This window comes from Bufo gargarizans, chromosome 3 (genome assembly GCF_014858855.1).
Source record: "Bufo gargarizans isolate SCDJY-AF-19 chromosome 3, ASM1485885v1, whole genome shotgun sequence".
NCBI classification, from domain to species: domain Eukaryota; kingdom Metazoa; phylum Chordata; class Amphibia; order Anura; family Bufonidae; genus Bufo; species Bufo gargarizans.
In genome coordinates, this window is record NC_058082.1 from 440,512,435 (window position 1) to 440,584,523 (window position 72,089).

At 43.7% G+C, this 72,089-nt stretch overlaps 1 protein-coding gene across 3 annotated transcripts; it reads right to left on the bottom strand.

The window, feature by feature from the left end:
- Positions 1-21,670: 21,670 nt before the first annotated feature.
- Positions 21,671-53,306, bottom strand: SLC16A1 (solute carrier family 16 member 1). 3 transcript variants are annotated; one of them, XM_044283490.1, is made up of 5 exons: positions 53,194-53,306; positions 37,984-38,233; positions 30,980-31,123; positions 29,217-30,077; positions 21,671-23,508 (listed from the first exon to the last, which is right to left on the bottom strand). In XM_044283490.1, exons 2-5 carry the CDS (start codon positions 38,198-38,200, stop codon positions 23,255-23,257), a joined length of 1,476 nt encoding a protein of 491 aa, XP_044139425.1. In that variant the 5' UTR covers positions 38,201-38,233; positions 53,194-53,306; the 3' UTR covers positions 21,671-23,254. The 3 variants fall into 3 exon arrangements, with proteins under 3 accessions (XP_044139425.1, XP_044139426.1, XP_044139427.1); XM_044283491.1 differs by lacking the exon at positions 53,194-53,306 and adding an exon at positions 52,863-52,947; XM_044283492.1 differs by lacking the exon at positions 53,194-53,306 and adding an exon at positions 50,638-50,655.
- Positions 53,307-72,089: the final 18,783 nt, after the last annotated feature.

The following is a 72,089-nucleotide window of genomic DNA, read 5'->3' on the forward strand; positions in this document are numbered from 1 at the left end:
TATACCTGATACATCTGCCTTAAGGGCCCCCCTCTGATCGGTGAATGCTTTTGACATTGTGAGACAGTTTTATCTGTCCACTATTTAGCCACTTATACCTGCTCTGTTTGTCTCTATTTACAGATCTATATATCTTTATGACAGAGGTTTGTTTTCATCACTGAATTGAATCTGACAGGTTACATATATAGGAGCTTAGTATCATCTTGTATTTTATATCTTTTCGTTACTCCCTACGTCCACTAATTCTACATCACCTCCTGATGAGCTGCTATATGCAGCTGAAACGCAGTTGGGTTGCTATTTTGTTTAAACATATTTTTTCATCTATATGTGTGTTTTTTGTTTTCCCTGGATTTATTTATTTCCAATCCAGGTCTATGAGTAGGGCTTTATTAAGGCAATAGAGAGACTTAGGTACAGGGGCAGGATGTCTCCACCATCAGGGGACATCCCTGTGTACAGGACTCTAGATCTTGAGGGTCATCCAGGGAAAGATTCTTTGCCACCCATTTACCCATTACCCCCATCTTTCCTAGTCAGCACTCTATTGACCCCATTTAAGAATTTATCCTATCTATAATAGGAGTCCTTGTTGAGTATATCTACCATACTTAGGACATAATAAAAGTATCGTTTTTAGTAAGCACATTTAAATTCTACTTTTTTCTAAAACTAACTGTGGTACGTGTAGTCTATCCTTAAAAGATTAATATTGTCTGTTCTCAATAGTAACATACAGCATGCATAACAAAGAATATACAAGTATTTTGTTTAGACTCCATAGGACACCTGTATTTATGTACATGATTGGATTCAAAAATGATGATAAATGCCCTAAATATAATCAATAAGGAGCAGACTGGATACATATATTTTAAAAAATGTCCCAAGTTACATTAATATTGGTGGAGTATCAATCTGTAAAAGATTAATGTTTTAATGACCTCCTGGACATGTGTTTTAGGGAATTTAGAAATATCTCAAATTCCACCAAGAAGGAAGATTGTTGGGCAATTACTTTTGTTGGCTAGGAAAAATATTCTGGTTAAATTGATATTGAAAGAACTCCCAGTCTTGAAATAATGGGAAAGTGGATCAAACCATACAATATGAAAAGAGGGTGCTATTATAAATGGTAAATTAGATCAGTTTAATAAAAAAAATATTGGATACTTGGATTAAGAAGAGTTAAAAATAATAACTACTGTATAGTTTTAAATGTATCTCATCTCACTTGAGTTTTATTTTAATTTAGTTAAATTTTGTGTGTTTTTCTTTTCTATTCTCAGAGTTGTCCTATTATTTTTTTTGTATATTCTTGAAAATGAATTAAGGAAAAAAAACAAGGGTATCTCGGCCAAACAGGATTCACAGCAGCTTTGGTCTTCACAAGGCCACGAGTTTCCATAACTAACGGCGGTCTTTACCAGCACGCAAACCACACAGTTGTCTGGGCCCTCTGACAGGCGGGTCAGACAGCACCATTCTGTATTCAGATACAGTTGTGAACAGTAGATGAGCAAAGTTTAGAAAAATTTGATTTGGCAGCTTCACCAAAGTTTGACAAGAAATTATGAATTAATTAATCACAAATCGCTATAAATCAGGTATACCTTGGCCAATCTGTCTAAAAGCAGCAATTTCAAATCTGCATAAAACGGATTTCAGGCAGAATTGGAGCAAACAGAGGTCAATACAATGACATTTGTCCTCCACTGAAGTGTAGGGTAAATAAAACTGAGACATTTGTTTCCCTTTTAACCCCTTAGCGCAGAACGCCGTACATGTACGGCGGGGGATGCATTGCTAGAATGCATTCCGCCGTACATGCACGGCGGGATGATCAGGCGGGCACCGGAGCGGTGTGCGCCCGATCACTGCAGGGGTCCGGCAGTCCCTGGTAGCCGGGCCCCTGCTGTATTCGCCGGCATCGCTGTTTACAGCGATGCCGGCAGATTAACCCCTTCTATGCCGTGGTCCGCGCTGACCGCGACATAGAAGATGTTTGCGGCAGGTGAGTGATCGCATTGAGTCCCCGCGCTGCTGTGGCGGGGACCCGATACATGACAAGGCAGCCAAATGCCGTGCAGAGGCTGCCCAATGCCCTGCACGGCATTGGGAACTGCCTTCTACGGGAGCCGAGGAGATCCAGCCTCAGGCTGGGTCTCCTAGGCAACCTGTTAGTGTATGACTCAGTGTCATACACTAACAGGCAATGCATTACAATACAGATGCATTGCAGAGGGGATCAGACCCCTAAAAGAGTGGGACAGAAATAAAGTTTTAAAAAATAAGGTAAAAAAGTGTTTTGAATAAAAAATAAAGTTTCAAGTAAAAATAAAAATAAAACACGCCCCATTCCCCTGATTTTCTAATAAAAAATTGAAAAAAAAGAAAAACCGCACATATTAGGTATCGCCACGTCCGTAACGAACGGCTCTATTATATCACATGATCCACCCCATCCGATAGACACCATAAAAAATAAAAAAATGTGTATAAAAAAGCCACTTTTGTCAACTTACATCACTAAAAGTGAAACACCAAGCGATCAAAAAGGCATATGCCCCCAAAAATAGTACCAATCTAACCGTCACCTCATCCCACAAAAAATGAGCCCCTACATAGGACAATCGCCCAAAAACTGAAAAAACTATGGCTCTCAGACTATGAAGACACTAAAACATTATTTTTTTTTGTTTCAAAAATTAAATCATTGTGTAAAACTTAAATAAATAAATATATATTGGGTATTTCCGCGTCCGTATTAACCTTCTCTATAAACAATATCACATGACCTAATCCCTCAGGTGAATACCGTAAAAATAAAAAATAAAAAACGGTGTAAAAAAAGCAATTTTTTGTCACCTTAGATCACAAAAAGTGTAATAGCAAGTGATCAAAGAATCATAAGCACCCAAAATAGTGCCAATCAAACCGTCATCTCATCCTGCAAAAAATGAGACCCTACCTAAGATAATCGCCCAAAAACTGAAAAAACTATGGCTCTCAGTCTATGGAGACACTAAAACATGATTTTTTTTTTTGGTTTCAAAAATGAAATCATTGTGTAAAACTTACATAAATAAAAAAATGTATATATATTAGGTATCACCGTGTCCGTAATAACCTGCTCTATAAAAAAATCACATGACCTAACCCCTCAGGTGAATACCGTAAAAAATAAAAAATAAAAACGGTGAGTGACAGGTTGCAGGGCAAGTATGCCACCATTATGGTTGAGGTTCTACTGCATGTCCCACTGCTGTTGCTGGGTGGTTTCTTCAGAAGGTGGCAGAAGAAAACTGGTCATCAGAGACTCAAGACTTGAGTTGCTGTTTATGGAGCTAGTGCGTTTATGTCCTCATCCTCCGCAAGGCTCAGGTGACTGTGAAATGTAGGTGCCACTTCTTCTGTTCCCTCACCAATCATATTTCTCAGCATCCCCTCCAGGATGTGAAGGAGTGGAATGACATAATTCATACCATAGTTCTACTGGCCGACAAATAAATTGGCATGCTCAAACAGCCTGGGAAAATGGCACGTATCACAAATGAGCAGCCACTGTCTAAGATGGAAATTACCCTGGGGAGTAAACCTGTCCATCTGATGCATTAAGAAAGTATTTGATTTCTTTATTGATGATGCTGAGCAGTTCCTCCCCAGTGTGGCTCTGTTTTCTGACAAGGTGCAGAACCGTGTGACAATGCCTAACTTTGCCTAGGTGATATGATGGAGGACCATTCTGCCTAGAGGGGAGGGTGAGGACAGGGTGGAGGATGAAGAGGCAGAGCAAGACCTTTGCCCCAAAATCCCACAATTACAACGTGGAGGCAGAATTGCCATCAACTGGCCAAGTTACTGGTGTGCATGGAACGACATTCACCCAGTGGACTGTGAATGACATATATTTTCCTTGACCATGGTTACAACTCCATACATCAGTGCTGGCGTGAACTCTACCATACACCGAGAGGCCCAAGGACTTGCCCACCTTCTGCTCAAAGTACGTGTGCTGGGCTGTTACAGCTTTTTGGGAAAAGTAATGTCGCTTGGGACTCTCCACCTTGGGTTGGCAGAAGCCATAATTTCTCTGAAATGTGCAGAGTCAACTACATGGAAAGAGAGGGACTGTAGTACTAGCAACTTGACCAAGTGCATATTGACCTTCTGCGCCACTGAATGAGTGCACGTATACTGTTGTCTTTTGCAATCGCCTCGGTAATCGATTGCTGTCAAAACAAATGACGACATTGAAGTGGATGTGAAGGAACGACAGCTTCCTTCTGCAGATGTTGACGAGCCCTGACTCCTGGAGAGAGGGTGTGGGCCAGGGGGAGATGCATCGGTTGCTACATCAGGCTCTAAGACTAAATGAGTGGGACGGTTTTCCTACATCCCCATATGGTAACACTCCATGTGTCGACACAGAGCTTTCATACCAACATTAGTACCCTGGCCACGCCTCACCTTCTGTCCACACATGCCGCATAGCGCCATGTTAAAATTCCGTCCTGTCCCCAGTGACTGTATTATTATTATTATTATTTATTATTAAAGTGCCATTCATTCCATAGCATTGTACATATGAAAAGGGTGTACATACATAATACAGACAATTGCACTAAGCATGAACAGACGAGTTACAAACTGGTAAGGAGAGAGGGCCCTGTCCGTGAGGGCTTACAATTTACATGGTATGGGAGAAGGAGACAGTAGGAGAGGGTAAAGTTGGTCATGGCGGTATAGAGGCAGCAGAGTCACTGGTTGTAGGCTTGTCTGGGTTTTTAGCTTTCTTTTGAAGGATTCCACTGTAGGTGAGAGTCTGATATGTTGGGGTAGCAAGTTCCAGAGTGTGGGAGATGCAAGGGAGAAATCTTGGAGGTGATTGTGGGAAGAGGTAATAAAAGGAGAGGAGAGAAGGAGGTCTTGTGAGGATTGGAGATTGCGTGTGGGGATGTATCGGGAAAGTAGCTCAGAGATGTAGGGAGGGGACAGGTTGTGGACAGTCTTGTATGTATTTGTTAGTATTTTGAACTGAATCTTCTGGGCAATGGGTAGCCAGTGAAGGGATTTGCAGAGGGGAGATGCAAACGAGTAACAGGATGAGAGGTGGATTAGTCGGGCAGCAGAGTTGAGAATAGATTGGAGGGGTGCGAGATTGCAAGATGGAAGGACACAGAGAAGGAAGTTGCAGTAGTCTAGGCGGGAGATGATGAGGGCATGTACAAGCATTTTTGCAGACTCAAAGCTGAAGAAAGTGCGAATGCGGGAGATGTTTGAGGGGAACACACCAGAGGTTAGTGATAGGTTGAAGAGATTAGTTAGGGCTGGGATAAACACTGTGCTGAGGTTAGGGATGAGGTGGTATGGGATTGGGTCAAGTGCACAGGCGGTGAGATGTGATCTGGAGAGTAAAGTGGAGAGTTTTTTCTTCTGTAATGGTGGAGAAGCTGGTTTTGGGAGAAGAGGACTGAGCAGTTGTGTAGAGGGTCTGTGGGGACTGTGCACTGAAGCTTTCTCTGATGTTAATTATCTTTTCTTTGAATTATGTGGTCCTCAGCTGAGATGAGAGGAGAGGGTGGGGGCGCTGGGGGACAGAGAATGGAGTTAAACGTGTTAAAAATTTGTTTAGGGCTGTTGGACAGGGAAGATACGAGAGATGAGAAATAGGTCTGTTTTGCATCAGCGAGTGAGGATTTGAAAATGAGGGGGGATTGCTTGTATGTGGTGAAGTGAACCTTAGAGTGGGATTTCTTCCATCACCACTCAGCAGCCCTGGAGGCTAGTATGAAATTTTTGGTCAGGTTGGTGTGCCAGGGTTGTCTGTTGATTTTTCGGGTTTTGTTGTGTGTGAGGGGGGCAACAATGTCCAGAGCTGTACTTATTGTGGTGTTATATAGGGTGGTAGCAGTATCTGAGTCTTGGAGGGAACAAATGGTAGAGAGTGGCAGAAAAGAGTCAGAAAGCAAGCGAAAGTCAAGATTTTTAAGGTTCTTGCGGGGGAAGGGGTGTAAATGTGTGGATCGGGGGAGCAGCAGAAGAGACCAGTGAAGAGAAGGTAAGTAGGTTGTGGTCGGAGAGGCGAATTATAAAGGTTGGATAGGGAGCAGAGATGGGTAAAGATAAGATCCAGAGTGTGACCATATCTGTGGGTGGGAGCGAAACACCACTGTGAGAGGCCAAAGGAGGAAAAGAGTGATAGAAGTTTAGAGGCGGCTAAGTGGCAGGTGTCAATAGAGATTTTGAAGTTACCCATGATGATAGTGGGGATGTGGGCATAAATAAAGTGTAGGGCCTGTGGGGCTGTAAATGACAGCTACTTGGAGGTTGGAGGGAGGGTAGATGTAAACAGAGTGTAAAAAAGGATGGAAGTGGAGTTGGGCTGTAGGAGCAGGTGTCTGATAGGAGAAGACCAACTCCTCCACCATGTTTGCAGCTGGAGCGGGGGGGGGGGGGGGGGGGTGAGTGAAATGAAATCCGCTATAGGAGAGTGCAGCAAGGAAGGAGGTGGCAGAGGGTGTCAGCCATGTTTCTGTGAGACCCAGAAAGGAAAGTTTTTGAGAGATGAAGAGGTTATGAATGTAGGACAGTTTGTTGCAGATAGAGCCTGCATTCCATAATGCTCCTGCAAGAGGAACCAAAGGAACAGGGGTGAGAGGAATGGTTATTAACAGGGGCGTAACGATCGCGGTCGCAGGGGGCAAGGGGCCTGCTGTACTAACATGTAATTAAGCGCTGTGACGGGGCCCGGCATGAAGTACAGTGACAATGTCAGGCCCAGTCAGGGCGCTCCATTACATGTTTAATATGAGGCAAGGTGGGGAGGTTTGCGCAGAGGGGGGGGGGGAAGAGGGGGGACGCGCGCACTCACATACACTCGGCCCAGCAGTTCTTTTCACTGCCGGGCTGTCTCCAGATCATCAGTGAAGCAGGAGCTCTAGCGCTTCCTCCGCTGGCCTCACATCGTGCTGCTGGCTGTGGGAGGAGCTCTGAAGTCCCGGGAAACTGCCTTCAGTACAGCCAGCAGCGTGATGTGAGTGTGGCAGAGCAACATCAGGGAAGAGGGTAAGTATGTTTTTTTTTTTTTCTAACACTGCAGACTGCGGGCAAAGGGGAGGGGAGGGGGTGATGTGCACAACTAGAGTGAGGGGGCACAAAAGTGGGCATCTCTAATGAGGGGGCACCTAATCTGTCATAACTACTGTGAGGGGGCACATATAAAGGCATAACTATGAGGGGGCACATATATCAACTACTCTGAGAGGGGGCACATAATCTGGCATAACCACTGTGAGGGGCACATATGTGGGCATATCTAATGTGAGGGGCACATAATCTGGGCATAACTACTGTGAGGGGGCACATATCTGGTATAAATACCGTGAGGGGGCACATATTTGGCATAACTACTGTTAGGGGGCACTTATTTGGCATAACTACTGTGAGGGGCACATATCTGGGCATAACTACTGTGACAGGAACAAAGGCAGGCATAACTGCTGTGAGGGGCCACAAGAAGGAGATAACTTTGGTGAAGGGACTACAAGGTGGGCTTAATTACTGTGAAAGGCCACAAGGTGGACATTAGTACTGTGAGGGGCAACAATGTGGACATTAGTACTGTGTGGTAACATTAATGGGAAATGTCTTAAATTACCCTGCTATACATTGGCATAGCTCAGTCTACCAGGCCAGCACAGCGCCCCCTGCTGGTAGTTTCATAGGGGCAGTCACCATCCCTTCCCTATGTGATTATTCTTTTTTTCTCTATCACCACAGGGACCTTGTTCAGGATCCAGCAGACATCACGCTGACGCCAGCAACACCCTGGCTGAGGTAGGACCAGATTTTATTAGGACTGGGTGAGTGTAGCTATGCATTGGGCTTAGGGCTCTTTAACACGAGCAGATCCCGTGTGGCTAATCCACTGTGTGAAAGAGAGCCAAGCCCTGTTCTAGACAGCAGAGACACGGAGCAGTAACATGATTGATAATGCTCCGTGCCTCTCTATGATTGTTTTGCTACAAAATCACAGTGACAACTTTATCTCACTGTGATTTTATAGCAAAAAGGTCACAGAGAGGCACGGAGCATTAGTCCAAAGATCCAAAGTTTGCACTGGGGCCCATAACACTCTAGTTACGCCACTGGTTATTAGGTTTAAGGGGTTTAAGGGGTTGCAAAAATTTGTAGAAGGAGGTAGAGGTGATAGTGGGGATTTTCTGAGGGGGGCCTGGATTTGGAGATATATCACTAGCAATAAGGAGAAGCAGAGAAAGTATCTGTGTGTGTTTGGGAAGGAAGTGTTTTACATTGCCAACAGGTTTGTGCAAGCGGTCCGATGAGAAGGTAAGATAGAGGGAAAGATGAATGGTTCCTTGCTGGGTGAATAGATGTGGGGGTATTTCAGGAGGTTTGGGAAAAGTGGGAAGAGTAAGATGAAAGATTGAAACTTTGTTTACATTAACTATTTCTGAAAATACCTTTGGTTCCCTTCTGGTTACATTCTGGTATAATTCGGTATGTGCACTTAAAGAGTTGCACTTGAAAGATGGTGCATTGAAAAGACCAAGGTCTAAAAGTTTTAAGGACAGATTTATACCACTCAGTGCTCAATCAGGTGTGACCAAGAGGGGAGGGGGCTACATTTGGCCTAATCAAGAGAGGACAAGATACGTGGGTGAAATAGTCAATGTAAACAAATACGCAATAAATCCAGCAGGTAAAGAGGCATTAAAAGTTCAATGCAGGCATACCAGGGGATGAGACGGAAAGATGAGGGGTGTGGACAGTATCAGACTCTGGAAAAGTTGGGTGCATCAGTTAGGTTCAATGCAGACATACCTGGAGAGGAGAGAATTGGGTGATGGTCAGTTCTAACATGTGCCCTCGCCAGTTTATGAAAATAGATTAATTACCAGGAAGAGCAAGGAAATTTTGTTTTCCTAAACTTCAGACCGAATTCCACTTCGGATGGGTCGCTCAACACTGGTGGACAGACAGGGAACACATAGCAAGGAGGCATTATAATTGCGGGAGCCAGGCAGTGGTCAGGCCCCCATGAAGCTGCAGCTTGTAAAAGAGCTGGAGCTCCAGTTCAGTCACAAGGCATGGCCCCCACAGTGAGGCATCTTCAGGTGCCCTCTGCTATCTGTACTCAGATCACTGTGTGTTACCTATCTACTACATTATCTGTACTGTGAGCCATTATATCTTTTTTATCTGCTTCCTTATTAAAGTTTCCCAAAAATGTTTTTGATTAGGGCCCCACAGACATAATTTTACTTGGGGCCCACGAAATGCCAACTCTGTCACTGGTCATAATCGCTGTGTTGCATCACGGCGGGAGGGGGAACTACCGTAATCTGAGATGCCGCAGCCAGTATTGATCATGTCATCTGAGAGATTAAATATTCAGAATGATCACGCCATCTCTGATCCCTGGCACTGTGGCCAGGTGTCAGCTATACAATACATCCAGCAACCACCATGTTTGATGAGCCTTCTCCATACACATCTTCTGCTATTATGACATACGTCTACATCAAATGCCAGAAAAGGGTTAAGCAGATGAGGAGGAATTCCAGCAAGACGACATTTCTATTTTTATTAGCTGTCACCCCATTGCTGTTTCGATTTTGCTTAGACCTTTATAAAGAATGTATCTGAATATAATCTGTATGAAGTAGAATATGAATACATGTATATGATGACCCCCTGGCTAAGGCCTTAGACACACAGGCTGTTCCGTGCATTGGAGACCACAATTTGGTCAACGTTGTGGATCGAGTGGCCCATGGTGACGGTGGGATTATGATATGGGCAGGCATATGTTATGGGCAACGTCCGTGCGGATTCCGCAGATGGATCCAGACCCATTCCATTTGAATGGGTCCGTGATCTGTCCACACCACAAAAAAAATAGAACATGTGCGGAGGGAAACCCCACGAAAGAACTCCGTAGTGCCTCTGTTCCGCACCGCATCTTGCGGTTGCGGAACCATTCACTTGAATCGGCAAACTCCCGATGCCCGCATATTACAAACCTACTGTACGGGCACGGCCGGGTGCATGAGGCCTAAAGGTAATAATATGATGCATATTAATTATTTATCTTTAACCTATACATTTGGAGCACCTCTGATGGTCCAAGGCAATGGGTTCCACAGAAAAGATGCAGCACAGGAACAGTCCTACAGGAGAGCATTTAATAAGGGAGGATGAGAGTCATAGATTGAGATGAAATGGAATATATGATGGTGCAGCGTCACTATAGAGGGATTCATAGACTAGTAACCTGAGAATAGTAATACGACAAAGCACCGAGGATTTAGGCTCAGCAGCTTTTCCATTGTGTATATTCTCCAGCGTTGTACACTTCACTATGTGACGATTTTACAGCCATCTTTAAATCACCATAATAGTGCAGCAGACAAGTCCTCAAGGGTAGACTGAAGCAGATGATGAAGGGTTACTTTGCACTCTGCTTTCTGTACCCCCGTAGGCATGTACACATTTTAAATTATGAGCCTGTTTTTTGCACTACTTTCTGAACCTTATCAGTTCCATGCCTCTACTCTCCAGCTATATCTCCGTAATCATATTTCACATTGCTACATGACTCAGCTTTTTCTGTTCTTATTTTTTCATTCCGCCAAGTTTCTAAGCCGGTTGTTAATTGTTGGCTTTTATTACCAAATAAATCTATAAAGTCAGGAATACTTGGAAACACCCATTGGATATCCAATATCTGGCGTTTCACACATGCTAGGTTACTAGAAAGTCACAGGAACGCATTTAAACCACAAATGTGTAGAGATCTAGGAGAAATTCCTAATTTAAACCGTAACCTAACCAGTTTGTGTAACCCAAGTTACGTCATTCTCGTACAGGGAGTGCTTGAGGCGCGCTTGCAAAGATGAGCCCACTCCGTATGTAGGGGGTGCTAAATGTGTAACACAGCTGGCACCCGCCTGCTGCGACCAATAGCAATCACAGAATATAACTGGCTAAACAAAGGAAGGGGGCTCTCTCTCAGACATCCGTTTGGGCCCCTTGTGGAAAAATTGCAGTGCGACTATTAGTTGCTATAGCAGTCTGGGACCTTGTGAAGTCCCTCAGTCCTGCAGGTGTTAACTACCCGCACAGTCCTGATAGACTAAACCAGCAAAATATTGCAGTCTCTGGTATAAGATCAAACAACTGCATGGTCAAGTACCCTAGAAGTAAAAAGACATTTTTGTTATTTAAAAAAAAACATGAAAATGTTCCCAGTTTCACATATAAAAATAACACACCAAAAAAATGCCTTATCACTTAGTCCAAAAAGTTCCAAAATATTGTATTCATACTGGAAAGTAAATATTGTAAAGTGAAAGGGAACAAATGAATAGTGAAGTGATCAAAAAGTTGTATGCAGGGTACCAATAAAAACTAAAGTTCGTCCCACAAAAAACAAGCCATAATACAGCCGTGTAGATGGAAATATAAAAATGTAAACTACTGTATGCTTTATCTCCATAATAGTACTGACCAGCAGAATAAGCTTTTTTTTCCCCAATTTCCTCCCATATGAATTATCTTCCTGTTTCCCAAGACAAGATATGGCAAATTAACCAGTGCCATTTAAGAAATACAACTTGCCTTGCAAAAAAACAAGCCCTCATTCTTGGAAGCTATGTGAATGGAAAATTTAAAAAAGTTATGATTCTTGGAAGGTGGTGAGGAAAAAGCAAAAAGATAATGGATAACCCAATTTTTTGGGCTTGTGAAATGCTGGATTAAGGCCTGATGCACACGACCGTTATTTTGGTCCGCATCCAAGCCGCCGTTTTGGCGGCTCAGATGCAGAACTATTCACTTCAATGGGGCCGCAAAGGATGCAGACAGCACTCCTTGTGCTGTCCGCAATCGTTGCTCCATTCCGTGGCCCCGCCCAAAAAATATAACATGTCCGCTTTGCGGACAAGAATAGGCATTTATATTGAAGGCTGTCCGTGCACGGACGCCATGCGTGTTTTGCAGATTCACGATCTGCGGACCGCAAAACACACCACGGTCATGTGCATGAGGCCTAAGTCTGAGTTTTTACTATGCAGACCCCCCCCCCCCACATAAAACATAGATTTTTACAACATTTGCAGGTGAACTGTGTTTAATGTATTTCATCTGCACAACCTTCATGGGCAGTTAGCACATTGCGGTACAAAAGGTAGTCACTGTTTTTAGGTCCCTTTCACACGAGAGAGTTTTCCACGTGGGTGCAATGCGTGACATAAACACATAGCACTCACACGGAATGCTGATCTATTCATTTAAATGGGTCTGTGTACATGAGCGTTTTATTTCACGCATCAGTTCTGCGTTGCGTGAAAAACACAGCATGTTCTATAGTCTGCGTTTTTCACGCAGCCCTGGCCCTATAGAAGTGAATGGGGCTTCTGTGAAAAACACATAGCACCTGCAAGCAAGTGCGGATGCAAAGCGTTTTTCACTGATGTTTGCTAGGAGATGTTGTTTGTAAACCTTCAGTTTTTTTAACACGTGCGTAAAAAACGCATCAAAATGCATTGCACCTGTGCGGAAAAAACTGAGAAACCGAACGCAATCGCAGACAAAACTAACTGAACTTGCTTGCAAAATGGTGCGAGTTTCACTGAACGCATCTGGACCTAATCCGTGACGCTCATGTGAAAGAGGCCTTAGTGTCCAGTTTGACACTTTTTATGGAGACAAAAGACACAAGTTGTAAACCCAACCTAAAAGATATGTTTTATTATTAACTAGCAGAAGGACCCGACTTCGCACGGGTAAATTTAATCTATTTCATTTAATGTTTCTGTATGTCGTTAAAAGATATTGACAGTATCCCCCATAACAGTGACCTCTACAGCACCTTGCCCCTTAACACTGACCCCCCACTTTAAAATGGGACCTCCATAGCAGCCCATCCCCTTAGCTTTGACCTTCACAGCAGCCCGCCCCTTTAACAGTAAGTTTCACAGAACCCTAATCCCTTGACAGTCACCTCCTCAGGGGCCCGCCCCCTTAACAATGACCTCCACAGTACCCTGCTGCCTTAACAGTGACCTTCACAGTGTCCACTCCATTAACAGTGACCTCCACAGTACCCACCCCTTTAAAAATTGCCTCCACAGTGCCGCCCCTTTAACAGTGACCTCCATAAATGCACGCCCTTTTTAAAGTGACCTCAACAGTGCCTGCCCCTTTAAAAATGACCTCCACATTGCCGCCCCTTTAACAGTGACCTCCACAGTGCCCGCCCTTTTAAAAGTGACCTCCACAGTGCCTGTCCCTTTAACAGTGACCTCCACAGTGGCCGCCCTTTTAACAGTGACCTCCACAGCGCCCTGCCCCTTTAATGCTAGGGCTACACAACGACATTTTGTCTCAACTTTTGTAATGATAGGTTATGGTGTCACACTGCGACATGCTGTGACTGCGACACGACAGTCACAAAAAATCCATCCATGATGGATGCATGTAGAAGAGTAGTTGTGCCCTATTGTCGTCCTGTAACCCTAGCCTAAAGCTGACCTACAGCAGTGAAGAAAAATGGCTGGGTTGTTATGGAAACCTGGAGTAAAACTGTGTGTATGGCAGTTGGGATTTGAAAAGAAAGACTTGCAGGCTTGTATTGGCTAATGCAGGTCATTTTTTGGGAATCTCTCAGGAACAGTACGTCCTAGAGAGCCGAGACCCGGCCTAAAACCTTCCTGGACACCTGATGTACCTGTGTGTCAAATTTGGTGAAGATCGGTTCAGTCGTTTATCCACATATAAAGAACAGACAGACAGAAACTCATTTTTTTTATATATATATATGAGACTAGCAGAAGGACTCTGCTTTGCACGGGTATATTTCATCTATATCATTTTATGTTTCTGTGTGTCGTAAAAAGATATCAACAGTTTCCCCCATAACAGTGACCTCCACAGTGCAAGCCCCTTTAACAGTGACCGCATCTTTAACAGTGACCTGCACAATGCCTACCCCTTTAACAGTGACCTCCACAGTGCCTGCCCCTTTAACAATGACCACCCCTTTAACAGTGACTAAGGGCAACTTAAGTAAGTGACTGATTTGCTTAGCAAAATGCTGAGTCACTTTCTTTAATTGACCCAGTCAATCTGCCAACATCTTGTATTGAAAAGCTCCAGTCATGAATATTCATGAGCTCCTGACTCTCCCCGCCCAACTGTTGCTGAATGACAGTTTGTTTCCATATGAATCAGCAGCAGGTGGGCAGGGGAGTGGCTATAGCTCTGAATTAAATATACGCTGGACTCCATGACATCACGCTGGACTTGAATCAGCTCATTAGCATGCGGCATGTGTATATTATGAGGTAACCATCTGTCACACCAGTAAGTGAATAAATCTAAGGCACTTTTTAGTAGTTAATGATAATATAATTAGTTAGATTATAATCAAATATTCACGACAGGTTCCCTTTAACAATGACCACCCCTTTAACTGTGACCTCCACAGTGCCCGCCCCTTTAACAATGACTTCCACAAAATGCTGCCCCTTTAACAGTGACCACAACAGTGCCCGCCCCTTTAACAGTGACCTCCACAGCACCTGTCTATTTAATAGTGGCCCGTGCCCTCCATGCATGTAGCAGTGTAGTTGTGCCATCATACGTCGTATGACTGAATATTTAAGTCTCCTTCAACGCCACAGAACTGCTAGTTTGGACTTTGCAAGAGAGAACCAAACATGGGACATTCAAAAGGTGGAAGAAAGTTTCATTCTCTGATGAGAAAAAAATTTAACCTTGATGGTCCTGATGGTTTCCAACGTTACTGGCATGACAAGCAGATCCCACCCGAGAGGTTTTCTACATGCCACAGTGGAGGGGGCGCTTTTTCCTTCAGTGGAACAATGGAGCTTCAGGAAATGCAGGGGCGTCAAACGGCCGCTGGCTATGTCCAGATGTTGCAGAGAGCATTCCTCATGACTGAGGGCCCTCGTCTGTGGTAACGACTGGGTTTTTCAACAGGACAACGTTACAGTACACAATGCCCGCAGGACAAGGAACTTCTTCCAGGAGAATAACATCACTCTTTTGGCCCATCCTGCGTGTTCCCCTGATCTAAATCCAATTGAGAACCTTTGGGGATGGATGGCAAGGGAAGCTTACAAAAATGGACAACATTTCCAGACAAAAGATGGCCTTCGTGCGGCAGTCTTCACCATTTGGAGAAATGTTCCCACTCACCTCATGGAAACACTTGCACCAAAAGCATGCCGAAATGAATTTTTAAAGTGATGAACAATAACGGCGGAGCTACTCATTACAGAGTTCATGTTTGGAAGTTGGATTTCAGTTTTTTTGGGGGAAGTGTGGTCCTAAACTTTTGATCAGCTGAAAAGTAGCCTGTTTCAGTTTATTCGTTGTTTTCATTAAATTGAATGCTCAAAAAATGTTTTGTCTCACTCCCATTTCTTCTTGTTGCATGTTGAAGCTCTACTTGGAACCTTGTTAAGATCCAGCCATGCTAAATATGACTGCCATTTTTCAAGTGGTCTTAAACTTTTGAACAGGACTGTATCTGAATCAGCAATATGTTCAGGGACCTCATCTCAGGCACACTTCTGAAGAATTCTTGTTCTCGTATTCTAATCTGGGCTATCCATAGGACATTTTCTGTAGACAGATACAAGAGGCTATTTATGAAATACAAAGCCTATTTGACAATATATCTGTGGAAAGTGTACTGCACAAATAATCCTATATTAAAAGCCTCAATAGTTCTAGCGGTGTACTCCTCAAGCAGTTTTGAGGCCCATGACCGGCAGCAGTGGTCACAGGACAGAGCCACGTCCTGGTCCTGTAGGGACTGTAAGTGGTGGGACCACAGACAGTGAGGTTTGTTAAGTTCAGGGGAACCCTAGGGGTTTTCAGCTCCAAGGCCAGACAACCACAACCTCGTTAAAATCTCATCCATTTTGCTGGTACTGCCCAACGATTTGCCATCAGCAATCAACAATGGCAGATCTGTAGTACATGATTCACATGTGGACTGACCCCATTACACTGCTAATTAGTTACTGTATTTACAGAGTGTGGTTTCATAAAGAAGCAATATATTGGGGCAGATTTAGTATTGAATTTGCCAGTTTTTTTGGTAAATTCTGCACCATAAAAATAAATAAAAATTGTGTGCATGCTTTGCATCACATTTACCAACTGTTCTACACACTTTTCTAAGCTTTACAAGTCTTGCCTGACGATGGGGGCATCTTCACAGGAAAAGGGCATGTCTTAAATGCACCCCCATCAGCTACCATTTTAGTGCATTTTTGGAGTAAAACTACAACTTATAAGTGGCATAAACTAAGGCTACACAGGTTTTTTTGCGCACCGTTTACTATTCAACCCATTCATACACAACCCTTATACAACAAAAACAGTTTATCTATACTTTACATACTTTGTAGCCATCACCTTTGACATCCCTTTTGTGGATTTTAAAAGCTGTTTACCATGAATCAGTACATAGTTGGAGATAGCTGATCTTTATTCTCATAGCCCAGGGCATGTTGTTGCGGTTTCCAGACATTACATCAACACTTCACAAGTTTCTCAAGAATGGCACCCTGCATCTCAGCCCTACAAGACTTGACATTAGTGGCCATCTGTTGTAGGATATCAGGAGAAAACCGCATGTACAGATAAGGGTACTTTCACACTTGCGGCAGAGGATTATGGCAGGCAGCCCCATCGCCGTAACCGGATGCAGATCAGTTTCACAAATGCATTGCAATACCGGATCAGTCTCTGGTGTCATCCGGAAAAACTGATCCGGTGTTAATTTTTTTTGCATTTTTAAAAGGTCTGCGCATGTGCAGACCAGAAAGCCGGATCAGTTTTACCAAAACACTTAATGCCAGATACAGCACTAATACACTTCAATGTAAATTAATGCCGGATCCGGCATTCCGGCAAGTGTTCAGTATTTTTGGCCGGAGAGAAAACTGAAGAATGCTGCGGTAATTCTTCTGGTATTAAGCTCCTGTGACTGAACTCAATACCGGAAAACAAAAAACCGCTAGTGTGAAAGTACCCTTAAGTGTATTGCACATTGCTATTTTCTACTTCATCCACAGGATGCCAAAGGTTGCCTATTTTAAGTTGGACTCAAACTTCAAAGAACAGTGCAGTAGAACGCTGCAGAAATGGGCATCTCTTGGTTATTATATCTACAGGTTAAACTCAAAAAATTAAAATATTGTGCAAAGTTCATTTATTTCAGTAATGCAACTTAAAAGGTGAAACTAACATATGAGAGACTCATTACATGCAAAGCGAGATATTTCAAGCCTTTATTTGTTATAATTTGGATAATTATGGCTTACAGTTTATGAAACCCCAAAGTCACAATTTTGAGGTACCCTTTGCTCAGGGGGTATGGATAAGGCTACTTTCACACTAGCGTTCGGGCGGATCCGTTCTGAACGGATCCGCCCATAATAATGCAGACGGAGGCTCCGTTCAGAACGGATCCGTCTGCATTAAAATTGCAAAAAAAAAAAGCTAAGTGTGAAAATAGCCTCGGACGGATCCGTCCAGACTTTCAATGTAAAGTCAATGGGGGACGGATCCGCTTGAAGATTGAGCCACATTGTGGCATCTTCAAACGGATCCGTCCCCATTGACTTACATTGTAAGTCTGGACGGATCCGCACGGCCAGGCGGACACCCGAACGCTGCAAGCAGCGTTCAGCTGTCCGCCTGTCCGTGTGGAGGCGAGCGGAGCGGAGGCTGAACGCCGCCAGACTGATGCAGTCTGAGCGGATCCGCTCCATTCAGACTGCATCAGGGCTGGACGGCTGCGTTCGGGTCCGCTCGTGAGCCCCTTCAAACGGAGCTCACGAGCGGACACCCGAACGCTAGTGTGAAAGCAGCCTTAATTAGCTGACTAGAGTATGACACTGAGCCTAGAATATTGAACCTTTTCACAAAATTCTAATTTTAAGCTGCATTACTGCAATTCCTTTTAATTTGCATTACTGAAAAAAAAAAAAAAAAAAAAAAAAAACACTTTTGCACGATATTCGAATCTTTCAAGTTTCACCTGTATATATCTGGAGATCCCCAGCGATGGGAACAAATCTAGCGGAATCTAATGTACGTCCTTAGAGAAGTTTATCATTTGACAGAAGAGATTAATGAAATACGCAGTATAAGAGACTTGTATTCGCCCTTGCAAGCCAAAATAGCAAAAGAGTCTGTATATGCCGTGGGGTCTGTATAAATTTTTTGTAGCTAGTGGCGGTTTCAACAAAGCGTGTTGAAGGTATGGTGCCTTCACACCTTTGGTGTGAAACTCCAGCATCTCTGTTCTGGCAGACAAGCAGAGAATCAGCCGGACACAAGCTGCAGCATGTAGCAGTTTGTGTCTGTCCGGGTCTCTGGTCGTCTGCCGGATAGGCTACGGATCTCTGCCGGACCCCATTATATGTAATAGGGCCAGCGGACAGTCTGTCCACATTCAGAGAATTCCGGCAGGCTGTTCTCTACCAGTACAGCCTGCCGTAATTAAAACCAGAGTTGTTAAAGTAGCCATAAAGGGGTTCTGCAATTTTTATTTTTTACTGATGATCCATCCTCTAGATCAGGACCCCCGCCCGCCGATCAGCTGTTTGAGACGGTAGCAGTACTCACAGTAGTGTCGTGGCCTTGTCACCATTTACCTCCAGCCCAGTGAAGTCACAACTAGCATCATTAGCCTGGGTTCACTTCAATGGAGCTTAGCTGTACCCAAGCAAGTGATACTAGTTGTCACTTCACTAGGGATGCGGGAAACGGCAAAAAGGCTGTGGCGCTACTGGCAGCCCAGCTGTCTTCTCAAAAAGCTGATCAGTGGGGTTCCCGGGCGTCAGACCCCTGCTGATCAAATGCTGATGATCCATACAGGAGGACAGATAAGTCAGAGAAAAACAAAAAACAAAACTGCATGACTCCTTTAATTAGATGGCTTTTTATCTGAACGCTGATAACTGATGCAGGAAAAAAAATAAAAAATACACTGAACAAAAATTATAAAAACGCAACACTTTTGGTTTTGCTCCCACTTTGCATGAGCTGAACTCAAAGATCTGAAACATTTTCTACATACACAAAAGACCCATTACTCTCAAATATTGTTCACAAATCTGTGTTAGTGAGCACTTCTCCTTTGCCGAGATAATCCAGTCAGTATCTGGTGTGGCCACCATTTGCCTCATGCGGTGCAACACATCTCCCGTCGCATAGAGTTGATCAGGTTGTTTATTGTGGCCTGTGGAATGTTGGTCCACTCCTCTTCAATAGCTGTGCGAAGTTGCAGAATATTGGCAGGAACTGGAACACACTTGTCTACGCTTATCCAGAGCATCCCAAACATGCTCAGTGGGTGACATGTCCGGCGAGTATGCTGGCCATGCAAGAACTGGGATGTTTTCATCTTCCAGGAATTGTGTACAGATCCTGGCAATATGGGGCCGTGCATTATCATGCTGCAACATGAGGTGATGGTCGTCGATGAATGGCACAACAATGGGCCTCAGGATCTCGTCACAGTATCTGTGCATTCAAAATGCCATCAATAAAATGCACCTGTGTTAGTTGTCCATAACACATGCCTGCCCATACCATAACCCCACCATGGGCCACTCGATCCACAACATTGATGTCAGCAACCCCTCACCCACACAACGCCACACACGCCGTCTGCCATCTGCCCTGAAGAGCGAAAACCGGGACTCATCCGTGAACAGAACACCTCTTCAACGTGCCAGATGCCATTGAATGTGAGCATTTGCCCACTCAAGTCGGTTATGACGAACTGCTGTCAGGTCCAGACCGCTATGACAAGCATGCAGATGAGTTTCCGAGACGGTTTCTGACAGTTTGTGCAGAAATTCTTTGGTAATGCAAACAGATTGTTGCTGCAGCTGTCCGGGTGGCTGGACTGAGACGATCATGCTGGATGTGAAGGTCATGGGCTGTTGTGGTTACACACGGTCTGCAGTTGTGAGGCCGGTTGGATGTACTTCCAAATTCTCTGAAACGCCTTTGGAGACGGCTTATGGTAAAAAAAAAATAAAAATAATTAACATTCATTACATGGGTAACCGCTCTGGTAGACATTCCTGCAGTCAGCATGCCAATTGCATGCTCCCTCAAATGTTGGGACATCTGTGGCATTGTGCTGTGTGGTCAAACTGCACATTTCAGAGTGGTCTTTTATTGTGGGCAGTCTAAGGCACACCTGTGCAATATTAATGCTGTCTAATTAGCACCTTGATATGCCACACCTGTAAGGTGGGATGGATTATCTCAGCAAAGGAGAAGTGCTCACTAACACATTTGTGAACAATATTTGAGAGTAATGGGTCTTTTGTGTATGTAGAAAATGTTTCAGATCTTTGAGTTCAGCTCATGCAAAATGGGAGCAAAACGCAAAAGTGTTGTGTTTATATTTTTTGTTCAGTGTATTATAAATATGTTTTGTAGCTCTCCCAATGTTTCATACGGTAGAATCAGTCCAGTAATAACTGGCACAAGCTTGCATATTTCTAATGTCACACCAAAATTTACTCACGAAAGAGGACAATAAGCTAAAAAAACAAAAATAAAAAGTAACAAATAAAAAAATTTAATAAAAGTATCTTTTATTTAAAAACATGTTACATACAGTACATCAATCTTCTAATGGGCCCAAAACAAAAAGTGGAATACTTTATCAATGTTGATAGTGGTCTGCTGTTCTGGCATTGGTTGACACATGTGAACTTTACCGGCTGCTATATTGCCTGGAGCAGCAGATCCTTGGAGACGTGTATAAATATGTGGGTGACTCTATAAATACTAGTAATATACAAGACAACTGATTGCTTAAAAAAAAAAAAAAAAAAAAAAGATAGAGGTAGCAGTAGTACAAGCCAGCAGCCCAGGTTCGGAGGAGGTAGGGAATTAAAGAGGACCTTTCACTGGTCCCGACATTACTATGTTAGTCCCTACACACACTGCCAGGTACTGAACAGTAGGTCAGTGTGCCATTTTTATTTTATTTTTCAAGATACACTGCTTCGTTCTCCCACTGTGCCCTAAGTTCTCTTTTGCTATCCAGTATGCCAATTAATAGCATCTGTACAGAGGAGGAGGAGATGGCCATGTTTTTCAAGGGAAGTCCTCTCTCTCGCCCCTTAAGAAACATGACTGTCTCCTCCTCCCTGCACTATTAATTAGCATACAGGACAGCATAAGAGAACGAGGGGCACGGCGGGGCAACGAATCAGCGCAACACAAAAAAGCACGCACTGACATCTACTAACATGGTTATGTCAGGACCAGTGTAAACGTCCTCCTTGAGCTGGTTTTCATCCAGAGCCCGACTTCATTAAAAATGTCACACTAACGTTGGTCCTGGAGATACCGGGAGCTATTTTGCAGGATCCTCACACTGTATAGCTGCTTTAGAGGTGTCCTTCTGTGATGGATCTCACAGATATTAGCAAAGTGATGACAACACTCGGTCACAGACAAGCACATATAAGGCTAAGGCAACTCTACAGCTCATCTGAGCTCCCCAAAGCCCTGAGAATGTGACATGAAATGAAGAATTTGGGGGGGGGGGGGGGGGGGGGGGGGGGGGGGTAACGCACACATCTGAAATTTCAGACTTTCAGCAAAAGCTTTAAAAACGCTGTACATAATTAGACAGACTGATTTCTATCAAAAACAGCACCACACTTGTCCAACAGTTGGATGTGGTATTACAGATCAACATCTTTATCTTCGTTGAGGCAAAGAAGCAATACCAGGCACAACCCATGGGCAGGTGTGGTCCTGGAAGAAGCAGAGGGACTAGTTTACATATCATTTATTGTTATGGCAGGGAAACACTGGGGTGGAGGACAGGTTGAAATAACTCAATTATAAATAAAGTTAGAGGAACTTGACCCTTATTTGCCACTAGAATAGCTCTCAACTTCTATCTTAATAGGAGTCACCCTAAATATTAGGGCTGATGGTTTCAAAACCAACAAATTCAGTCACTCGGAAAAAACAGACCACATTAGACTGCATGCACACTGGCATTTGCAAGATCTGTTCTCCTATCAGAATTTACAAAAAAAAAAAAAAAAAATGGAACAAATACCGGCAAAGGACAGAAAACTTTCTAGTGTTCAGCTTAGGAGAACAGGCTTCCCGAATGTGACGGTACATGCATTCTAACATTAAGAGGTACAATTTTGTGTTAACAGGCACATATACCCTGTCTAAAGGCTGCCTTGATTATAAGACAAAAAGATAAAAAGCAATTGTTTCCTATAGCTATACAGCTCATAAATTAAAATTACACTTCATCCTATCAGCCCAGTACATCATTAAGCAAAAACACACGTCACTGGCCACTCATAATGAAAGCAACATTCTGGTCAGATTTTTAACATGATTTTAAAAAAAATAAAAAAAAATTAAATAAAAAAATTAAAAATTATCAGAACTGGCTTTAACACTTAAAAGTAAGATGGCCAGTCATTAATAAAACGGTATGTTTGGAACTCATTCACGGTGACAGTGGGAGGACAGAACATGACTGCCTCTTCAGCGGCTGGAAGATTCTACAAGAGCTGCAGCCATCTATGGCAATGCAGACATTAATACTGGAACAACAATACATCCACACAGCTATAAACAGAAGCGTTACAAAAATATTTTATGCGAGATCAGATTCTCTGCCATGATCCATTCAGAAACCTGCCAGTGAAGGCCCTGAAGATCATTTCCAATGTTTGATGTATTGTAGAAGCAGTCCTTGGAAGACAGAAGCCAAGCGTTGCGTGTGAGTGAGCTATACGTTTTGTCCACTTATTCCTGTTAAATTAAAACCTCTTAGCATGTGGCTTCTGCATGGCCACATTAGTCAAATATAAAAATTCTAAACAAAAAAAAATAAAAAATTAGGTTTAAAAGAAAGTTCCTTTGGAAAGGGGGAAAGTAAAATGGATTTGTGAATAACAGCATTAAGGCACAAGTTACTGTTCCAGCCTACTGAAGAATTAAGATTGCAACGTTTAGTTTGTCTGATGAAATGGTTCCATAGATCAGCTAGGGAAAAAAAAATTGGTTTGAATAAGGCTTAAAAATAAATTCTATCCCAAAGTGAGACTATTGTGCAGAATCAGTGTCATGTCTTGATCGTGTCCAACCGATCCAAGCCACAGTCTCATATGTTGCTCTCCTCCTCTTTCACTACGTCATCTGAATTCTGAGGAAGGACTGCAAGTTCTTTGTCTTTGTGTTCGGATTCTCCACCGTTGGCCTCCTGGCTTTTCTTTTTCTCTTCAGCTTTTTGCTCTTTTGCAAGGAGTCTGTAGTGGATGGTCATTCCAATGAAGAGGTAGATTGACGCACAGATCAGCACTATTCCACAAGCTTGGTAGGTGTACTTGTAGTCTCCATATATATCATTAAGTCTACCTAGAATTAAAAACAGGAGGTTTTAGGTCAACATTAGAATGCTCTTGAAGACCATGGTTAGGCACATGAAGTTTTTACCCTGCCTTCAATATTGGGGAGTGGTGGGGACAGTGTGAGGGAGTGGCAGGAGCATGGCCATTAGCCCTGGAAAATGTATTAATCATGCCAAGAAACCAGCGTAGATGACTACTGAAACGCCAGTCAGGGGCTGGATGGATTTCAATCTAGGCAGTGGAGGATGCACCATTCAACCTAGGTTAGGTGCATCGAACATTTCAGGGGGTATTAAAGACCACTGCAAAACGCCAATGTTTGATAAATGACCCCCCCCCCCCCCTATATATATTGCACTTCTGATCAATTCAGCTCAATCTAGATTATCTGGCTAATTTTAAAAACCCTAGAATTCACACTCCTTACCGATGCCCTGATGCTCCCATTGCAAGGTTTCTCAGTCTACTATTGGTCTGTACGTCATGGTCCCTCTCAAAACACAGGAAACAACTGCTCAACAATGGCTGACCGCTGTGGCCTGTAATTGCCTAAGCAGTATTTTCCTGTGAGTCACAAGCCACCAGGGACACCATCAGTCAGGTAAGGTGGTGAGCTTTACTTATTTTACACTTGTGACTTCACAAAAATTACAATCTTAATGCATCTAGTAGCTAACACATAATTTAATTTGAAAATTATTTTTTTTTGTTTCAGCTAATGTTTCTTTGTAATGATAAAAGTTAAATTGTTCAAGATAGTTTGTGCCAATTCCTCAGCACAGTCATTATTTGCTCCCACACACTGGCAATGTCAGCAGTGATTGGAGAATCTCAGACTGTGGGGGACACCTCTTGTTAAAAGGTTATGCCAAGTTGTCAATTACTAAACTTTCTAGAAGGGAAAAGACAATTAGTACAAAAGATGCTCCCGTACTGCAATTTTATGAATATAGTCATTTCCCAAATCCGACAACTCAGGAGCCAACAAGACATCTTTAAAAATGCATATACCTCGACATCTTACTTTTGTATAGATTTCAAGGTAGTTACTTGAATTAGCTATACTGATTGGCAGCAGAGGGGTTAGAGCTGAACCCGGACATGCCTCCATTTTCACCCAGGAAGCCCCCCTGACTTGAGCATCAGAGCAGTTCATGCTCCGATGCCCTCCTTTGCCCTGCACTAAATCGTGCAGGTCAAAGGCATTTTCAGGAGCTTCGGTGACAAACCGGGCTCTCCATGGGGCTGCCAGGAAGCACTGATGGGCGGGCTTTAGCACTTCCCTAGCCAGTAAAAAGGCTAGGGCGGCGCTAAAACATGCCCATCAGAGCCGGTGATGTCACTGAACACAGTGCCCGGCGAAAGCATACGCCCAGCAATGTGTTATTGTAAACAAAAGAGCCCGTGTCCTGTGCGATCTAGCGCATGGCAAGGGAGCGCTTTGGAGCATGAGATGCTCCAATTCTAACATCAGGCGGGCTGCCTGGGTGAAATTATGGGTATGTCTGGGTTCAGCTCTGAAACCGGACAACCCCTTTAATTGGCAATTCATTCTCTCCAATATGCACACATGTGGTTTGGCTGTTCCCCCTATTTAGTTTGGACAACCAAAACGAGTCAGCTAGATAAACACCGTCTGCATCTATCTGTATACGGTTGATTTTTAGATTACGGAATAAATATTGGATTTTTTTTACCATTACCAAAGGGTGTACCTTTTCACTTCAACGTTTTGCTTTGTTACATTATTTTTAAAAGTTAAGCTTTTTACATTCCATTCCTTAAATACCTGACAGAAAGGCATATTAACCGCCTCCGGACCAGCTAACGCAGGATCGCGGTCCTGAGGCGGCAGCTTTGAGCAGAGTGACGCATATACGCGTCATCTCGCGTGAGCCGAGATTTCCTGTGAACGCGCGCACACAGGCACGTGCGTTCACAGGATCGGAAGGTAAGCGAGTGGATCTCCAGCCTGCCAGCGGCGATGCGATTTTTTTTTAACACCCAACAGGTATATTAGACGCTGTTTTGATAACAGAGTCTAATATACCTGCTACCTGGTCCTCTGGTGGTCCCTTTTGCTTGGATCGACCACCAGAGGACACAGGCAGCTCAGTAATAAGTAGCACCAAACACTACACCCCCCACGTCACTTATTAACCCATCATTGATCACCCCCCTGTCATGCTCCATTCAGACTTTTGGCCCGTTAGCGGAAATTGATTTTATTTTTTAATTTTTTTGTATTTTCTCACAATTTCCGCTAACTTGTGCCAAAAAAAATTAAAAATTTCTATGAACTCACCATGCCCCTTATTGAATACCTTGGGGTGTCTTTCCAAAATGGTGACACATGTGGGGTATTTATACTGCCCTGGCATTTTAGGGGCCCGAAAGTGTGAGAAGTCTGGGATCCAAATGTCTAAAAATGCCCTCCTAAAAGGAATTTGGGCCCCTTTGCCCACCTAGGCTGCAAAAAGGTGTCACATGTGGTATCGCCGTACTCAGGAGAAGTTGGGCAATGTGTTTTGGGGTGTCATTTTACATATACCCATGCTGGGTGAGAGAAATATCTTGGCAAAAGACGACATACAGACGTGGACAAAATTGTTGGTACCCTTTGGTCAATGAAAGAAAAAGTCACAATGGTCACAGAAATAACTTTAATCTGACAAAAGTAATAATAAATTAAAATTCTATAAATGTTAACCAATGAAAGTCAGACATTGTTTTTCAACCATGCTTCAACAGAATTATGTAAAAAAATAAACTCATGAAACAGGCATGGACAAAAATGATGGTACCCCTAACTTAATATTTTGTTGCGCAACCTTTTGAGGCAATCACTGCAATCAAACGCTTCCTGTAACTGTCAATGAGACATCTGCACCTCTCAGCAGGTATTTTGGCCCACTCCTCATGAGCAAACTGCTCCAGTTGTGTCCGGTTTGAAGGGTGCCTTTTCCAGACTGCATGTTTCAGCTCCTTCCAAAGATGCTCAATAGGATTGAGGTCAGGGCTCATAGAAGGCCACTTTAGAATAGTCCAATTTTTTCCTCTTAGCCATTCTTGGGTGTTTTTAGCGGTGTGTTTTGGGTCATTGTCCTGTTGCAAGACCCATGACCTGCGACTGAGACCAAGCTTTCTGACACTGGCTAGTACATTTCTCTCTAGAATTCCTTGATAGTCTTGAGATTTCATTGTACCCTGCACAGATTCAAGACACCCTGTGCCAGACGCAGCAAAGCAGCCCCAGAACATAACAGAGCCTCCTCCATGTTTCACAGTAGGGACAGTGTTCTTTTCTTGATATGCTTCATTTTTTCGTCTGTGAACATACAGCTGATGTGCCTTGGCAAAAACTTCGATTTTTGTCTCATCTGTCCACAGGACATTCTCCCAGAAGCTTTGTGGCTTGTCAACATGTAGTTTGGCATATTCCAGTCTTGCTTTTTTATGATTCGTTTTCAACAATGGTGTCCTCCTTGGTCGTCTCCCATGTAGTCCACTTTGGCTCAAACAACGACGGATGGTGCGATCTGACACTGATGTTCCTTGAGCATGAAGTTCACCTTGAATCTCTTTAGAAGTCTTTCTAGGCTCTTTTGTTACCATTCGGATTATCCGTCTCTTAGATTTGTCATCAATTTTCCTCCTGCGGCCACGTCCAGGGAGGTTGGCTACAGTCCCATGGATCTTAAACTTATGAATAATATGTGCAACTGTACTCACAGGAACATCTAGTTGCTTGGAGATGGTCTTATAGCCTTTACCTTTAACATGCTTGTCTATAATTTTCTTTCTGATCTCTTGAGACAGCTCTTTCCTTTGCTTCCTCTGGTCCATGTCGAGTGTGGTACACACCATATCACCAAACAACACAGTGATTACCTGGAGCCATATATATAGGCCCAATGGCTGATTACAAGGTTGTAGACACCTGTGATGCTAATTAGTGGACACACCTTGAATTAACATGTCCCTTTGGTCACATTATGTTCTGTGTTTTCTAGGGGTACCATCATTTTTGTCCATGCCTGTTTCATGAGTTTATTTTTTTACATAATTCTGTTGAAGCATGGTTGAAAAACAATGTCTGACTTTCATTGGTTAACATTTATAGAATTTTAATTTATTATTACTTTTGTCAGATTAAAGTTATTTCTGTGACCATTGTGACTTTTTCTTTCATTGACCAAAGGGTACCAACAATTTTGTCCACGTCTGTGTATGTATGTATGTATGTATGTATGTATGTATGTATGTATGTATGTATACACACATATATAAAAAAAAAAAAGTCGTCTTTTGCCAAGATATTTCTCTCACCCAGCATGGGTATATGTAAAATGACACCCCAAAACATTCCCCAACTTCTCCTGAGTACAGCGATACCAGATGTGTGACACTTTTTGAAGCCTAGGTGGGCAAAGGGGCCCACATTCCAAAGAGCACCTTTTGGATTTCACCGGTCATTTTTTTTTTTTTTTTTTAACAGATTTTGGATTTCAAACTACCTCACGCATTTGGGCACCTAAAATAGTGAGTTCATGGAAGTTTTTATTTTTTGTCACAAGTTAGTAAAATGAGACTTTGTAAGAAAAAAAAAATATATAATTTTCCCCTAACTTGTGACAAAAAATAAAAAAAGTTCTATGAACTCACTATGCCCATCAGTGAATACCTTAGGGTGTCTACTTTCCAAAATGGGGTCATTTGTGGGGTGTTTGTACTGTCTGGGCATTGTAGAACCTCAGGAAACATGACAGGTGCTCAGAAAGTCAGCTGCTTCAAAAAGCGGAAATTCACATTTTTGTACCATAGTTTGTAAACGCTATAACTTTTACCCAAACCATTATTTTTTTTAATCAAAGACATGTAGAACAATAAGTTTAGAGAAAAATGTATATATGGATGTCTTTTTTTGAAAAATTGTAAAATTTTGATGAATAACAAAAAAGTAAATATGTCAGCAGCAATGAAATACCACCAAATGAAAGCTCTATTAGTGAGAAGAAAAGGAGGTAAAATTCATTTGGGTGGCAAGTTGCATGACCGAGCAATAAACGGTGAAAGTAGTGTAGTGCAGAAGTGTAAAAAGTGGCCTGGTCATTAAGGGTGTTTCAGCTAGGGGGGTTGAAGTGGTTAAAAGGGGCTGTCCAGTTTCAGTAAGAAGCCAGTCAATGCTGGGGGCGAGCCTTCAATAAAGACTAGGACAGTACTCCCCTTGCAGATTCAGCGCCGCTGCTCGTGTTTTACCGGCCAGGCTCCGTTCACCCAGCTGCTGCTGTACATCACATTGACAAATGACTGTCGCCACCAATCATTGGCCATTTCTGTGTACTACTGAGGCCAGTAATTGGCTGTGGTCTCAGAGCCTGGTTAGGAGAACCAGAGTTGCAGCACTGAATTTGCTAAATAAGTAATGCTCTATTCTTTATTGTAGGCTATTTGTGTGCATATGGTTCACTTTAAAAAAAATGAATAAATAAAAAACACGGTTTAGTGGAGGTGGTCCACTCACGACTGGCTAAGGAAATGCCATCCTTTCCAGCAAAGGTTTGAAGACTGGAGCTAAAGCATTGTCTGCTGCAAAAGCAACAAGCAGAATGCAGTGACATTAATAAATTGGTACAAAATTTCGCAGGAAAGCAATTTCTCTTTAAGATCAAATGTAGAGAAACTTTAGCAAGTTACTTTTCTTATTATTCTTACCTAAAAGGGGTGGTCCAAGGAGGACAGGGCAACATTCTACAATTGTTACCAGTCCAACAGCACTTGAAAACCTGTGTGCACCAACCAAGTCCATCAATGTTTCAAAAAGGACAGAGCTGAGCCAACCAAAAGCAAATCCAAAAAAGGCAGCATATACAGCGAAGCCAACATAATCTGTTGATAATGGAGCCAGAAGGTGGCACACACCATTATAAAGCACAGCAACGGCAAAGAAATACTGCATCCTGGGTCTTACCCACTTGGTATTTGCTACAAAGCCCATGGATGGTCTTGCAAACATATCTACAAACGCAAGTATCGAAAGCAAGAAGGCAGCAGACTCATTTGAAATGCCCTTGCTTTTTGCATAATTGCTGAGAAAGACTAGAGGTGCAAAAAGTCCAAAGAACATAATAGTGTGGCCAGAAAGGTAAATCAAAAATCCCCGATGAGTAAAAAGAGAAAAGTCCAAATATTTGTTGAGTGTCTGAAAAAAGGTTGGCTTTGTTTTTGCTTTGCCATCAATCAGATCTTTGTTAGCATCACCATCTTCTTTGGAGGCACATTTTCCCGCTTCTTCCAAAACCTCCTTGGTCACTTTTTTCTTTGTGTCCTCTGGTTTTGGTCCAATGGGACGCATTAAGGAACCTGCAACACAACAATTCAGCAGAAGCCCACCCAAGATCAAGAAGCTTCCACGCCATCCAAAGAAGCTATACAAGTATTGATTCAGAGGAGCAAGTGTTGACAAAAATACAGGGCTTCCAGCCATGGCAATTCCATTAGCTATTGGTCTCCTTTTGAAGAAATATTTTCCAATCATTGTTAGTGCTGGGTTCAAGTTAAAAGCCAGACCAAATCCTAGGGAAAATTTAAAATAAAAACAACTTAAAAGTTAAAGACTTCCACATGGCATCAGTTAAAGTGCAATCTAGAGATGAGCAAATCGGTTCTAGAGAGAATCAAGTCGTCTCAACAGCAGGACTTCTTCACTTGTGGTGGGCTGTCCCCACAGGTAAAGGATTTACCAGCTGCTAGATTGGCAGGGGTGGACATTTAGCCCAGTCCTGACCATTTCCTGCCTGTGCTGCTGATCCAATTGGCAGAGCAAGGGCAGAGGGCAGGACACACAGGTGAAGTAGTCCTGCTGATAAGATGAATCAAAGTATCTCTAGAACAATCCTATAGGAACTCCTGCAACTTACCAGCTAGGAGTGCATGTGCGTATTCTGAAATCTATAGCAAGTCATTAGAGATATTCTAAGCAAACATATCAATACAAGACCTTTGTATTCTTTCAAGACCTTTGTATTCTTTATCAGAGAAGGTGCATCAGAGGCAGACTTGGCCATAGACCCTCCTTGCGGCCACCAACTGTGTATATAATTATCTGATGCTCGCAGAATTAAATAATTCTAGGAGCATCAGGTACTTATGCCCCTGGCAGGCATCCACAGGTGCCCTTCTGAATTCAACTGTCTCACCATTCTCAGAACGCTGATACAGTTGAATACGGCGATGCAGGCGGCAGTATGTTATGCTGCACTGTGGTATTTGGTTCTGCTGGAGCAGCATTTTGTACTACACCAAGGTACTGCTGGTCCAGCCTACTTCTGTTGCACTGCCTTGTCTGGATCTGGATCTGCCTACAACATGGGGCCAATTCATTTTTTTTTTTCTTCATGGCCCACTTAAAGTTCCCAGTCCGCCTATGATGTGTAGATTGTATTCTTTATAGTGGGGAAGTAAAATAAAAGACTTACCACCAACAACACCAATACAGAAATATAGTTCAGTCACAGTGTTACAGAACGAGGCTGCGATTAAACCACTGCCTGCAAGAACGCCACCAGCAATCATGATGGGTCTGCTTCCAAATTTGTTCACCAACACGCTGCTTATGGGACCTGAGAAAGGGGTAAAAATAAAAAGGACATTGTCAGACCACATAAATGTAAACCGCTAAAAAGAAATGAAGCCCAATGTAGAGAATCCTAAACCTTTTTGCAATGTGGCACAATCTGGTCCACAGAGCTGTCAGAACACCAGCTTGTTAAACATGTATATCACTAAGGTTCCTTTCACATCAGTTTCTCCTTTCCATTCTCTGGCTCCATTGAGGAGCAGGAGAACAGAAAGGACGGATTCTGCAGATAACTGAGACCTAACTGAGCGTAATGGAGCCTAAAGACGCCATAGACTAATGGGGGGTCTGTTCGTTGTCCGCTCAGAATAAGATTTTTGAGCGGAGACGAAAGTCCTGCATGCAACAGAAAAGAGAAACCGATATGAGAAGGAGCGTAAAACAGCCAAGGGACACAAGGCCTAATTTGTTTTCTTTATACTTCCAAGTGTCAGGGACGTAAGAACCATAAAACCTGTTCAATGCTAATTAACATAAGTCAGCATGACATTTCTGAGGAGTAATGAGCACATCTGGACCACAGACTCAGTCACAGGTTACGAGTTCCTAAAGCTTTTATTACGTTACAATGGAAGTTTTCTTTAAACGGAACCTGTCATCAACTTTATGCTGACCTCACTGAGGGCAGCATAAAATACTGACAGAAATGCTGATTTCAGCGGTGTGTCACTCATGAGCTAATAGTAAGTGGTTGCTGAGAACCAGCTTCATAATCATTGCAGCCCAGACCTTGAGAAGAGTCAAATCTACCCGAGAAGAGTCATGGTTATTCCTAATCTCCTGTACCCTCACCCATCTGCTGATGATTGTCAGTTCTCTCCTAGATAGAGAGGGAGAAAACTAGGTAGAAGCTGTCAGTCATCAGCAGGGAGAGCAGGAAGTCATGAATAACCACGACTCTTATCAGGTGGCCGGGACTCTTTTCCAGGCCCAGTCTGCAACGATTGTGAGGTTGGTTTTCGGCAACTTTTAAATAGCAGACCGCTGAAATCAACTCACCTGTCTTTCTTCTGCCGTTAGTATGGGCAGCATAAAGTTGATGACAAGTTCCCTTTAAGTGGCACAAAAAGCTATGTCATGTCATCGAAAGAACCAAAAAAAAAAATAAGGGTATACAATAAAGCAGTGGTGCAGCAACACAGGTCCACCTGTTCAGCCTCAAAGGCATATTATCTGGATCCAAATAGTGCTGATTGACTTGCATTTCGGGTCAGGTCTTGCTCCGCATCCCAGGACGTAAAGCGAACCGCAGCATGTGGTTTGCTCTCCAGTATGAGAACAGAACGGAATGCATTTTGGAGCATTCCGTTCTGTTCAGTTGCTTTTTGTCCCCATTGACAACGAATAGGGACGAAACTGAAGCTTTTTTTTCCGGTATTGACACCCTATGATGGATCTCAATACCGGATAATAGAAACGCTAGTGTTAAAGTAGCCCAAGCTCATCTAGAAATGTTTATACCTCCAGATATCCCAGGAATAATGTTCATATGGCACCACCTACTATTTCTATTGTACGGCCTTGTGGTGTCCACCAGAGTAATTGTGCAGAGGTGGACACACAGACTCAGTGTTACCTCTCTGGACATTTTGGGCATAAGAGGGATTATAAAGGGGCGAGGGCTGGATATAACCAAGTATTTTTCGTGGGATAATGCCTTTAAAAGGATATGGCTTCAGGCAGGTTAAGCACACCACACTTTTCCCAATTTATCATTGTAGGTTATTAAATCATATTCAAATTTTATGCGCATTAAAAAGGCCTTGGATACAACAAGTCGGGTTGTAATGCTTGAATAGGGCAGGGCATTTTACAAGTGGTTTAGATGTTTTTTTTTTGTTATGTACATGTCAAATGTTGCCCTTTAACAAGGCTCTCAAACTAAATGTGTGCTCACAAGAGAGTTTTATTAACCACTTGCCATCTGGGCCATTTGCCCCCTTCCTGACCAGGCCTAATTTTGCAAAACTGACATATCTCACTTTATGTGGTAATAACTTGGGAACGCCTTTACTTATCCAAGTCATTCAGAGACTGTTTTCTCGTGACACATTGTACTTCATGAGAGTCATAAATTTGAGTCAATATATTTCACCTTTATTTATGAAAAAATCCCAAATTCACCCAAAATTTTGAAAAATTAGCAATTTTCTAAATTTCTATTTCTCCGCTTTTAAAACAGAAAGTGATACCTCAAAATATTTATTACTTAACATTCCCCATATGTCTACTTTATGTTGGCATCATTTTGGAAATGTCATTTCATTTTTTTAGGACGTTAGAAGGCTTAGAAGTCTAGAAGCAATTCTTAAAATTTAAGAAAATTGCCAAAACCCACTTTTTAAGGACCAGTTCAGGTCTGAAGTCACTTTGTGGGGCCTACATAGTGGATACCCCCATAAATGACCCCATTGTAGAAACTACACCCCTCAAGTTACTTAAAACCGATTTTACAAACTTTGTTAACCCTTTAGGTGTTCCATAAGAATTAAAAGAAAAAATGGAGATTAAAAAAAATTTAATTTCACTTTTTAGGCAGATTTTCCATTTTAATCCAATTTTTTCTTTAACACATCGATGGTTAACAGCCAAACAAAACTATATTTATTACCCAGATTCTGCGGTTTACAGAAACACCCCACATGTGGTCATAAACTGCTGTATGGGCACACGGCAGGGCGCAGAAGAAAAGGAACTCCACGTGGTTTTTAGATGCCATGTCCCATTTGAAGCCCCCTGATGCACCCTTACAGTAGAAACGCCCAAGAAGTGATCCCATTTTGGAAACTAGGGGATAAGGTGCCAGTTTAATTGCTACTATTTTTGGGTACATATGATTTTTTGATCATTCATTATAACACTTTATGGGGCAAGGTGACCAAAAAAAAATGGGTTGTTTTAGCAGTTTCTATTTATTTATTTTTACAGTGTTCACCTGAGGGGTTCAGTCAAGTGACATTTTTATAGAGCAGATTGTTACGGACGTGGCGATACCTAATATGTATACTTTTTCTTATTTATTAAAGTTTTACACAATAATAGCATTTTTGAGAGCTATAGTTTTTTTATTTTTTGAGAGATTTTCTTATGTAGGGGGCTCACTTTTTGCGGGATGAGGTGACGGTTATGCATTTTTGATCACTTGGTGTTGCACTTTGTGATGTAAGGTGACAAAAATTGCCCTGTTTTGACAGTTTTTTTTTTTTTTTTTTTTTTTACGGTGTTCACCCGAGGGGTTAGGTCATGTGATATTTATATAGAGCCTATTTTATTTTTTCTATTTTTAACATTTTTTTTATTCCTTACTTGGGGAATGTTTTTTTTTACATGTGAAACAATTTTTTTATTTTATTTTTTCAACACTTTATTTTTATTTATTTTATTTTACACTTTTCGTCCCCCATAAGGTCATACAAGACCTTTTTCATATTTTTTTTTCACTGTTGCTTTCTCCTGTAACTGGGGCTGACATAGTAGCCCCAGTTACAGGAAAAATACACCCCCCAGAGGCTGTACAGCGCAATACAGCGCTGTACAGCCTCAGTGCAGGGCTGATCGAGGTCTGTGAAAGACCTCACAGCTCCTGCACTCTCCGATCCCAGCGGTCACATGACCGCCGGAACAGGAAGCGCATAGCGCTTCCTGCTCTGCATATACAGCGCTCGTGAGCGCTGTGTATGCAGCGATCTAGAAGGCAGGGACACCTGGGCACTGTCCCTGCCTTCTTAGGGTTGCCCTGCTGTCACTGACAGCAGGCAACCCGATCAGCAGCTGCACGATTAGCATGCAGCTGCAGTTTCTGAACTGACGTTTTAAAACGTCCATTCAGAAATAGAGATCCACCTCCCGGACGTTTATATCCTATGGGCGGACGGGAGGTGGTTAACATGGCTCTCAGTGCGCCTGCGCACATTGAAGACAGGTACTGCCGCGGCGCAGGCGCCGGATTTTGATTGCAAACAGGCAGGGCCTGCAGAGAACGATTCCGTTCCCTGGCCCTGTCAATCACAATGCGGAGGGGGTGTCATTAGGATCGGAGGATGCGGCTGCTACCAGCAAGTAGCCGCCCTACTTGCTGGTAGCAAGGTAATTTACATATTATAAAAATAGCTTTTTATCAAATTCTACTGAACCAAAATTATTATTTAACTTATGTATAGGGAGCTCGCAGTATAGGGATTATTAGTAAACAAAAAAAACGGTTTAGTGGGCTGACAGAAGCCCTTTAAGGGGCAGGCATTAGCACAAGAGGTGGAGGAACACTGAGGACAGGGGTTTGGACGTCGCATGAAAGGGGATGCATTAAAGAGGCATGACCAAATAAAAAGGATCATGTTAATGCCGGGAAAAGAAAGAAAAAATAAAAATAAATGAAGTTTACAATTTTTCAGACACCACAGCAAAAAATTGTTGCAAGTGGCCTTTTTTATATTTTTTATTATGTTGCAGCTGGCCCCTTCCGGCAAGAAAAAGGGCTATGGTGAGGGCTTGGCTATTTCAGTGAACCCCAATAGAAATTAACTGGAACAGTGGCCACGCTAGTGCGGTACGGTCTAATTTACTACTACGGGAAGAGCATGGTGATGGCTGGATCCGGGGAAACACGGGGTCCTCCGGCCACCACATTCCCCATTCCGTTCTTGGTGTAGGTGGTCCCAGAGGTAGGACCTAAACCTATCCGACAATGTGGGCATATCCGATAGATATGCCCCCATTGTCACAGATGGGAAAACCCCTTTAAGACAACGCCTGTGCCTCATCATAAATTAGACATATTCTTCAGCAACACCAGGGATAACGTACATCCCAATGACTTCCCATCGGACAGGAGCTGCCCTGTGTATGTTCATTGCAGGCAGGAAAACTACTGGGGAAGAGTGAGGTAAACCAATGGGCTCCTAGCTAAACTTAAAATAGTCTGAATATTACAGGCTGGGAACGAACTAAAACACCTTAGAAGTATAAAGATAACATGAGTAAAGGAGTGTGCAAAATGTATTTAAGGGAAGCAAGGGAGAGAAGGAGAAGTGCCGGTCATTTGACCTGTCCTGGTCAATGGATTAACCCCTAGATATTACCCAAGAATGATCAGTTCAAGGGCTCAAGCACACGTCAACAATTCAGTACTTAATTGATGCTGGATGAAAAATTCCTGTGGAGGGATGTCGCGCGTGCCCCCCCCTCAAGCCTCAAACCCCACAGGGCCCACTTATAAAAGTCACTGTTTTAGGCAGACAGTTCATAATGGCTGTATTGTGAGTGCTGTGTATATATAATGCTTTTGCAATTTTTCATGTCTTCACCCGTTTTGTTTTTTAGTTTCTAATATGTAGAAAGTGTGATTTTTCAGACTTTCCCAACGCAAACCACGTTCAGACAGTGTTGATGCAGAGTTTGTTAATATAATATGTATTGTCTGCTGAAAGATGCATAAATTATACATAAACCACAGCTTAAAGTTCAGGAAAACCAGCAACGAATGCTGAGCATGACAGCAAACAGTCAATGAACCTGCAGATGGATCACGCCATGACCCGGGAGGAGCTGCTGGATACAAAGAGCATTTAATAACTGTTCCAAACACCAACAAACCGCGGTAGAGCAAGTCTGCATGACTTACAGCCATCACTGAAGTTCCATGGAAACAGAAAAAGATTCTTTCAATACATTCCCATAACCTGATCTGTTCCCCGTTTCATCAGACGTTACTTTAGCTAGCAGGGTGAGGCTTTAGATTGTCCTAGTTAGTGCTGTGACTGGAGCGGCAGCATGTATGCTCAACTACCGCGCCACTCCAACCACTATATACTGAGGTTGTGCAGCGAGGAATGGAGAACTCGGGTGCTGGCAATCAAGGGGGGCCTTGGCATCAAAATCTGCACCAGAAATACGCCTAATACAGGCGTATTTCTGGATAATAAATGCCCCCCAAAGTTCTGAATGTTTCAGATTATAATGGAGAACAGTTATACTTGGTGTCTTTACCATTATGTAGAGATCCTGCGTCAACACATCCCTGGACCAGGACAGGAGAGTGTGGCTGGGGACCAGCACGTATACTTAAAGGGGTTCTGCACTTTCAATTAACTGATGATCTATCCTCTGGATAGATCATCAGCTTCTGATCGGCGGGGGTCTGACACCCGGGACCCCCGCCGATCAGCTGTTTGAGAAGGCATCGGCGCTCCAGCAGCGCCGCGGCCTTCTCACTGTTTACCGCCGGGCCGCCCGCCCACTGACGTCACGACTTGTATCAACTACAGTGGGCGCGGCTAAGCTCTGTTCACTTGAATGGAGCTTAGACGCGCCCACTCTAGTTGATACAAGTCGTGACGTCAGTGGGCGGGCGGCCCGGCGGTAAACAGTGAGAAGGCAGCGGCGCTGCTGGAGCGCCGATGCCTTCTCAAACAGCTGATCGGCGGGGGTCCCGGGTGTCGGACCCCCGCCGATCAGAAGCTGATGATCTATCCAGAGGATAGATCATCAGTTAATTGAAAGTGCAGAACCCCTTTAAAGGAATCGTTTTGTTTTCCAGCATTCTGATCAGTTTCAAACATATTTGGGTCCTACTGTAAATGCCTTTTAGAAATGACAGCAGCAGTAAGATATACCTCTGCAGTCAGTGAATGGACGAAGTGGTTATGTGCAGTAGGTAGGTACATCATGGCTGTAACGCTGGTTCGGGCAGTGAGTATGTTTTTTTTATTATTCAGCTTTATAGATTTTGTTTCACTATAACTCAAACCTCTAAAGGAAAAAATAAAAGCTAAAAATTAATGTCATTTGCAATATTTGCCATCTGGCTTCTTCCCCAGCATGATTTTTGATAGTAATACGCCTTACCTCCAGCATACATCATAGCCAGCATAATTGAAGAAATCCACGAGACCTCACTACTTGTTGCTCCAAATATTACTTCTATGTCTTTAAAAAACACTGTGATCGATTTGGCAAAGGCATAAGAGAAGCCAATGGATATAAAGGCTCCCAAAACCACAGCCCACCCCCAGCCTCCCTCGGGTGGTGTGTAACCCACAGGTCCTCCAATTGCAGGTGGCATCTTGCTAGTGTTTCAAACTGTTGCTTGCAACTTCTGAAAAAAAAAAAAAAAAAAAAAAAAGACAAAAAGAATATGCAACATTACACACAAGTCTCAAAGTTATACAATTACATTAATTATTTGAGCCGGTGAGGCAGTAGTGGGAGTGCAGGTTAGTTATATGCTTTGAAAATATCTTCGATTCATTTAAGTACTTCAAAGGAAATATGGTCACTGGAACTACTTGCGTCATCACTGATGATATTTTTCCCTACGCAACCTCCCATTCGTTACAAGGCTGCCCGCTGATCCTGTACCAGACACAAACCATTACCATGTGATCTGGAGAGAGGGATTGCTTTGTGTATGATCAAGCCAGGAAACAAACAAGCAGCACAAATTTCAGCAATTTTATGACCATGGTGTACACTATACACACCAAAGAGAACATGGTTAGTTTAACTAGTAGTTATCTAGTTTGTAAGGGCAGGGGGGGGGGGGGGGAGAGAATAAAAAAATAAAATTAAAATTTTAAGGGGGGGGGGGGGGGGGGGGGGGGGAGAAGAGAATCTTCCAAAAACAGAATAACTCCCTGGATCAACATGCCCTCCCCAGAAATCTAATAATTATAACCTATAATACCCGATTTCAAAAAGAAGGGTAAAATAAAAGGACGTAAATAGCAAAAAGTCTTGACTGGTTAGCTACCTGGCTGCTGGGACTTTACCATCATCAACAACCCCCCAAAAAAAATAAAATAAAAAACACAAAACACACACACAATAAAACCAGAGCTATGGGAAAAGTATAATGCGGACATTCTAGCGGCGATCTAGCCGTGCATGTCCGCATCTCTATATGGTAAAAAGAGGTGACAGAATCCCTTTAAAGGGAACCTGTCACCAGTTTTATGGTGTCCTAACTAAGGGCAACATAAATAAGTGACCTATTCTCTTAGCAAAATGCTGGGTCACTTTCTTTAATTGACCCAGTCAATCTGCCAACATCTTGTATTGAAAAGCTCCAGCTGATAATGATGAGTCCTGAATATTTATGAGCTCCTAACTCTCCCCACCCACCTGCTGCTGAATGACAGTTATTTTCCATATGAATCAGCAGCAGGTGGGCAGGGGAGTGGCTATAGCTGTTAATTAAACGCTGGACTCACTGACATCACGCTGGACTCAAATCAGCTCATTAGCATGCGGCATCTTTGTGTGTATATTATGAGGTAACCATCTGACACCAGTAAGTGAATACATCTAAGGCACTTTTTAGTTGATTATAATCTAACTAATTATATACAATCATATATGCACATGACAGGTTCCCTTTAAGTAGCATGTCAAGTTTTGTTCATTTCTGCTCTTTGTAGCCTTTGGCTGTGATGCTCCAAGTCCAGTTCAGCAATTTAAATAAATCATGCTAGCTACACCCCATCTACAAACATGGGTGGGTGCTCCTTAGGCTACTTTCACACTAGCGTTCTGCTATCCGCTCGTGAGCTCCGTTTGAAGGAGCTCACGAGCGGAGCAGAACGCTTCCGTCCAGCCCTGATGCAGTCTGAATGGATGCGGATCCGCTCAGATTGCATCAGTCTGGCGGCGTTCAGCCTCCGCTCGGCCAGGCGGACAGCTGAACGCTGCTTGCAGCGTTCAGCTGTCCGCCTGGCCATGCGGAGGCGTGCGGATCCGTCCAGACTTACAATGTAAGTCAATGGGAACGGATCCGCTTGAAGATGACACCATATGGCTCAATCTTCAAGCGGATCCTTCCCCCATTGACTTTACATTGAAAGTCTGAACGGATCCGCTCAGGCTACTTTCGCACTTAGAAATTTTTCTAAGTTATTAATGCAGACGGATCCGTACTGAACGGAGCCTCCGTCTGCATTAATATGATCGGATCAGAACGGATCCGATCAAACGCAAGTGTGAAAGTAGCCTTAGAAAGATCAAACGGCAATATCAGTTCTTATGGAGAGAAAAAAAAAAAAGCAGATACTATATTGGCCTGGTGGAACGACGATCTCCCAGCGATACATAGGCCCAACGTCAGTGATTATTAGCCAAAAGCAGGTGTGGGTCACGAACAAACAGGTTCAAATCTTTCCATTCCAGCAGAGGAAAAGTATAACTCATTGCAGCTTCCACTTATAAGGCAGTATTCTGAAAGCCACGGAAAGAAGAGGGTTCATTTGCTGAATGCATAAAAAACTGTTTTCCGGGGAAAAAAAAAAAAAAAAAAATGAAAAATGAGGAAAGGAGGTCAGATAGTAAACCTCTGAGCTAGCATTTAGCAAGAAAACAGCAGAATATTTTTCTACTGCTGCTCCCAGGGTAACATCAGGACAGAGAACCAGGCTTTAGCGATACTTGACACCAGTGATCTACGTGTAAGACGTGCCTCATGGAAAGGGTTGTTTTTTTGCTATTTAGGAACATGCGACTTCATTAGTAAGAGCTACATAACCAGGAAGAGAATGACCACACAGGAGGATGACGTCTAACTGCTTAGTCACAAAGGGCTGGTCTGCTACCACCAAAAGTCAGCAGTTACAGTAATGACAGTGTAAAAAACGGAAACACATAAGGAACTAGGATTACTACATGCATGTCTGTCATCCAAATATACCCGTCAGAAGAGCAAAAAATAAAGGCAATATGCAGGTTTTTCATTGAGCTCAATAGAAGTTCTGACAGTTGGGCCAATAAAACTATTGAAATTAACCCCTGGCCTGATGGGACCTAAGGAACACGCTGCAGTAAAAACTTCTTAAAGGGCTTTTCAGAGGGTAAACTATTGATGACCTATCCTCGGGAGAGGATTGCAGGCACCCCCACTGACCAGATGTGTTTGAAGAAGCTGGGACACTTAGGCCAGTAACATCACGTTGCTTGGTCAAGTGACCAACGTGTAGCTCAGACCCAGAGAGCAGCAGTCTCTTCAAACTGCACCAGAGGTGTGGCAGGAATCTAATGATCTAATCTGAGGACTGGTGATCAATATTGTACACCCAAATAAAGAAAATAATTCAGTTTTTTCTCTTTGTGGCATTTTTACCGACTATCGCTTTGTTACATGCGTTTTTAGCTGAGTGTTTTACAGCAAAAATGCCAACTCACGATATACACTGAAAATCTATAAGCCGGATGCACAGCTTTTCCAGATGACAGCGAAGAGACGGTTCCGGTATTTCAATGCATTTGTCAGACGGATCCGTCAACAAATGCTATCCGTTTGCATACGGATTACCAGCGACGGAACTGCCTGCCGGATCCTCACAAACCCTTACCCCTTCTACTGAAGTGGCCATTAGTCTTGTGATGAGCAGGAAATCTAATAGGTCACCATGACACTGGTACACTTTAAGTGCTCATGCACACGGCCGTATGTTTGGTTCACACCATGTGCACTTTTTGCGGATTAGATACAGACCCATTCCAGTGCAAAAAACAAACACAATAACCTATTGTCCATTTTGCAAACAAAAGAAAATGTCAGCTTGCAGACTGCCGGGAACAGCGTTTGGTGGGACCGCAAAACACTAACGGCCGTGTGCAGGAGTCCTAAAAAGTTCTGATTAGTGGAGGTCTGAGACCCAAACCAATTGCTAAAACAAGGCGTTTGCTGCCTCTCCTCACTGCTGGAGACCAGCTCATTGACTTTTTTATTGAGCCCGGTAGAGGAGAGGTGGACCAAGCCACTTTAGTTAGATCAGTTCGCATAACAAGCCGCGCATATAAGAGGGTAATTACATGTTGCAGAAGTAGTTTGCCTTTAACGAAATTCAGGGCATTAATGAGTTTGTTGCTTGTAGCTCAGCTAATTTACCTATCCAAAGCCAAATCATTTAAACATCTACTCAAGAACTAGTAGAGGACTTTTTATTAACAAAGTCCACCGAATTTGCAGAGTACAATAAAACCCGTCTCCGGATGAAGAACACCATCCTTGGCATGCTGACCTATGAAGAAGAAAACTAATGATCCAGCACTTCTGAAGGTTACATAGATGCCGCTGCACTGAGGCTGAACACTAACCCTAATATTAACCAAAGGGTCTACATGTGTAAAAATGCAATAGCGGAAAAAGATAAATGGCGTTAGATAAACATTGCCCGACATGGACGCCGGTCACATTATGTAACCTACTTCATAAAGCTCTACAGAGCGGTGGTCCCTTTAAACCAGAGGCAGCTATCTGGAGTGAAGTATGCCTTGGCACCGGCACAAGAATAAATTAGACTAGAACAAGCTCTGGAATTGTTCAAGTTACCGCTAAGTCTCGTGACAAGGACAAGCATTTATAGCTGAAGAGGCCACATGGCTGGATTATGCTTTCACATCAGATGGTCCCAGGTTAGAAATAGCCGTGGGCGTCTTTCAGTGGCGGGCACAGCTATAGTAACCAGTAAAGGCATTACAGTGTACTCATTGACTACATCTCTCACTGGAAACTAAGCACAATTTAAGGCCTCATACACAAGCGTATTTTCTTTCCGTATAATTTTTTTTATTTATTTTTTGTGGACTATATGCGGAAGAATTCACTTCCATTTTTTTGCATACCCATTGAAGTTACTTTGTGTGCACTCCATTTCCGTATGTCTGTCCTGCAAAAAACAAATACAAATAGAACATGTCCTATTATTGTCTGCATTACGGACAAGGATAGGACTGTTCTATGAAGGGCCAGCTGTTCCGCAAAATACAGAATGCACATGGATGTCATCCGTATATTTTGTTGACTGCAAAATACATACGGTAGTGTGCATGAGCCCTAAATCAGATCTAAAGATCTCCTATACAGCAGCCGCCACCTTGCGGCTATTCCTCTTGGCTCACACTAAGGCCTCATGCACACAACAGTATTTTGCGGTCCGCAAAAAGGGGTTCCGTTGTTCCGTGTCCATTTTTGTTTCAGTGCGTCTTCCTTTTTTTTTTGGAGGATCTCAAGACAAAGGAAAGTAAAACAAAAAATAAATCTAAGTCAAGTTTGCCATGCAAATGATAGGAAAAAAAACGGACGCGGGCGACAATCTTGTGTGCCTCCGTGTTTTTCACGGACCCATTGACTTGAATGGGTCTGCGAACCATTGTCTGAAAAAATAAATAAATAGGACAGGTCTTATTTTTTTTTTCATGGACTGGAAACACGGATCACGGACGTGGATAACAAACGGTGAATTAGCCGAGTTTTCCACAGACCCATTGAAAGTCAATGGGTCCGCAGAAAACAACGGACACAACGGTCGTGTGCATGAGGCCTAATCATTACAGTGTGGATGTAGCTCTAAGTAATGCTGCCCTTGTCAGATGTGCGCCAATGATACAACAGCCGGCACCGGCCAATAAGCCCTTTAGGCTACATTCACACAAAAGTGAGTCTAACAGCTAATGGTTACTCAGTGGTGGCCACAGCACACATCCAAAACTATTGTTGGGTGTATGTCCCTTTCTAGACCAGTCTCCACCTGGGCGGGGGGTTTCAGACAGAACACTATTTGCAGTGAAGCAAGTTCTCTTTAGTTATTAACTAGCAGAAGGACACTGCTTTGCACGGGTATATTTCATTTAATGTTTGTGTGTGTCATTAGAAGAGACAGTATCCCCTATAACAGTGAACTCCACAGCCACCCACACCTTAACATTGCCTGCCTGCCCCCCCCCCCCACCACAGTGCCCTGCCTCCTTAAAATTAGACCTCCATAGCACGCGCCCCCTTAACACTGACCATAGGATACAGTCCCCTTAACTGTGACCTCCACCATTCCCAGCCCCCTTAACAGAGACCTCCACAGCAACTTCCCCTATAACAGTGGCTGCCACAGTACCCAGCTCCCTTAACAGTGACCGGCACTGTATCCCTCTGCCCCTTTAATAGTGGCCTCCACAGTCGTCCCCTCCTCCCTTAACAGTAACCTCCACAGTACCCCAGTCTTGTTAAGTGATTTCCACAATAACCCACCCCCTTAACAGTGACCTCCACAGAACTCCATTCCCTCAAAACGTGACCTCTACAGCACCCCGTCCGTTAACACTGACCTCCATAGCACTATGCTCCCTTAAGGGGTTGGCCACTATATAGTGGGAGGTAGGGTTAAAAAAAAAAAAAAAATATATATATATATATATATATATATATATATATATATATATATATATATATATATGGTAATGGTTTTATAATGAGCCCGTCCCTCTCAGCCCCGCTCTGCGTGCAGCCAGTTCATCCAGGCTACACACGACATGGATGAGCTTTAGAGAAAGCTCGTCCATGGCTTTATTCTAACTGCACATGCGCTGCTTTTCCTAATAAGAGCAGCGCATGCCCAGTCTGCCCCTGCCGTGCTCCCCGCTCCGACTGTCTCTACAACTGGCTTATTCCTGTCAGAGTGGGAAGAAAAGTAAGAGCAAGTTGGGGATCAGAAGCGTTCTTACTTTTCTTCCCACTCTAACAGGAATAAGCCAGTTGTAGACAGAGTCGGAGCGGGGAGCGCGCCAGTGGCAGGAGCTGCCCTTATTAGGAAAAGCAGCGCATGTGCAGTTAGAATAAAGCCATGGACGAGCTCTCTCTAAAGCTCATCCATGTCACGTGTAGCGATGGACAAGCTGGCTGCACCGCAGGTTGAGCATGCCTGTCCTAGACTATGCTGAGGATATTTAACAATAGAATAGAGGATGCTCACTAGTTAAACTGGAGCCAGCCCACTGACCACCACTCAGTGACTTATATTTAACACACTAAAAAGCAGTACATAAGTATAAATAAAACAGTCGTATAGAAAATTCATATGTATATTAAAAAAAAGTATTTTAAAAAGATGGTTTCCTTGTCTTCTAGTTCATCACTTTGGCGTGCAGTTGGTAGCGCCAGTTAATACTTAGTTGACACTGAAGAGAAACAATTGCTAAAATGCAAGGTTCCCTTAATTGGTAACAAACTCCTAGAACATCATAAGATCGCTCCAATGTTCCCTTGTGGTTGAGTGGCTTATTGTATTGCTTTCTAGTCAACTCGTAGGTAATGCGCATATATTATAATAGTAAATTGCTTTCTTTGATGCGTAGTTGTTTTCAGTAATGCTTCATAGATTTGTTACTCACGGATCCCAATACAATGATCGCTCGTCTCCCACAGAGACCTCGTTACACGCTGGCTTGAATATGCAGAGTCTCCTCAATGCTCAGGATAGGTCCTCAGTATCTGACCAGTGGGGGTTCGACACCCAGGACCCCCACCGATAAGCTGTTTGAGAAGGTTCCGGCACTCCTGCTTTCTCCATTCTTACCAAGCACATCGCCGTACATTGTATAGCAGCTACGCTTGGTATTGCATTGACTTCTATGGGGCTGAGCTGTGCCCAGGCCATGTGGCACTACAGCAAGCGTCGCTGCCTTCTCAAACAGCCCATCGGTGGGGGGGGGGGGGGGGGTCCTGGGTGTAAGACCCTCATTGATCAGATACTGGTGACCTATCCTGAGGATAGGTCACCAGTATTAAAAAGGAGTTATCTGACACTCCTGGTCCGCACACTGCCGCTTCTCCCCGTGCACGGATGAAGACATCCGGTGTTGGAGGGGAGCCGTCAATGACAGGGACGAGCCTCCCTAGTGTCACCCACAATACTAGGGAGGCTGGTCCCCGTCACCGCCTGCTATTGTTGGCAACCCCCCCCCCCCCCAGAACACGGATGTTTTCATTAGCACATGAGAGAAGCAGCAGTGTGGAGTCAGGTAAGCAGAATCAGTGAGGGGCACAGCATATGGGGTAGCATTTGCTAGTGTCTGATAACCCTCTTTAAAGTCTCAAGACCCCTTTGACAGCTAAATACTACTCAATAACAAGTGTGCTTTTTTAATTGGAAATGCATTTTAAAGGGGGCTGTCCAGTTTCAAGAAGATCAGCCTGCAACACTGGTTAAATACTGATAAGTACTTACCTGACAGATCCAGCGCTGACAACACATGACTCCTGCAGACAATAACTGGTCTCAGCGGTACACCCAATGAGGACCAAGGCAAGAAGTGCCCTCAAAGGACAACCAGAGCAGCTGCCTCCTGAAACCCGATAACTGCCAAAATGCCCTTCTGATGCAGTTTACACCCCCCACCCCCATAGCAAAAAAAAGCTGAAATGGCTAATTTTGACCATTTTGGTCGACCATCATTTAAAAAGTGGCTTGGCCATCATTAGTAGCAACACGCCATTCTAGCACATGTGACCACTGTGGACAGTGACTGGAGCTACTTTGGAGAGGGAGGGACTGCATAAAGGTCAGGGTTCTCTTGTAATTAGGGAAAAGTTCCAAGGATTGGGTTGGCCTGCTCCTCGGCCAGACAACCCCTTTTAAGCCAATTGAAAACTACTGTCTTTCAAAAACAATCTGACAGATCGAATCTTTTCAGCCATCGCCTATTAAAAAAAAAAAAAAATTAATACGCCTGATCATTTGCCAAGCCCACTGTGGTGGTTTACCGTTTAGCCTGGCATGGTGATGGATAGGTTTTATTACACAAGAGTGGTACTGTTTCTCAAAGGGAAAAAAATATATATGTAAAAATAATAGACTTCAGATGTTCGAGCATATGAAGAAAGTCTAGCCGGCCCTCTTAAGACTGAAGAAATGCTACTTCATTGTCCAAGTAGGCATCTTTGTTTGGCTGAATTGGATTTGTCCCTTGACCATAACTTATGCTCTATCCACAGCACAGGGGTGAAGGGTCTGACCACTTGGACCCCACCGCTCACAGGAATGGAGAGGTGTTCCCGGTTTGAATGGAATGGCAGTCCACTGCTCCATGGGACTGCTGGATATAGCGGAGTACAAGCACTTTGCCATCTCCAGCAGTACCAAAGGGCTGAATGGAGTGGCCGGACGGGCATGCGTATCTGCCTCTCCATTTGAATAGGGAACATGCGACCCCAACAATTGAGCCACTGCTGATCACTTACCCCCCATCTTTTGTAGAGGGGAAACATAATGGGACAACCCTATAAACCTACCATGCTACTGGACAGTAACACACTAGAATCCAGTGAACACCCCAACATACAAGTACTCCATCATCCCATCACTCTTGCAGGAGGGTTTACAATATATTTTTAGAGCAACATACAGTAAATCCAAAATTTGACATTACCGTCACGGCACACCAAGTATAGAGAGTGAACACTAAATGTATTTTGAGCACTTTTTGTGCCTCGTCTGGCTTAAAATGTGCTAACATGCACAAAAAATTTGGTGCAAAGTAAGCCAAACAGTAGGTGGTGTAAAGTTAGTATATAAAGATGCACCAAAAGTATCATCTAGCATGATCCACTGAAATATTTGGAGCATCTTTAGACCATCTGTCCCAACATACAATTAAAAGATGGAAAATATGCTATAAATGAATTCTACCATGAAATTTAAAAATATACCCACACAAAACTCTGACAGAATGATTTCCACACACGCCAATTGACTTTTATGCCCCAAGGTTACCTGTTCATAGAACTATGCACTTTGTGCAGTCACTCAAACATTCAAAAGGCTAAGCCAGGAAAAACAAATTCACTGTCAGCTACAGTAGGTCAAGGTTTCTGACGTACAACAGGTCAAGCTTTGAGGACATCTCAGACAGAAGACTAAGTATGGGTAGGCTCACATATGAAGCAAACAACTCTGGTAATCTGTTCCAGCAGAGGAACAGACTACTGGAGTTTTACTGCATCCGGCATAGTGGGGAACAGCCGCACAACATCAGATCCCCATTGACTACAATGGGATCCAGTTGCTTTCTACTATGGATGCCAGATTCCGGCTGCAGTACGTTTCATGAATCCCTGCAGATCCCATTGTAGCAAAAAAACTAAATGCAGACAGATGTTACATGTTGACTAAGGAAATCATAAGACATGCTGCAACAACTTTCCCTGAGTTTTTTTCCTCCCTGGCTGAGACGCCCTCCGCTGTGACTGGATTGCAGCACAGCCAGGGAGAAGGAGAAGCCCATTGAGAAACCCTGGAACTACGCATTTTTTTTGTTTGGCCATTCTGCAAAACGTATATAACACGTCCTATTCTTCTCCGTATTGTAGACGAATAGCAGACAGAAATACGGCCATGGCTGTGCGCAACCCTTACTGGGCAATCCATCTCAATCTAGTGATGGGTCCTGGCTACCACCGTCATCTTTGTGGCAGCTAGAGTCAGAAAGGTGGCATTAGTCCATGCCAACCCTCCCACCACAGACAAGGGAATGCCAGAGCTCCGGAACACTATGGAGATTTGGCATGGTCACTTTCCACCTGCTGTTTGTTTCAAGGCAGCAATCCAAACTTATTCTGGCGCGGCATCTATTAAATGATTAGAAGTCTAAAATACTGCCCACGTACACAAATACCATCAAAAACTAGATTTTACCTTTGCCTCTTTATGTATTAAGAAATTAAAGGGGATTTTTGAGACTTCTATTGATGACTCAGATATTTTCTGAAATCCCACTGCAATGAATTCATAACATCATAATGACTTAAAGGGGTTGTCCAAGTTGTATCAATATCAGATCGGCTGGGGTCCGACACCTGGCACCCCCGCCGATCAGTTGTTTGAAGAGAAGGCGCACGCCGTGCCAGCGCTGCCTCTTTATTGTTTACCTGTTCTCCGTTGCATCTGAAGCAATGAGCAGGTGTAATTACATCCAAGCCGTCCCATTCATTTAAATGGTACGGATCGCTCCTATACACTTGTACACTTGTATAGGAGCGATCCATACCATTGAAATTAATGGGACGGCTTGGGTGCAATTACACCTGCTCACCGCTGCAGATGCAATGGCGAGAAGGTAAACAATGAAGAGGAGGCAGCGCTGGCACGGCGTGCGCCTTCTCTTCAAACAGCTGATCGGCAGGGGTGCCAGGTGTCGGACCCCAGCCGATCTGATATTGATGACCTATCATGAGGATAGGTCATCAATAAATATAACTTGGACAACCCCTTTACGAATCAGAGTTCCTGTCTGATGGTGGGTCTACTGTACTGTGTTCACAGAATTATGCGAGTGCAGTACAACTGTGGTCAGGAATGAAGTCAGAGGGCATCACTAGGGATCAGCGAATCTACTTGGGATGAAACATCCAAAAGTGAATTCGCTCCGTACATTAGAATTATGTATTGGCTTAGATGAGCGAAAGTTATTAGGTACCACTTGGAAACAAATCAGAATTTGGGAAGAGGTTTTTCAATAGTAGAAATACATTTTTGCAATTATTACACAAAGTATCACGAGTCTACGCAAAGTAACAACTTCAGCTCATCTGAGCCAATACATTCTAATATTGTAAGGAGCACTCGCTCTGTACAGTAGTCAAATGAAGTTTTAAGCGAATTTGCTCATCCCGATGCTGTGAGGTCAATCAGGAGCAGGGTTCAATTTGAAAAATCCGGCCGTCACACTAAGCATGTTTCCCGGACTATGGCTACTTTCAAACTTGCGTCGTTAATTCTGGTATTGAGATCTGGCAAAGGATCTCTATACCAGAATTAAACGGATCTGTTTTTATTTTGCTCATCAGGATGCATCAGTCACTAAATACACTGAAAGTCAATGGGTGACGGGTCTGTTTTTGTTTTTTTTTTACTCCCAAAAAAAGGATTAGTCAACATTGACTTACATTGTTTTTCAGTGCCAGAAGGGTTTTTATAACGGGACGCAAAACTGCAGCTTGCAGCCAGTACGGAAGACATCCTGAAGGGATCTCTTTCCAGTCAGAATGCATGAGGACTAAACGGAAACACTTTTTTTTTTACAGTATTGAGATCCTCTGCTGGATGTCAATACCGGAAAACAGAAACGCAAGCGTGAAAGTAAACTAAATAGGCCAAGCTCGCAGGAACATAACATAAGGGCTCAAGCACACAATCATAGTTTGCATTCATGTCCAATTTGCATTTTTTGTAGATTGAGCCATTTCTATGGGTATACAAAAAATAAAATGGAAATAAAAAAATTCCACATCCTTATGTCTGCATTACAAACAAGAAGCGTCATTTCTAGCAACAGGAGTGAGAAATGCGGATTGCACAAAGAACATATCTATATTTTTAAGATCCGTGGTTTGTAGTCTTAATGCGAATACTGAGCCCCGACCCTACCCCCTTCTCCCATGATCACAGGTCCAGGAACAATCAATGGTAAGTAGTAGCTCTTTTCGCATATGAACAGATAGAACCCCGACTACCATACTCAATAATGCGCATTAACAGCTCTCCGCAGTCTGAAAAGACATCCTTCTACAGAGGTTGCATCAAACAAGCAAGATCCTCCGGTGTGAAGGACGTTCTGAAAAGCTCAGATGCACCTCTGATTGAGATGCAAATCTGGATCAACAGCTGGGGTGACATTCAATCACAAAATTCCCTTCCTGGTATTGCACGTCTTCTGTTACTAAAACCTATGAGGCGTGGATACCAGCCAGGAAAGTCAGCACAAGAACGAAGGCATCACAGCTTCCACGCCGTCAGTTGCCATGTAACGAGACGCCCTTCCATGAGGCAGCCATCCTGCGGCACGCACACTAGCGAAGTGAGTCACAATACCTGTTCTTATGCCTGCAAGATCAAACACCATCAGGGGAGGTGGAAGGGACAGACCTCAAACGTCTGATGCCGTCTCCTAGCTTCTGAAAGCCCATAAAAGAGACAAGCCTCGCAGCCCCGGCAATGTAAAGACACCGATAAGGTACCGGAAGCACATTACTAGTGTTAGATTATAGCAGTCATCTGACAGTACACCGACAGGGTGATCCACTGATTACTCAATGTCCACATCACTCACTGAAAGGCAAAAACCAAACCTTCACAGGAAGGCACTCTCGAGTTCCAATAAACACAGGGTGTATCTAATGGCTATTTTGTTGGAAGAAACCCTTAAAAGGAGGAGTTTTCAGAGACTAATACTGATGACCAATCCTCAGGATAAGTCATCAGTATCTAAATGTGAGGGGACCCCCGCCAATCAGATGTTTGAGAAGGCAGCGGCGCTTGCAGTAGTGTCACCGACTTCTCTCAGCTTTTCCTAGGCAAAGTGACAACACATTCATCGGTCACATGGCCTAGGCACAGCTCAGCCCCATAAAAGTGAGTGGGACTTAGCGCAATACCAAGGACTGCTGCTATACAGTGCACGGCGCTGTGCTTGGCGAGCATCGAGAAAGCCACGTCACTCACAGGAGCGCTGGTGCCTTCTCAAACAGCTGATTGGCAGGTAGTCCCACTGATCAGATACTTGGATAATCCTTTTAAAAGGGGTTATCCAATGTCAAACAGCACCCCTATGTGCCGGGCCCCTCAGAGAGAATATACTTACCCTGCTGCGCTCCTGGTCCCGGCACTGCCGCTTCTTCCTGTACACGGATGAAAAAAAACCTGGTGTCGGCGGGGGCAGCCAATGGCAGGCAGGGTGAGCCTCCCTAGTGTCACCCACAATGCTAGAGAGGCTCACCCCCCACGCCACCAGATGTGTTCATCCGTGTACAGGGAGAAGCAGCAACGGTGGTGCGGGGAACTAGGATCCTGACTTCAATGGGTCTGTGTACATGAACGTTTTTTTCACAAAAAGAGAAACTATGATTGAACTTGCCTGCAAAACCATCAGTTTTTCCCTGAACAGATCCCGACCCAATCCCCAGGAGTGCTCAACCTGAGGCCCTCCAGCTGTTGCAAAACTACAACTCCCCTTATTCCCGGAGAGCCTATAGAAGGGCATGGTGGGAGTTGTAGCTTTACAACAGCTGGAGGGCTGCAGGTTGAGCATCCCCGCTATAAGCCACTCAAGCTCAGGCTTCCATTGAAAGCGGGAGGCGGATTCCACACAGCCAACTAGTGGAATCCAAATTCTGAAGCCTTGGGGCTCAGGTACAAGATGGTGCTCAGCCCAGGAAACACAGTCTGTGTCTGCCAGATGTCCCTGACCAACGGTGGCTCCTCTGACTCCGCATGGTACAGGGAGCTTGGGTCAGAGGAGCCGGGGCCTAAACACAGGTCCGCTTCCTGGGCCCAGCACGGTCCCTTAACGAGACAGTAAGATACATTAATTCCCGGAGCACCGCACCTAAATAAGGCAAGCTTAGCCAAAAGTCAACTCTCATAGCAGTCAGAGGAGTGCTGAGTTTTTTCAGGAGGGCCACAAAACTGGATACCGTAGTGCTCATGAGAACATTGGACTGTGAATGTAATAAAAAGTGAGAAGGCAACTTTCTAATACTAACCCCCCCCCATTATCATGTCTGCGCTGTGCCCTAAAGACCATCTGTGAATGGAAACGTTCTAGAGGCAGAAAACCCATACAGACCCAAGCGGTATTTCCTGGTGCTTTATAAAGGACGAATGCCACATGTTACCAGTATATTAGTGGCACAGTGCTCAAGTATATATGGGACTGGGAGCCTACTGGAGCCGGGAAACCCTGCAGCCAATGATTGGGATGGCAGGGCCGGCAGGAAACTAACTCACGGGGTTTAGAAAGACACAACAGACAGGCAGGAACTGCACCACAAACTAGTAAAGAGCCCAAGTAATGTGCCACTACCCGAGATAACCAACCACTAGCTGCCGGCAGGACAACCCTCTGCAGCGCCCAGAGGTTTCCAGAGAATTGCATCACACAGATAAAGGCAGTCCTCATCAGGGACTCACAGGAGGTGACCACTTTGGAGGGAGAAGCTTCAGGACTGGAGGGGGAGCAGCGCTGAGCTCTGAATCCGCTATATACCAGCAGATGAAACTATAGCCACTGCAGGGGGGGAGGCACGGAACAGTAAGGGTTAATGAAAGCGACCCTCACATGCTGGTAGGAACAGAAGCCCCTACGATACAGGGAGAAAGAGCGACCGATACCATGTGGATATCACGCCGAGCCGCTGCCACCACAGAACAATCAGCGGACCCCCCCCCGCGGCGGACTAAACCAATGCGTGCACACGTGTACTCTGCGGCTCCGGCCGCCAGCCCAGCTCCAGTCACTCACCTCTGGTCACAGTGTAGCCTGAAGTCTCACACACGAGAGGAGGGCGGCAGCAGCCCCGCACGATGCGCTCTCACCACAGCAATGGGCTAATCAGCAATGTAGCGAACAGAATCAGGCGAGCCTAGTGAGCATGCGCGCCACGCCTTCCTGCCGGCCACGCCTCTCATTGACACGCAAAGGTGACCGCTCGGCGCTCTCTTGGTACTGGCTGCCTGTAGTCAGGACTATATCGGTGTGCGCTCGTCTATCTGTGAGCGGGTCTAAAAGCTGCGTCACCTGCGTGGACGTAGTGTGAATTGTGCTTAGTGGCTGCCGTTAATAGGTTATACAATAACCAGGCTGGCCGTATGGTTTCCCTTGCGTTTTGCCCTCAGTATGTAAACCCACAATTTTGGGTTTACACAGTGGTCGTCATTTACTACAACCGCATGCATCCGTTCAGAACGGATCTGTTTGTATTATCTTAGAACGGATCCATCTTGAACACCGCTGAAAGTCAATGGAGGACGGATCCGTTTTCTATTGTGTCATAGAAAACGGATCCGTCCCCATTGACTAAGGCTACTTTCACACTAGCGTTCGGCTGTCCGCTCGTGAGCTCCGTTTGAAGGGGCTCACGAGCGGACCCGAACGCTTCCGTCCAGCCCTGATGCAGTCTGAATGGATGCGGATCCGCTCAGACTGCATCAGTCTGGCGGCGTTCAGCCTCCGCTCCGCTCGCCTCCGCACGGACAGGCGGACAGCTGAACGCTGCTTGCCGTGCGGAGGCGTGCGAATCCGTCCAGACTTACAATGTAAGTCAATGGGGACGGATCCGTTTGAAGATGCCACAATATGGCTCAATCTTCAAGCGGATCCGTCCCCCATTGACTTTACATTGAAAGTCTGGACGGATCCGTCCGAGGCTATTTTCACACTTAGCTTTTATATGCCAATATAATGCAGACGGATCCGTTCTGAACGGAGCCTCCGTCTGCATTATTATGATCGGATCCGTTCAGAACGGATCCGATCGAACGCTAGTGTGAAAGTAGCCTAAGGCTACTTTCACACTTGCGCTTGATCGGATCCGTTCTGAACGGATCCGATCATATTAATGCAGACGGAGGCTCCGTTCAGTACGGATCCGTCTGCATTAATAACTTAGAAAAATTTCTAAGTGTGAAATTAGCCTGAGCGGATCCGTTCAGACTTTCAATGTAAAGTCAATGGGGGACGGATCTGCTTGAAGATTGAGCCATATGGTGTCATCTTCAAGCGGATCCGTTCCCATTGACTTACATTGTAAGTCTGGACGGATCTGCACGCCTCCGCACGGCCAGGCGGACAGCTGAACGCTGCAAGCAGCGTTCAGCTGTCCGCCTGGCCGTGCGGAGGCGAGCGGAGCGGAGGCTGAACGCCGCCAGACTGATGCAGTCTGAGCGGATCCGCTCCATTCAGACTGCATCAGGGCTGGACGGAAGTGTTCTGCTCCGCTCGTGAGCTCCTTCAAACGGAGCTCACGAGCGGACAGCCGAACGCTAGTGTGAAAGTAGCCTAAGACCCTCCATGCTCCTTATCTGTTTAGTCGCTCTCCTCTGTACTTTTTCCAGCTGCAGTGCATCCTTTATAAGGAACTGGTGCCCAGAACTGGACTGCATATTCCAGCTGAGGCCACACCAACGCTTTGTAAAGTGGTAGTATTACATCCCTGCCCAGTGAGTCCATGCCTCGTTTTTAATGCATGACAATATCCTGGTGGCCTTAGAAGCAGCTGATTGACATTGTGTGCTGGAATTTAATCCACCATCCACAAGGATACCAAAATCTTTCTCTATAAGTGACTCTCCCAGTGTTACATCCCCTAGGACAGGGATAGGCAAACTGCGGCTCTCCAGCTGTTGCAAAACTACAACTCCCACCATGCCCTGCTGTAGGCTGAAAGCTGTAGCCAGTCTTTGCATGCTGGGAGTTGTAGTTCTGCAACAGCTGGAGAGCCGCAGTTTGCCTATCACTGACCTAGGACATATGAAGCACAGAGATTATTACTACCAAGATGCATAACTTTATATTCGGTCACATTGAACCTCATTTGCCAAGTTGATGCCCAATAGCTCAGAGTGTTCAAGTCAGCTTGTAGTATATGGACATCTTCCATAGACTGTACAGTTCTACACAGCTTAGTGTCATCTGCAAAAATAGATATGGTGCTATTAATCCCGTTCTCAATATTATTAATAAATAAATTAAATAATAAAGGGCCCAGCACTGAACCTTGGGGTACACCAGTTATAACCTGGAACCATTTTGAATAGGAATCATTGACCACAACTCTCTGGACACGGTCCTTCAGCCAGTTTTCTATCCAATTGCAAACTATACTTTTCAAGCCAATAAGTCTTCAAACATTTTCCCAAAACAGAAGATAAACTAACTTGTCTATAATTACCTGTAGAGGACCTAGATCTTTTTTTGAATTTGGGCACCACATTTACCTTGCGCCAATCACTTGGCACTGTACCAGTCCCTAGAGAATCTGTAAAAGTTATAAACAGGGAAACAGCAATGAATGAACTGAGCTCTTTAAGCACTCTTGGGTGTAATCCATCTGGACCCAGAGCCTTGTTCACATTTACCTTATTTAACTTCTCTTGGACCATATCTACAGTTAGCCAAGTGAGTATATTACTGGATGTACTAACAGTCCCAGCACCACAGATATCAGCTCCTTTCTCTTCTTTTGTATATACAGAGCTAAAAAAAAAAATTGTAACTCTGCCTTTTCCTTATCTTCAGTGACTACCCCCCTTTGCCATTATTTAGGAGACCTACCTGCTCAGACCAAGTTTTTTTTAGCATTTATATATTTAAAGAATTTTTGGGGATTTGTTTTGCTCTCTTTTGCCACCTGCTGTTTGTTTTGTATTTTTGCAATTTTTATCTCCTTTTTACAGATTTTATTAAGCCCTTTGTAATCTTCAAATGCTACAGCTGACCCCTCAGATTTGTATTTTTTGAGTCGTGGGAAATCCAACACCCACCTAGGTACAACTGCTTTGCGAAGGCACATGATCGCACATCACTTACAATTATCTAATAAAACATCTCCAAAATATCCTTATCTTTTTTGGGAATTAAAACTATATGGGAGAGATACGGGAGAACTACTAGATCCCCATATTTCCTGTAAAATTCGTACATGTGAAAGTACCCTTAGGGGCAATATAATTATATTGTGGTCACTATTACCTAGTGTTTCTCGAACAGTAACATTTCCAACTAGCTCTGCATCATTAGAGATTACCAGATCCAACAGAGCATTGCCCCTAGTGGGAGCTTCTACAAACTGGCCCATAAAGTGGTCCTGCAGCAAGTTGAGGAATCTTCTCCCCTTTGCGGTTGAGGCAGACTCATGACCCCAGTCAATGTCTGGGAAGTTAAAATTTCTCGTTATGACCACTGTACCAGCCTGTGCAGCCTGCTCTATTTGGTTATACAGTTGCGTTTCTATCTCTTCTGTGATGTTAGGGGGTCTATAGATTACACCAAGTATTATTTTTTTCTAGTTTTTATATCCCTTTGAACTTCAACCCATAAGGTTTTCACATCCTCACCCACAATTGCCTCTTTCACACTTGTGTTCGGATCACTCCTCACATACAGGCACACGCCACCACCTTTTCTATTGGCACTGTCTTTCCTAAATAGTGTAAAACCCTTAATATTTACAGTCCAGTCATGCAAAGAATCCAACCATGTTTCAGCCACACCAACTATATCTATGTACTATAACTAGTACCATAGCCGCCAGCTCCCCAATTTGCTAGCTAGACTTCTGACATTTGTGAAAATACATTTTAAATTACTATTACCTGTAAAGTGAATATCCAGGATTTTTGGGTTACCTTGGTTGATGTTTGTATGTAACAGGCTCTTGTTACCATCAGTTCTATTTTTCATAAGTGTATTGTTATGCCCAGTCTTCTCTCTACTTTCCTCACTAACCCCAGCACCCACTAAAACCCCACTGTCTCCCTCTATATGCCACTCTCTATCTACACTATCTACCCCTTTATTAGTATAATCCCTCCCCGTCCCCCAGATCCTAGTTTAAAAGCTCCTCCAGCCATCTAACCGTTTTTTCCCCCAGGGCAGTTGCACCCTCTGCATTAAGGTGCAAACTTCTATGACTTAGCATTTAGCTCTATAGCCCAGTGGTTAAGGTTCTTGCCTTTAATGTAGAAAGTTGTGAGTTTGAATTCCCACAGAAACATTTCAAAAATAGAGTCTAGATTAGACTTATATACACAGGGTGTCCCCAAGCATAATGACCATGCTTGGAAATACCCCTTTCATGTTGATAACACTGACTCCATATATGGACATTTATAGAGTCACAGCAGGGACTTCTAAGCTGGGAAATTCCTGGCTCTGGACTCCAGACTGTTCAATGTACAAGGATCTGATCTGCCATCTGCCCAGACTGAAGCAGGGGGCCCCTTACAGGACCGGGGCCCTGGGTAATTGCCTAGTTTGCCCCCCCCTCACCCCCCAGGGAGGAAGGATCGCATATTTCATGCACAGATAGCGTTGTGCCACTATCTGCGACTTTAGGTCTAAAATTGTGGGTGGGGAAGGGGACGGACTGGCCGGCCCGTCTCATTTACAATTTTCTACGCTTGTTTGAGGTATAGAAAAAGATCTAAATGTAAGACAGCTAGTAAGTTGTCTTACATTTAAAACTGGCGCTTGATGTGCCGAAGTTATGTAGAGTCTCTTCATAACTTCAGTGGATCCAACGCCAGCTTAGGGCTTTCTTAAGAGCGGCATCCAAAACGCTGGTCTTAATAAATGTGCCTCTTTGTCCCCAATCATTGCCTATCATGAAAGTAGAAAGGAGTGCAGCACTTATCCCCTCTGTATCGTCATTGTGATCGCTTGTTCCCACAGATAAACTATTATATAGGATCTGTGCACACATACATTTTGTATGGCATTGTTTTACCAGTAAAAACAAAAAGCGCAACATAAATGCATGTTTTTTTTAGTTGGCTACCTGCATTGTTTGCAAACAGTGAGGGGCATTTACTAACATGTTTATGCCACTATGCTGGTGTAAAAAAATTCACAAATTATGGCGCATGCCATTTTTGTACCATAATTTGCGACATTCAGAGGCCATAACTTATGCCATAAACATCTGGAGCTGCTGGTTTAATACCCCCCTCCCCCCCAAAAAACAAAACCCTAAAAACAGATTTGCAGAGCAATGCCGCAGAAACCTATGCGTGAACCCACAATTAATGTTCCACAGCAATGAATTAGCTTCTGCTCATTTATTGGGTGATTGGCACTTTTACACGGGCCAATTATCGGCTTGTCAATCATTTTTCAGATCCTCGGCCAATGTAACTCAGGCTTGCAAGGCCAGAAAATGAAGAGGCGGTCTGGGGCTCTTTGAACAATTGATGACACCCTGCTGGGCACTTTGAGACTCACTTGCATATTGATGGTAAAAATAAGTGAGAAAAGAAAAACAACGGGGAATATCAGCTGGTACTAGAATATGTATGGACACTTTTTGGATAGCGCATCGGCAACTCCTCCTGTGTTTCATCAGCTTGCGGCATAACTGGTCACAGCACGAGCACCAGCATGTTTTGTGGAAATGGTAAAAAAACTAACAAAAAAAAACAAAGATGGACGTCAAGTAAGAGTGGCATGCGCACTACCAGGGTCACATGATGGACATAAAAGATCCCAATAACCCCTTCGACAACTCTATCTGAGTCACATAAAAGAAAATGGTAAAGGGGTCAATTACTTTTCTAGTTTGGGAATATAGAGGGAAAGCTATGGTTGTATTTACCAGTTTAGCTATGCTCCATTCTTGTAGCTCACTCCCATCTGATCTGAAAAACGCCTTCAAGATCTCCTCCTAGGTCTCATCATTGCAGACACAGTAATGGTATGTGTCCTGATGGGTGACCCATAACTCTAAGCTGTGTTGCTGCATTTAGGTAGTGTGACATTTTGTCCACTATGTCCAGCATGATGGTATTGGACTTGATCCAGTTTTGTTAGCACTGGATAGCTTCCATGTCCTATTTTTTTTCTCACTCCAATAGAATTTAAAGGGCGACTCCAAGCTGCAAAAAATGGACAGGAATAGGACCTGCGGAGAGTTTTGGTCATCTGTAAAAAAAAAAAAAAGGTGTGTGCATGGCACTATTGAAAAGGTGTTCTCTCCGTTTTTAAAAATTGGTTGCCCAGTGGAAAAAAATATGGTCACTTTCATGAGCCCTAAGTGAGTAATATCACTTGTTTCTATGACCAGCACTGGATTGGTAAGTGATCCTGTCGTCATCCATCCTATTGATATGAGAAATATTTATTGTAGGAAAACCACATTGCAAGCTTTCTATGTAACTTGTCTCTTAAAGGGAACCAATCAACTTTATGCTGACCTCACTGAGGGCAGCATAAAATACTGACAGAAATGCTGATGTCAGCGGTGTGCCACTCATAAGCTAAAAGTAAGTGGTTGCTGAGAACCAGCTTCATAATCATTGCAGCACAGGCCTTGAGAAGAGTCAAATCTACCTGAGAAGAGTCATGGTTATTCCTCATCTCCTGTACCCTCACCCATCTTCTGATGATTGGCAGTTCTCTCCTAGAGAGGAAGGGAGAAAACTAGGTAGAAGCTGTCAGTCATCAGCAGGGAGAGCAGGAATTCATGAATAACCATGACTCTTATCAGGTGGCCGGGACTCTTTTCCAGGCCCAGTCTGCAATGATTGTGATGTTGCTTCTTGGCAACCACTTACTTTTAACTTTTAAATGACAGACCGCTGAAATCAACCCACCTGTCTTTACTTTATGATGCCCTTAGTATGGACAGCATAACGTTGATGACAGGTTCCCTTTAAGGCAGTATCTGAAGATTCACATATTTATACACCGAAGTACATAGGAATAAGGAGGTAGATGAGACGAGTGAACCTAGTCACATCTACCTCATTATTCTGATGCCTGACAAAGAGGCCCAAATCCCATAAGCTTGCAATTTTGTCATCATCTTTTCAGTTAGCCATTAAAAGGTATCAACTACTAAGGAATATCAATCTTTTTTCATTGTATATTTACTGGCTAAAATGGTACAAATATATATAGGTCACTTACTAAAATCTGTAATAAGCTGCTCCAGTTAAACGCTTTAGGTTGTATTTACATAGGACTGTTTTAGTGGCGTGGTCAAAACTGCATTAGAAAAGGTTTTGTGAAAAGCTGTGTGGTGTTGTAATGTAGATTTCAGCTGCAAGGCTTAGACAGGAGATTTTATACATGGCTTTTAAGTTGCCATGGTTTCTTTAAGGCAGTTTTGACAGTGCAGTAGGGCAATGTCCCTCATGCACAATCCAAAAGTAGGAGGTGTAATGAAAAGGAACATGACCCAACACATTTGCTATCCACATGGATGTGGAGCGGAGGTTGTCTCTTGACCAGTACAAAGTATAATCTTGGGTTTACAGAGGTCGAGGAGTAGACGATTATTGGGGAAGAATTTTTCCTTCCCGACAAATGGCTGCTCGTTCAGTGGGGGTGAAGGTCCAAAATTGCGATCTCTCGTCCTCATACATCTGCATTGTTTCTGGGCAGCAGATCACTGTTTAGATATCACAATCTGCTGCCCAGAAACGGTTATTTACTTGCCTGCACAAATGACTTTCATCCAATCTTTCATTGGATGATCGGCTACATCTTCGTGCAGGAACGTTTGTCCCTGGTAATTTACCAGACAATCAGGTCATGTAAACCCACCATAAGATGTGTCACCCTCAACCTAGTTTTTGCACCTTCAAAGAACAACAAATGGGCTGTTGTTTGTCTAAAGTGACCTTCCCCCAACTTTTATGGTGGGGGAGTTTCAGGACAATCAGTTAATTACAATTCCAGGTTCTCCCACGTTCCCCTTATTATCTAAATAGGAAAAAGTGTGCAAATGGTGAGGATCAGATAAAGATAAGGGCAGAAAAGCTCCCACTTCCTACTTGCACCATGGATAAACAAATCTAATCTTTCTTAAGGCAGGTATACACGGGCCGACCTAAAGTTGATTGTCGGAAAGGAAGCGTTCCTTCCTGACAGTCGGCTGTTTGTTAAGTGAAGGAAAAAGCTGCATTTACATGCAGCGATCTCCTCCACAGTATGAGAACGAGGGATTGCCACGATCTGCTGCCCAGAAACAATAATTTATGTACATGCACGGACGACAGGATCACACGATAAATGAGCATTTCGCTCAGATTTTATAAGCAGATTGTTGGGAACGAGCGTTCACAGGAACATTCATCTCTGATAATCTACCCAAATATCAGGCCTTGTAAATCCACCTTTAGTCAATCATGAGGGTGAAGTTTAATGCATACAGTGACCAATAGAGTACAGAGTGTTTTAAAGTGAAGGGAGTCTAGTCGTATGATCAAATAAAGCATCCAAAAGTCAGTTACTTATTTAGACCCAGTGGATTCACCGTTTTCAATTGGAGAATCCACTGGGTCTCCTTCAGAATTTTTTTATTTATCCCAATCAACTTTCCTTGGTGAGGGCCTTACCACTTCTATTACTTAAAAATATACTTTATTACAATCATCCCCATGAAACTCCAGAATATGCCTTGCTAGCTGGGTATCATGCTTATTCATAACATCTCCCAGATGATCCTAAATGCATGTCAAGTCTTACCCACATTGTTAAACCTCTTCCAGCAAAAGCCAGTTTGGACCAAATGCCGAAGTTAAATTTTTCACATCTGACATGTGTCACTTTACTTGGTAATAACTTTGGAACACTATAACTTATCCAAGCGATTCTAAGATTGGTCACGAGAAAACAATCGTACTTCATATTAGTAGTGAATTTAAGTTGTTACCTTTTACCTTTATTTATATATATATATATATATATATATATATATAAATCCCAAATGTACAGAAAATTTTGAAAAATTAGCAATTTTCTAAATTTGAATTTCTCTGCGATTCCTCACGAAATAGTTATTAATTAACATTCCTCATATATCTACTTTTATGTTGGCATCATTTTGTAAATGATATTGTAAATATTTTTTAGGATGTTAGAAGGCTTAGAATTTTGGAAGCAATTTTTGAAATTTTCAAAACTGTTTTTTAAGGACCAATTCAGCTGTATGTTACTTTAAAGAGGACCTTTCACCGATCCTATAACTTCGGTCACTAAGTTATAGTAGGCGGAGTCTGCTCTTGTTCTGCTGTAGCGCTGGCCAATCGCAGCGCAGAGCTCACAGCCTGGGAGGTTATTTTCTCTCAGACTGTGAGCTCTGCGATGCGATTGGCCAGCGCTACAGCAGAACAACGGCAGACTCCGCCTACTATAACTTAGTGACCGAAGATACCGGAGGGCATAGCGGGAGAATGGAGCGGCGCCCAGGGATAATAGTAAGTGCAGTGAGATCCCCGGGCGCCGCTCTCCATGTCTGTATACTTAGGTCACAATGTCAGGATCGGTGAAAGGTCCTCTTTAAGGGGAATACATAATAGAAACCACCCAAAATGACCCCCTTTTATAAGCCACACCCCTCAATTTATTCCATACTTTGTTAACCCTTTAGGTGTTCCACAGAGTTTCCATTTTAATAAATTTTTCCTGTAATACAACAAGGGTTAACAGTAAGACAAACTTCAATATGTATTACACTGTTTCTGCAGTTTACAAAAACACTCCATATGTAGTCGTAAATCTCTTCATAGGCACATAGCAGGCCTCAGAAGAAAAGGAGTGCAATATTGTTTTGGAGGGCGGGTTTTACTGGAATGGTTTTCTGGTGCCATGTCACATTTGAAGAAAGCCTACTATAACTCTTGAAAGGAAAACCCCAAAAAGTTACTATTTTAGAAACTACTCCCCTCAAGGAATTGATCGAGGGGTGAAGTGAATGCTTTGACCCAACAAGCATTTCATAGAATTTAGAAACACTTGGCTGTTAAAATAAAAGGCATAACAGGAGAAAAAGGACCCCTCAATTTATTATGCTTATATTCCTGAATATGTGGGTATAAACTGCTTTTTGGGGACATGGCAGCGTTCAGAAGGGAAGGAGCGGCATCAGGATTTTCTAACATGGAATCAGCTGAAATTGTTTTTAGGGGCCATAACATTTTCATTTTTTTTGCTGACTGAGCTCTTTGAGGGCTTGTTTGTTGCATGGCAAGCTATATGGGTTTTTTTGTAGCAATTTGAGGTACAAATGACTTTTTGATTGCTTTTTATACTGGTTTTTAGGAGGTGAGATGAAAGAAAATCTATCATTTTGATCAAAACATATACCAATGCTCATGTTCAGTATGTATATAAGGGGGCATTATACTATTTATTATACTGAGAAGCAATGTTAAGTGTGCTGAGAAGCAGTTATAGATCACTGCATAGCATGTGGATGTGCGATCCATGTTTTTCTCTTTTTTGGGATATTTTATCAGTGTCTTTCCTACTCCAAGGGTATCAGCAATCCTTCCATTCAGCCCAGGGGATTTTAATTTGCCATCTTTAATTGACATCTGTCCACATGGTGCATTACTGGATGCCTCTGACAGTCATGGCAACTGGGGGTGTCACTGGGGGCATGGCTTAGCAGTGTGTATCTCCCAGCACAGTCATGCTGAAGCTGGAGATCTTGCTGCTGGGTTCTGGACAGGTAGGTTCATGACATTACCCCCTCTTAAGATGGGCCGCTGGACCCTCAACATGGGGAGCAGGCTTAAATGGAAATTATAAATGGAAATTCCTATTTAGGCGAGGAGCCGGCACCCATGTTCTCTTGTTAGGACCATACCCCTTCCAATGTATTAAGTACTGCACTGAATCAAGGAAGCAAACTTTGTGTGGAATGCACGTGGCTTTTTTGGTGTTTTATTTTTTTTCACGTTGTATCGAATGGTAGCAAGTATCGCAATACTTTTTTATGGTATCGAAACCAAATCAAAATTTTGGTATCGCAACAACCCTAGTCAGGACTGAGTTTACCTGTTCCTCCAAACAAAGGGAAGGACGAACAGGAGTCTCCTTCAGGCCTAATGACAAACAACAGGGAAAGGCAACACACACACATAATAAAAAATACAAAAGGGAAAGGAAACATTCAATGAAGCTTTGATAGCACCAGGAACTCAGCCGAGAACCAAACAGAAGCTAACCACAAGCCCAACAGAAGCTATAAACCGCATAAACATAGTGGGAGAAACAATAAATAGAGAAGGTTAAATGATCACAATAGCCACACCTGGGGAAAGAAGGTGTGGCAAGCACCAGAAACAACACAGACGTCATTTGATCCAAAAGAAAAACATGTGAGATCAAACCACGTGTTGCCAGTCTCACAGATCTCCTGCGACCTGTCGCGAGAACGTCCGTATGTCTCGGTAAAAGTTTGTGACAGTACCCCCCCTTCTACGGATGACCTCCAGGCACCCAATACCAACCTTATCCGGATGAGACTTGTGAAAGGCTTTCACTGGCATTCACGTCAGATGCCGACACCGACATCCTCTCGTCTGGTCCATAACCCTTCCAGTGAACAAGATACTGCAGCGTTCTCGAGAGTCAATAATCTTGGCGATCTGGAATTTCAAACTGCCGTCCACCATGACAGGAGTGGGTGGCAAGGGGGACGACTCCAAATGTTCAACATATCTCTTCAACAAAGATCTGTGAAACACATTATGAATTTTCAGAGCCTGAGGACGTTCAAAACGAAAAGCTACAGGATTAATGCTCATTCACATGCCCGTATGCCCTCCGAGATATACGGTCCGTGAGCGGGCCATATGTCCCGGAGTGCCATACATCGAGCGCACAGCATCATAGGTTACTATGATGCTGTGCGCATCGGGCCGCCCAGATCATATGAGTGCGGGACAATAGTCCCGCGGGAGGCCGATGCGCGCAGCATCAAAATAACCTATGATCCTGTGCGCGCGATGTATGCCGCTCTGGGACATATGGCCCGCTCACGGACCGTATGTCTCGGTGGGCATACCATCATGTGCATGAGCCCTTTATAGTGGCAGTGATCTTATATGGACCAATAAACCTTGGACCCAACTTTAAAGAAGGAACCTTTAAAGGGCTTCTGTCACCCCCAAAACACAAATATTTTTTGGGGGCTTGTTAAAATCCTTATTTAACGACTATTCCCTATATAGGGCTTTTACCTTTGTCTGTGGCTTTGTTTCCTTAAAAAGCGATCTTTTAAAATATGCAAATCACTTCACTACCAGCAAGTAGGGTGTCTACTTGCTGGTAGCTGCCGCAAAAATCTGCCCCCTCCTCCTGTTGATTGACAGGGCCAGCGAAAGCTCTCCTCCTCCGGCTGGCCCTGTCAGCATTTCAAATCCCGCGCCTGTCTTCATTTGGCGCAGGCGCTCTGAGAGAAGAAGGCTTGTCTCCTCAGCACTCCCTCAGTGCGCCTGCGCTGATGACGTCTTCTCTTTTGGTGGAGGAGAGCGTTCATTGGCCCTGTCAATCAACAGGAGGAGGGGGCGGTTTTTTTAGTCGTTAAATAAGGATTTTAACAAGCCCCCCCAAAAAATTGTGTTTTGGGGATGACAGAAGCCCTTTAACTTAATATTTCTTGTGGACAGCCACACAAAATCACCCACACTTAGGGTATATTTACAAGATCGTATAATTTTATCCGCGTCCGATCCGCATCGATTCCGCATTTTGCAGGATAGATGCGGATCCATTTATTCCTATGTGTGAATAAATTATGCGGAGAATGTTCAGTATGTTGCCCGCATCCGTGTTTCCGCATTTCTAGTCCGCAAAAATATGAAACTTGTACTACTATTGTCCGAACAGATCGGTCCGTAGCCCCATTCAAGTCAATAGATCCACAAATTGTGGATGACATACGGAATGGTTTCCGTATGTCATCCGTTTTTGCGGATCCATTTCTGTATTATTGAAGGCTTTAATAATTCTTTTTTTTCTCACTCTCTTTCTTTTCTTTCAGTTTTTTTTGGACCGTAAAAAACGTAAGACACACGGTTCCATTATTTGCGGACCGCAAAACGGAAAAGATGTACCCTTAGGTCTGGTTCATTATTACGTTTCCTGTCAGCCAAACGTTGCCCATAAGTTAATTCATCAAGTTAATTTGAATTTTCAACCATATAGAAGACAATGATGACGAAAAACTTTCCTTCTCAGGGATACCGGAAGTATCCAAACCAGAGAATGTGCCAAATTGCGGGTGAAACCCATATGCCCCAAAAAACGGCGACATACCAGTGGACTCCTGTCTATGATTGTTTATGGTAAACTCTGCCAAAGACAAAAACGAGGACCATTCCTCCTGGTTCTCAGAGACAAAATGTCACGGAAGGTGTACAGAAAACTAGAAGACACAAAATGCAGATCCGACTGACTGGATCCAAAACTAAGGAACAAAAGGGAGAGCCCTGCAACAGACCTAACTGCTCAGCCTATGCAAAAATCTCAATGGTAGATGATCGCATATCCTCGTACCTCGACTGTATAACACCTGAACACCCTATAATAGTAAGGGGACACGACCACCGGCTCCCTACACTTGATACGGAGGGAGTCAGGGTCACCTGGGATCCAGCAAACAGGAAAACACAAATTAATGAACAAAACTTATCTGTAGAAGACTCAGTAGTAGCATCAGCATGCACACACTCCAGGAAGTTGTATAAACCGCAAAGTGATGCAGTATGGAAAGGGATTTAAAGGACAGCTGAGAGAGGCTAACGAGATGATTAAATGAAAGCAAAACAAAAGAAACCTCAAGGAGGAGGTTCTGAAGGATGTCTGTCAGAGCTTCTCAGATGTCTGGTGGTGACACAAAACATCTTAAGTAAGTCTCCAGACTCTGATTAGATTGCTCCATCTGTCCATTCGTCTGAGGATGAAAAGCAGAAGAAAAAGACAGCTGTACCCCCAGCCAAGTACAGAACGCCTTCCAGAATCTGGACACAAACTGAGTCCCACGATCCAAAACCACGTCAGAGGAAATGCCATGAAGTTTCACAATGTTGTCAACAAACACTTGCGCAAGTGTTTTAGCATTGGGTAGGCCAGGCAATGCTATAAAGTGCACCATTTTACTAAAACGATCAACTACCACCAGAGTAGCTGTCTTTCCAGACGAATTAAGCAGATCTGTAATGAAATCCATAGACAAGCGAGTCCATGGGATGGGCAACAGAAGTAGAGATCCAGAAGGTCGTGTAAGTGCCACATTAGCGCGTGCACAAATACTACAGGCATAGTCCTCAACAACACACTTACGCAACCCCGGCCACCAGAATCTACAAGAGATGAGGTCGGCAGTGGATCTACTCCCAGGGTGTCCTGTAAGAACCGTACAGTGATGTTCCTCAAACACCTTATGACGCAATTCTGATGGAACAAACTATTTCCCAGAGGGGCAAGACTCCGATGCTTCTCCCTGAGCCCTAGGTCAGGGTATAGAGCAGATATCACCATCCCTTCAGTATCGGACTCGGATTTTCAAAATCACCACCTCCAGGAAAACTACGTGACAAGGCATCTGCCTTGACATTCTTAACCCCAGGACGATGTGACAATGCAATTGAATCTGGTGAAAAACAAAGACCACATTTCCTGCCTCGGGTTCAGTCCTTTAGCCGAATCCAGGTAAGCCAGGTTTTTGTGATCTGTGAACATCGTGATCGGATGAATCGCCCCTTCCAGCCAATGATGCCACTCCTCAAAAGCCAACTTAATGGCCAGCAACACTCTGTTACCCACATCGTAATTTCTCTCTGTGGCAGAGAGGGTTTTTTTTACAGAAAAATGCACATTGGCGCCTGACGGGCCCTGCGATAAAACTTCTCCTACCCCCACCTCAGATGCGTCAACTTCCACAATGAAAGGTTGTGATACATCCGGCTGCACCAATATAGGGGCAGAAGAGAAGCACTCCTTAACGGCAGAAAAGGCTTGCAACGCCAAATCAGACCACACTGAGACATCTGTCCCTTTCTTAGTCAATAAATTCAGGAGCATAATTAATAAGCATTGGGATATCATTAGAGAAGCTCATTCATCTTTCAGAGTTCCATAATTTTCTGATGGTATGTTATAAAAGGTCCAAAAACATTAGGGACACTATAATTAGGGTGGACATAGGTAGTGAAAAGACCCCATTGCGACAAATGACATTATCTACACCCAAAAGGGGTACATTCCCTTGTTTATAATGTATTCATTGTTCCAGTGTTATTAGAGGAGAATATCTTACTCACCCATAGACTGGGGAAAAATTTCCTATAAAAAGTTTTTTTTTTTACCTGTGACAGTAGCTTTGTGATATATACTTTAAAATGCCCCTGTGGATTGTTGTACATTGGTGAGACTTCGACCAGGATGAAAGACAGGTAAGTAAGATTTGTTTGTTTATAATCTTTCCCCTCTTTAAAATGGCAGACTTGGTTCTGTGCAGAAATTGTTGTGCTTTTATTTCAGGTTCCACTCTTGGATGTTTGGATGCTGTCTGATCTGTAGACAGCTCTCCATAATGCAGCAGGAAATCTCATTTTTGAAATCTGAGATTTGTAAATTAACCGTTAAACAAACTCAGGCTGAGAACGTTGCAATTCTACTGCCACAGAGGCCCCCTAGAAATGGAAGATGGGTTACTGCAGGTTCTGGTAGACTGAGAGTTGTTGATAGAAGACATGTCCCACAGTCTGTGGCTCTCCATAATTCATTTGCAGCACTTTCAGAGTGCAAGAGCAACATGGAGGATGGCTCAAGCACAGTGGGTGAGAAACAATCATCTCCCATGCCTAAAGTATGCAAGACTGCAGCCAAAGACAAAAAGGAGAAGGTGAGGACTGATAGTAAGCAGCTGTTGGTGGGAGATTCCATTATAAGGTGTGAAGTTTGAGGAAAATGTTGTTGTGAGATGTCTCCCTGGTGCTACCGCTAGCAGGGATAGATGACGGATCCTTAATATTGTTAGGCAAGCAAAGCAGGAAAGGGAGGTGGATGTTATTGTCCATCTTGGGACAAATTATCTGGCTTGCAATGAGTTTTCAAAGGGGAAGGAAACTTTTCACACACTTGGAAATGATATACGGAAGGTTGCATCAACTGTTTCATTCTCTGCAGTTTTGCCTGTGCATAACCTTCAGCATGACAGGAAGATGCGCATTAAGGAATTAATTGTATGGCTTGGTGAATGGTGTCTGAACCAAGGGTTTGGCTTTGTGTCTCGTGTTAGTCTCGTTGGAATGGGAAAGAACTGTACAAGAAATATGGTTTGCATCTTTCTCTCAAGAGAGCAAATAAGAGCATGGATAAGTGCAAGATAATGCACCTGAAGCGTAAAAACCCAAGGGCAGAATATAGAATATTTGACACAGTCCTGACCTCAGTATCTGAGGAAAGGGATTTAGGAGTAATTATTTCAGAAGACTTAAAGGTGGGAAGACAATGTAATAGAGCAGCACGAAATGCCAGCAGAATGCTTGGATGTATAGGGAGAGGTATAAGCAGTAGAAAGAGTGAAGTGCTTATGCCGCTGTACAGATCACTGGTGAGACCTCACTTGGAGTATTGTGCGCAGTACTGGAGGCCATATCTCCAGAAGGATATAGATACTCTAGAGAGAGTTCAGAGAAGAGCTACTAAACTAGTACATGGATTGCAGGATAAAACTTACCAGGAAAGGTTAAAAGACCTTAATATGTATAGCTTGGAAGAAAGAAGAGACCGAGGGGATATGATAGAAACTTTTAAATACATAAAGGGAATCAACTCGGTAAAGGAGGAGAGCATATTTAAAAGAAGAAAAACTACCACAAGAGGACACAGTTTTAAATTAGAGGGGCAAAGGTTTAAAAGTAATATAAGGAAGTATTACTTTACTGAGAGAGTAGTGGATGCATGGAATAGCCTTCCTGCAGAAGTGGTAGCTGCAAATACAGTGAAGGAGTTTAAGCATGCATGGGATAGGCATAAGGCTATCCTTCATATAAGATAGGGCCAGGGACTATTCATAGGATTCAGATATATTGGGCAGACTAGATGGGCCAAATGGTTCTTATCTGCCGACACATTCTATGTTTCTATGTTTCAAATATCCTCAGTGAACAGACCAATTTAGAGTCAGTTTGGGTTACCTTGCAGCTTGATAATCATAAGGTAACTCGTGTAGGTGTGATATATAGACCACCTAGCCAAGTCAAAGAATTAGATGATCTACTAGTTGAGGAAATAGCTAAAATGACATTGAAGGGGGAATTTATCATTATAGGAGACTTTAATCTTCCTGATGTAAACTGGAAAACCAAAATAGCTAGTTCTTCCAGGAGTACAGATATTCTAAATTCCCTACTGGGATTATCTCTACAGCAAGTAGTTGAGGAGCCAACCCGGAAGGGGGCCATTTTAGATTTAGGATGTAGAACAGCGTCTCACCCCAAATTCTCCCAAAGGACCAGGTGCTCACTCCACGGATCCAACCAAATCCAGAAAGAATAATGCAAACAATATGAACAATAGGAGGGCACTCAAATATCCAGGACCACCAGAAAGCAATTACCGTATTTATCGGCGTATAACACGCACTTTTTCCCCCTGAAAATAGGGGGCAAATGATGTATGCGTGTTATACGCCGATTAGGGCTGAAACGTGTCCTCCGGAGGCCAGAGAGGCAGGACTGAGCCGGCCGGCACAGCGGAGGGAGGAGGAGGGAGTCCCTCCCTCCCCACTGTGAGCGGCTGCCGCTGAAGACCAACGAGGACAGAGTAGGAGGAGGAGGGGAGGGACTGTGGCCACTGCGCCACCAATGAATGTGCCGGCCATATCTCACAGTTCCGATCGGAGTCCCAGCAGTGTAATGCTGGGGCTCCGATCGCTTACCATGGCAGCCAGGAGTCACGCTACTGAAGTCCTGGCTGCCATGGTATGTTAGTGAGCAGAGAGCAGCGCATTATACTCACTTGCGCTGTGGCCGCCGGTCGCTCCTTCTTCTGTCTGTGCGGCGGATTGCTAATGCTTACAGCATTAGCAATGCGCCGCACAGACCTATGAGAAGGAGCGACCGCCGGCCACAGCGCACGTGAGTATAATGCGCTGCTCGCTGCGCACTAACATACCATGGCAGCCAGGGCTTCAGTAGCGTGACTCCTGGCTGTCATGGTAAGCGATCGGAGCCCCAGCATTACACTGCTGGGGCTCCGATAGGAACTGACACTGCCACCAATGATGGGGGGGAGGAGGGGGACCCTGTGGCCACTGCCACCAATGATTAATACTGGGGAGGGAGGGGGGGGGTTGCGTTACCAGAGGGGGCAGATCAGAGGCTTTATTTGAAATTTAATTTTTTTTTCCTGAAATTTCCCTCTAAAATGAAGGTGCGTGTTATACGCCCGTGCGTGTTATACGCCGATAAATACGGTAACTATCACCACATTTAATATAAAAAGTTGATTACATAAAATGTTACATACTTGGGATAAAATATACAATATAATATGATACAAACGTGGTATGAATGTGCCCTAATAGGGCATAAAACGCCTGGATAGCACCAAGCAATACGATAATACCAAACAGGTGATATAGTAACCGCTCTTGTGAGCTGTGGGCTAGATCCTGGGTAGGTACTCTGGATCCCAGTGTAATGTCCTCTAAAAATCTATATTGGTATTGGTCAGACTACCAGAGGTAGCATGACGATAATATATATATAATATATTGATATGTGTAGCCCCGTGGGGCAAGGTACGTTACCCCATCTTCTTTCGCTTGGCAGAGATAGAGAATAGTCTTTGCTTCGCCGCCTCGGCGTCCCGTGTGGTCTCTAGGTCTAATATGCGGC

Coding starts and splice junctions, on each gene's coding strand:
- SLC16A1 (XM_044283490.1), bottom strand. CDS start 38,200: ATGCCACCTGCAATTGGAGGACCTGTGGGTTACACACCACCCGAGGGA. Junction 31,124..37,983: donor GGCTATGATGTATGCTGGAG/GTAAGGCGTATT, acceptor CCCCTTTCTCAG/GTCCCATAAGCAGCGTGTTG. Junction 30,078..30,979: donor CTGTATTGGTGTTGTTGGTG/GTAAGTCTTTTA, acceptor AATTTTCCCTAG/GATTTGGTCTGGCTTTTAAC.